This window comes from Mustela erminea, chromosome 13 (genome assembly GCF_009829155.1).
Source record: "Mustela erminea isolate mMusErm1 chromosome 13, mMusErm1.Pri, whole genome shotgun sequence".
Classification (NCBI taxonomy): domain Eukaryota; kingdom Metazoa; phylum Chordata; class Mammalia; order Carnivora; family Mustelidae; genus Mustela; species Mustela erminea.
Genome location: NC_045626.1, coordinates 45,934,572 through 46,006,660, shown reverse-complemented (window position 1 = coordinate 46,006,660; position 72,089 = coordinate 45,934,572). Strand labels below are relative to the sequence as shown.

At 43.8% G+C, this 72,089-nt stretch overlaps 1 pseudogene; it reads right to left on the bottom strand.

The window, feature by feature from the left end:
- Nucleotides 1–34,482: 34,482 nt before the first annotated feature.
- On the bottom strand, nt 34,483–40,142 carry LOC116572210 (annotated as a pseudogene).
- Nucleotides 40,143–72,089: the final 31,947 nt, after the last annotated feature.

Here is a 72,089-nt window from a genome sequence, read left to right as displayed (position 1 = left end):
GACCTACCCAGGATCTGTTACTGCAGAGTACCTAAAAATTATGACCAAACATACAAAATGATTTTTTTAAAAAAGGAAATACTTGCCTTTTTTTAAAAAAAAATTTATTCATTTATTTGACAGAGGGAGAGAGAAAGCACAAGCAGGCAGAGTAGCAGACAGAGGGAAAGAGAAGCAGGCTCCCTGCTGATCAAGGAGTCCAACACGGAGCTTGATCCCAGGACCCTGGGATCATGACCTGAGTTGAAGACAGCTGCTTAACCAACTGAGCCACCCAGAAGCCCCAATAATAGCCTTTATAAAGGAAGCCCCCACCACCACTAAAATGTAGGAAATCAGGGGAGATAGGAGATGAAGTATGGGTTAGCAGGAAATGTGCAGAAGGAAAAAGCCAGGATCAACGAAATGAAATCCTAGCTGAAACATAGCATAACATAACATAACATAATAAATGAAATCCTAGCTGAAACATCCTAGCATAACAATGGACACCAGTGAACATGAAGTAAGGACTCTAAAAAGTAGAAGGGAGAGAAGCTAACAAAATAAATGGAAACAGAATGGAAGTTTAAAGGGAATAAAGAGAAAAAAAGATATATGGAAGACGAAAGGCAATCCAAAATTCACAAAATTAGAGTCTCCAAAGACAAAAACCCAAATAACCAAACTCTGAAAAACTGAAAACATAACATAAAATTATATGACAGAACTGAGATTGCTACATCAATCAATATAAATGAGCTTAACTCTCCCACTAAAGGAAAATATTTCCAGCTTTACTTAAAAAGAGAAACCTCACTCTGGACAAGAGCCAACCCTAAAATAAAGTGACTCAGAAAGGTTGCAAATAAACTAATGGGCAAATGAAAACAGTAAGAAAGCTAGCACGGAGACGTGAACATCAGCCAAGGTAGAATGCAAGCCAAAAGGCATTAACTGACTCAAAGAAGGGATTTATTTATAATACTAAATTATGCAATAATGCACAATGAAGATATCACAGTCATGATAGCTGTACACCAATCCCCATAGTGTTGCTATTCATAGAGCAGAAATAACAGAAAATCAAGGAGAAAAAGAAGGAAACGCAGTAAAATAGGAGACATGAAGGGTTTCTCCATTGGACGAAAGGAAAGCCAAATAGGAGATAGTGCTGAAACACAAAATTAAAAACAAAAAACTTCCATTAGAAATTTTAAAGCTTGCTCTTTAACAGCTCTTGGGTCTATAAGGAAATGAAAATTCCAGCAAGAAAACATTGATAATTGGGGCACCTGGGTGGCTCAGTTTGTTTAGCAGCTGCCTTCCGCTCGGGTCATGATCTGAGAGTCCTAGGATTGAGCCTAGCAATTGGGCTCCCTGGTCAGTGGGGAGTCTACTTCTCCCTCTCCCTCTTTCCCTCCCCCCGCACTTGTCCTTTTGCTCTTGCTCTCAAATAAATAAAATCTCTTTTTTAAAAAAAGAAAACATTGATAATTAAAGCATTGCTTTTCATAGTCTAATGCATATAGTAAAGCTGTGTTCAGAAGAAACTTCATAGCCATATATATTATATATATAATATATATATATTTCATTCTTTGGCTTTTTGACTGATTATTATATATATTATATAATATATATATAAATCAGTCAAATTATATTTTATATATAATATATTATGTATATATATTTATATATATAAAAAGCCATTATTTGGCTTTTTGACTGATTTATATATATATGTATATATCAGTCAAAAAGCCAAAGAATGGCATCAAAGAATGGCATTGAGCCAGTTAGGGAGTGGTATCTGGTGGCCTCGTGAATACACACTCAGTCTTCTTACCAACCAGAATGACATCCAATCCAGTCTGACTGTGGAAGTGAGAGCCAATTTTGCTGTCCCAGAGACATTGTCTCAGTGCACAGGTGTCCATTTTTCATTTGGAAATATTTGATAGTCTGCCTTCCCCTCTTTTTGGAGACATAGACTTAGGATAATATGAGGAGCTAGCTTAGCACTTCTGTCTTCCTTTGCCCCCTGATGAACAGAGGTGGAGAGGCAGAGGGATTCTTGCATCAGGAAGGAGATGGAACACACACACAAAAATAACTGGAGGAAAGTTTATTTATACAGATGTGGATAAAGGGCAGTGATTTTCAACCTTGGCTGACATTAGAATCTCCTGGAGAGCTTAAGAAGTATCAGTGTCCCTGGCTTTTCCTTTTGTAGTGCCATATAACAATCTGTGTTTATTTTATCAATGTCTGTCTTCCTCAAGACTTTAAGTTTCATAAGAACAGAAGCCTCTTCCATTTGGATCCCCAGTGTCTAGTTCAGTGCCTGCTCAGTCATTCCAGAAATTTTGATTTAATTGCTCTTAGGTAAAGCCCATTCACTTGGAAGAGTGCTCAAGGAGTCCCAGGAGCAGCAGGGTTGGGGACCACAGGTATCACAGGTCCTTGAGGGAGAATACAGGAACGAGGGCTCCCCAGAAACTAGCTGTTGTTTGCCTTAAAGCTCAAAGGGATTAGCAGAAGGCATGGGGCTCTTCAATCCTGGACGTGTAGACCAGTTCACCCTGAGAAGAGCAGTAACATTTGATCAAGACACAGAACCAGCCTGAGGCAATCAAGACACAGAACCATTCTGAGTACTGGAGAATGACGGGCCTCCATCACGGATCACAGCATATTTGATTTGCCAACAGTTAAAGGGCCATGACTGTAGATACACGTGCATTTGTCCCCATCAGTTGTACACAACATGCACCTATAGGTACAAAGCAATGCCAACGTTCACTGCCTTGGTCACTTTACAAACACAGCTAAGAAGGACTGAGGCAGCAGTTCTCACCTGAAGAGTGAGTAGACCTGGAGTGGGGCCCAAGTTTCCACATCTATAGTAGGTTTTCAGCGGATGTAGAAGCTGCTGGTCCGGAGACCACACGGCTGGAGTGAAGAGACAAATTGTTTCCGGTTTTGGTCTTTGGCCATTCATTCTGTTTGTGTCAACTCTGCTCATTCACGCTCTGGCGAGCTACATTCGCTTCGTGTGCAAAGTGTAGAACAGCCTCCATGCCCTTCACGGCCACGGCTCTGAGTCAGTCTTTATCATGGGAACTTCTTTTACTCTACATAGTTCTATTCCTATCAGTTTCTGCGAAGGTCCATTTGTTGCCAGAAGGTAAAGAGGCGTAACCGTCCCATCCGTCACCAAACATTGCCACATACAACCATTGACCATCCGCAGCCTCAATGTTCTCCCCGTACAGCGGCTCTTGGGGGAGCCACGTGTGATATTAGCCTCTGACTGGTCCAGAAGCTGGCTCTGGCTCTCCTATTTCCTGCCTGTGTAACATTGGAGAAACGGTCTGGATGATTTTCTCATTGGAAAAATGGAGGTTAATACATTTCAAAGTTGCCATGAGACCACGAAAGAATAAAATGTACAAGAGAAAAAAAGGTCAGGTTCAGTGAACAGTAACTGGTGACAGATCATCCGAGATTTTGGCAAGCGAGCAAACAAACGGGAAATTTCAGGATGAATATTACCTGAAAAAAATTTACTTTCCTTCTTAGAACGAATTGACTTTTGGACAATAGTTCTCAAACTAGGTGGACTTAGTGGATAAGGCCTCACAATCTAAAGTTGGCATTAGAATCCGGGCTCTGGCGTGACTAGCTACACAACCCTGGGGTGTAAGTTACCCTTGGTTTTAGCATCTGTGAAATAAGGATGGGACCAGAACCTTCCTCAGAAGGTTATACAAGGATTAATTAACACAACGCATACGTAGGGTCGAGCCACCCTTGGACATTTCCTAGGCATGTAATAAATGTTAACTATTCTTAAGTTTTGGAGAACAATGGAGTCTGATGAACTTGATCTAGATTTTACATTTCAAAAATAATAAAGACAAGTAATAAATAAAAGATTCATAAATAGAATGTTGTTTTCCTTCATTACATTTTTAATCTTCAGCGATGGCTACAGTTTGTCTTCAGATGCGCACAGAGGGAAAAGCAGTGCTGATTCTGATAGTTTTTTTTCCTCAGACTCCCATACTTGCAGAGTATTTTCTGGGTGAGCTGTGCGGGGAGTTTGACTTTGTTGAGAGAGGCATTGTGCTAAGTATTTCATAAATGCCGTGTTGGGTATATCACACACTTAACCCAGGAGGCCAGGATTTCAGGTTGTTATTCAAGCTCTACAAGGCTGTGCCTCTATCACCTCTCTTCTGATAAATTGTTCCAAGTTAATATGCTAGAATAAAAATCTTGAATATTGTTGCGTTCACATTTCGTCTTTCTCTCAAATGGGTGAACACACTGAGAATCCTTGTTTGATGACTTCCGTGTCATCCTGTTAACAAACCAATCATGGCAACTGGGCCTGAAATTGTGCTATTATATTGCTTTTACTTAGCAATGGGACACACACACACACACACACACACACACACACACAGGAATGTAAATCTCCTAAATCTATTCATAGTGAATGACCAGAAATTTTAGAGGACATGAATGAAGGTACTGTTACCCCTCTCCATCCTACTTGCCTTTAGCACAGTTCAGTAGGGTCTGCTACTTGCTTAGCCCAATAAATTCTTGTGGAACCAAAGTACATCCTCTTGAATTCTCTGACCCGTTTAGTAGCCTAACAGTTCGATCCATCCAGGTTTCTCCTCCCTAGAGTTTGCCTAAAAAAATAGCTCAGGGTCACTGACCCATGTCTCCACCTTCCCACCATTTCCTCTTCCAGCTCACTGAGCTCACTTATTTTTTCCTAGAAGGCCAGTGGGTCTCCCAGACAATGCCTGGTAGGCGCAGCCATTAGGACCGAAGGAAGTATCCAGCCTCCTTTGTTTATAAGCTGCCTGAGCCTAGCAGGTAGGTCATGGCTTTAAAAATATTTTCTCCATTCCGAAGAGTGGGTGGAATCAATCCAGTTTCTGGCAGAGGCTTCCAGGGGTCATGTGGACGCCACCTGTGGCTCCGAAGCCGAGTTTGTCTAACGTAGTGGGGCCACTGGTCCTGCTTCCCCGAATCCGACCGGGGGTTCTCTGGTGATGGGGCTGAGGGCTCACGCCATGTGGGTGAGAGCTACCCCTGTATTTGCCACTGGTGAGCCATTTGTAATTAATGTGTGCTTTGCGGTTTTAATCTTTCTTTAATCTATAAAGCTATAAACATTTACAGCGCAATTTTAGAATCCAGAAAAAAGCTAAATTGCATAGCCTGGTCCTTAAAGTTAACCTATTTTCATCAGATCAAAACTGCAAAGAGGGGTTCGGCAGAGAACCATTGTGCGCCATGCCCATTATCTTTTCTCAGTGGTCCTGTTTTCTCCCTCACCCAGAAGTCACCGGAAGCAGGAGAGCCACCTCTGTGTGTGTGTCACACCAGCACGCACAGCGCCCAGAAGGAAGCAGCTGATGCGGTATACGGTATATAAAAGGAAGGTAGGAAAAGAACATCTTAGGTAAATACCAGGCTACTTATTTTATGATTTTTAAATGTCATTTTTGCTCCAATATTGACTTTTTTATGGAGGATGAATTATAGATCCTGCCACACTGGGGGATCCAGGCTTTCCTTTCTTCGGCACAGCTGGTCAAGTTCAGAACTGAAGTCATGGTAATTAGTTACGAGTTTCTTAGCGCTGAAGACCAGACCGCTGAGAAAACTCTGCAAGGTGACCCCTCCGGGGAAGACAATACACCCGGGAGAGAGCCAGAATGGGCAACAAAGAAGCAGAAAACAACTTCCCAATCTTGTTGCTACACACAGATGTTGCCGCAGGCGCTGGCTTGCAAGAACGAAATACAATACAATCCTTCATTTGTCTGACCGGGCTTCTCTCTCCAAGAACTGGTTTCCAGGCAAAGGATTTCAGGGTTACGCAGACTGGTAAAAGGCGGTGGAGTTGGAAGCATTCCGTCCTGGGTGACCCGAGGGCTCTGAAATGATGCTGTGAGAAGTGAAAAGGGTTGAGCTGAGGTCACGGGGAGACCCAGAGCCAGAAACCAGGTCACCCGGGAAAGGGGGGGGGGCAGCCAGACTTCCAAGAAGAGGTTTCGAGAAACTAGCTGGAGGGAACGGGTGTGAACGGAGGTTTCTGGAGTGAGGTCACGGGAGGCTAACGGTGGGAAGGAAAGAGAAAACTGAGTTCGTGCCACTGCTGCCCTCCTCACAGGGCAATTTTGATTGTTTGCTTCGCGTCTACACAGACTCAGACATGCAGATTTAAAGACATGTACACTGAATTAGGAAAATTCCATTCACAGAAACAAAAAGAACTTAATCCAGATCAATGAGGGTAGGATCTGTTGGGAGGAAACCCCTTTGTTTTGTTTGGGAAAGGTTGTTTTTTGTTTTGTTTTGTTTTAAACCATGTCGTGTGACTTAACTGGCCTGTTTTCCCACTTGCTTGGGGAAGCTTGTAGTTTTCAAGGTGCCTTTTGCCAAAAACCACATTATTCTATCAAAGAAGTGAAAGGCAAACACTGCCACAAACTTACAATGACTTCAATCTTGAAGTTGTTGCTCTGTCTTCCTTCATCCAAGGGCTTCTGTAACAGTCATTTTATGTGCAAGCCGGGCGGTTGACAATCACTTGCATTTACCGCAAACCTATTGTCAGCCTGGCAATAGAGGCGCACACTTACATGGTGCATCTCGCCATCGGGAACGTTTTGAACGGTGTGCACCTGTCACATCCCTTCATCCCACAACAACCCTGTAATCCGGGTATGATTATTACCTTCTCTTTACCCATGAGGAAACCAGGGCCCCAGAAAGTTATATGAGTTGTCCCAAAGCTATGTAGCTAGTGAGCCACAGAAGCAGCCTTTGAGTCAGACTGTCTGATTTCAGAGTCTGAGCTCTGAGTGGCAGTGCTAATTTCATTTCATGCTAATAAAGCTCTTTGAAGTAGGCAGCCACTGTTGTCTTCATTTCCGACTTACACACAAGGAGATTGAAAAGCGGGGATGAAATAACTTGAGCAAGATTGCCTGGTAAGTGGGAGAGCCAGGGTTCAAATGCAAGTTGGTTTAAAATCCCACCTTGACCAAAGGTAGAGCTGTGGGCGGGAACTTGAGATCTGGGCTTTACTCTCTTTTGTTTTCATGTTTATTGAAGTATAATTAACATATAGTGTTATATTTGTTTCAGGTGTACAATATGATGATTCAACAATTTTATACACTTCTGAGGGCTCATTGAGAAGAGTATGCTCTTTTTAAAAAAATTTATATATATATGTTATATATATATATATGCATAGCACTATTCTTAATCCAACTATGAATGGACACTTAGGTTGTCCATTATATGTATATAATATGTTATATTATATATATGCATAGCACATCTTCTTTATCCATTCATCTACAGATGGGCACTTGGGTTGCTTCCGTATCTTAGCTATTGTAAATAATGCTGCAATAAACAAGAGATACATATATCTTTTGAACTAGTTTTTTCATATTCTTTGGGTAAATACTCAGTAGTGAAATTACTGGATCATATGGCAGTTCTATTTTTAATTTTTTGAGGAACCTCCATACTGTTTTCCACAGTGGCCGCTCCAGTTGCATTCCCAGCAACAATGTACAAGAGTTTTGATTTTTTTTCCCATATATCCTCACCAACATTTATTTCTTCTGGTATTTATTTTAACCATTTTGTCAGGTGTAAAGTGATTTCTCATTGGGGTCAATATCCAAAGTATATAAAGAACTGATCTGATACAACTCAACACTAAAACCAAATAATCTAATTACAAATGGTGGAGGACTTGAACAGACATTTTCCCAAAGAAGACTTACAGATGGCCAATGGACACATGAAAAGATGCTCGTCGTAACTCATCATCAGGGAAATGCAAAATAGATCTGTGCTTGACAAATATTAATGTACACATGAGTCACCTGGGGATTTGGTAAAATACAGCTTCTGATTCCACAGATCAGGTGGGGTCCAAGATCCTGCATTTTCAATAAGCTCCCAGACAATGTTGCTGGACCACAGACCATGCTGGGCAGTAAAGCTTTAAGGATTGGGGCCCGTGAAACCCGAGGTGTTTCTCCGCTGCTCCCCACCACTCACAAGGGTATGTCAAGAGGATGTCTCTGGAGGTAATCAACTTAGCTTGGGATTCTGCCATTTCGAGTAAACTTGCTATTTCCTTTCCTAAAGCAATGCAGTGATCCATTGAGATTCAAGGAGTTTCTTGATTCCTTGACTCTTTTTAATTGACTGAAATCCATGTAGTTATCAAATGTCATCACTTTCTCCATAAAATATCTTTTGATTTCTTTTACATACGTTACTTCTTGATTTACATTTATGTCCTTTTGTTCTGCTCTACTTAATAAACTCAAAGTGATCATCAACCAAAAATGTATAAGACATATGGAGTTTAATACTTCATTCAGATTCCTTCCAGGCACCTACTTTCAAAACTAAATATGGAATCCTATTTTAGCCCCTTTCTCTTCATTCAGAAGATCCTCCGTTTAATTCATTACCTTGAATTTCCTGCATTATTCTTACCCTCCAGCTTAGGTCTGCCTTTCTTTTCTTTTTTTCTTTAAACACCACTAGATTCTGAACTTCCAATCTATATGTCAACGGTGGCTTACCCAACCCCCTAGAAGGCTATAGTACAATATCCTGGAATTTATGATTTATGCCAAGTTCCCTCGTCAACCTCACTTCCACTGCCAACTGAGCTGAAAATTGAAATGCTGGCTCAGTCTGTAGAGTCAGACTCTCTTCTGTTGTGTTAACTAATTCATTACTAACCTTAGCTTGAGTGTTTTGCTTACCCAAGAGCACCTCATATTGAAGAATTAAAATTTCACGTGCAATCTCTTTATTCCTTTCCCTCATTGATCAAACTTATTCAGGGCAACAATTACCTCCCTCTGGATACTAATTTTCTCCCCCATTTCATGGCATCCTCGAACAAAGCTCACAGGCACACTGCAATCCTTCATTAACTGAAAACATGCAAAGTGCACAAGTCTTTCCAATGGAAAATTCGATGCAAAAGCCAAATGAGGTAAATTGCATTACTTGACCCGCCCTGGGACAGTTTAAACAGTGTTACATATTAATACACTGCCAAGTCTCATGATGATGGGAAGATTCTCATCAGAGCCCGAAGTAGTTAGTGAAGGAGGGAGACCATCCCTGCCACAAACAGATGCAGTCCTGCTGATCGTTGCTGATGGTCCTCTGATGAGAAATACTCAGAAACAGTCCAAGTGGGCAGAAAATGACAGAACCGGTTAACCTCAGGTCACTGTGACTAGACACCTTCTCAACTTAGTATTCAATTAATGCATGAACAATCTTTGTTCATAGCCACACATTTCATTTTATAATTTAGTATATACTTACATATATGTTTGGTATATTCGTTTTATATCTTAGTATACATGGAATTGTTTGTATTTGAATTATCACTCCTGTTATTTTCCATATCTTACTATATTCCATCACCTAGGAATACATTCTCGCTACAATGTATTTTTATTCCTCCCGCCTTAACCTATTTGAATTACAGTTATTCTAGGGAGTTTCTTTTGGTTGTGTGGACAGGGAGAGGACAGAGGTATTTTAAGACGATCTCAGTCAAAAGCCACAGGGTTTTCCTCTAACCAAGATGACTAAGAATAATTTTGAGTATTCCTGTCCACTGACTCCTGAGTCCCATAGTTGACACGTTGTCAATGCCTGACTCAGCTTTTCCTGGACTTTGGATTCCAGACTGCCCTTGGAAAAGTGAAAAATTCCCATAAATTGGTAACTCCCAAAACTAATTGCTCGATTCACGGTCCAAGAGGCTGACTTTTCTGGATTGTAAGGCAAATGTGATCACGTAGACCTCACAATAAAATGTTCATGTCCCCAGACTCTATCTTCATGCCACTGAGCTCTATTCAGCCTCGGTGATCCCACTGGGTGCAACAACCTGAATATTTTGATAATAATATGTAATTATAATATTGATATTAATAGTAATAATGATAATAGAAAGCCCCTCTAACTTCAAGATTGGATGGACTTCTACAATATTCATTCACCTTCATTCAGGGTGTTTATTACATGGTCTTGCCGTGTTGAGATGAGCCTTAGTTGGGTGCTTCTGGCTTGCAGGAGTAGTCTGGGTGACCACCAGCCTTGGCCTTCAACCCTCCGAGTGATGGATTCCCACCACTGGTCAGCACTTTCTGCATATTCAAACCTTGGAAAGGATTCCCAATGTCAGGACCTACACATGCATTAAATGCCTTCATGGGGCCAGGGAAGAGTGCTCAAGGTTAATGTTCTCTGGTCCTTGACTTCTTTTCATGTGCCTGTTCTCCATTGTGCTGTATGCATCATGTCTGCAGGAACATGTCATGACCAGAATACACAACATGGGTCCTATAGCAGGTGACTAGCAACCTTATTCAGCGAGTCATCCACACGAACCTAGGGCAGACATCGTAGCTGTGGGTTCTGAATCAACAAAGTCCCTCTGTAGAGGTCTCACAGGGGTTCTGAGCTCTGCCCTGCAGGGCCCGGTGTCCCCTGTGATCAGAACCTGCTACTACCTTCATGTCTCTGAGTTTGGCAGTGACATCTTTGTCATCACATGCTGGCTGACTTTTTTTTTTTTCCCCTGCAGAGGGTCTTGCATGAGCTGGAGCAGCTTGCTAGATGGTTTCTTTGCCGACATGGGTGATGATGGTTAAACCCACTCATGAGCACCCGGGCTACACTTCCCACTGGGGAGACATATACACAAACACATTAATGTATATATTTAATTGGGTTATAATCTATTGACCATAGATACTAAGGCACTGAGCAAGCAATTAACAAAACAGCTTTGACTAAATATAGTTAGCACTAAATATAGTTGGTTAATTGGTATTTAATATGCTTATTAAATGTCAATTAAGTATCTTTAGCAATGAATTGGTACCTAATTAACTTACTATAGCTATCCTGTTACTTGACATTTGAACAGCTAAATATTCTCTACAAGTTTAATGTTTTAATAAGAAACAAATTATCCATGTATTGCTCATGAATTTTTCAGTTAGTTTAATGGGATTTAAATGTATCTCTCAACTTGGATACATGTTTTTCTTATAATCAACTGGTATTTTATATTTCAGATCACTTTGAAACTTAGAGGGCTGAACACATGAGAAGAAAGAGCTCTAGAAGTCAGAAATCCAATGATTTAATCTTGGTTCCACCAGTAACACCCTGTGTTATCTTAACTATGATATTTCTCTGTTCTGGAGCTTTCATTCTTTCATCTGCAACATACCATTAAGAATAAAAAGTTGCAATTACTGCAAAAATAAAGTTACCCAAAATGTATTAAGGTACTTAAATAAGCAAGACGTTCACTTAAAAATAATGATGAAAAATTCTTAGAAAGGTTGTATGTGATCATTATATTGACCAAATCTTCATATTCATGTTTTAAATCCTTAAGATAATTTATCGTTGGTCTAGAAATTCAATGGCACTATTTACTGACTTGCCCCTAAAGTAGATTAGAAACTTGGTTTTCTTGAATCTCCAGCTGTGGAGATACCCAGGCTATCCTTCAAAACACATGTACCTTCCTGTTCTGGCCATTTACCCCTTTATCTGCTTCTGCCCATTTACTTTATGGGCTTGAGCTTATAGCAAACTATTGGTGTTTTGTGCAAAAATTGTTGGGTTTTGATAATGGCTCCATCTCAATGTGTGTGTGTTTTAATTTTCCTATTTACTTACCCAATTTATGGTCTTAACTGAGCTCTGTATTAATTCTACCATGTACTTGCATTTTAAGGCTAGTTGATGATTGATCATCTTAACAGCCTTCTTATATCTGACGGCAGCACAGAGCAATGAAAGCATTGTGTCTCCATTTATGTTCACTTGTTTTACATCTCCTGCACTCCATAAACAAGGCTTCTTTTATGAAACGCTTGCAATAATTTCAGTGCCAATTACCCTATCTTGGTTCGCTACACCAGAACCTTCACACCCATCAAACATTTGCTTTGCTCATGCTATAAATGACAAATTAAGTAGAAAAGAGGTGTCTGGTGTGTCTACTTTAGAATTTGTTATTGAGTCTTTTCTAAATGACTTCATGGCTTGCATTTTTTCCTATTTTGTAAAAAGTTTTCAAGACTTCAAACTATGCCCATTATTACTGACTAATTTATAGAACTTGTGGTCTGCCTTGTCTTCTTGGCTTAACCCAGTTTTGTTTCCAGGGGCAATATACACTGTGGAAGTTAATTGTTCCCTAACCACTTTTTCCATATGGCAGAGTGAGTCTCTCTGTAATAGCTTTGGAATGATTTATCCAATGTTTTGTCGTGATCCCTTGAATTTTGCTCAAGAAGTCCTGTGGATCTTTGTTGGGCCATAGCGTGCCACCAAGTGAGTATATGGAAACCGCTACCTTAAACCCACCGATTGCCTTAATTTTATCGTCTGCATGGAGATTAGTTTATAATATTTTCTCCACCAGTGAACTAAATGTATTATCTTTATTACCATTGTTGATGCTATTGTTAGACAGGTGCAAAAATCTTCCTATCTCTGCTATTTCTGAATCTTCCCCTATGGACCTGCAGTTAGTGATTAGCACTACATTAGTCATTCATTGACATAGATAGAGTTCCTGATTCACGCTGGAGAGAATTGCAGACTTCCAGTTGAAAGTCAAACTTCAGATCGAAGCTAGAAGAGACAGAGAATTGTGTGCGACCTCAAAAGACTGAGACAGTATAGTACGTCTAAAGCCAGACTCAGGTCAGAAAGTTACAGGCTCTTATCTCCACTCCACTAGTGGTGGAAAGTGACTCTGCTTCCATTTCTGCATCCGTAAATAGAAGAGAGAGAATAATACCTACCCCGTAGGGCTGGTGAGGATCATACGGGATATGGTATGTTTCAAGTGCCTAGTAGGATGCCTTGCAAATGATAAGTTTGCCCCAAATCAGCTATAATTGAAATAGAATTCTTTCTAAAATATCTCAACATCAAGTATGATTTAAGCAAGTGGATGAACAAGGAAACACTTTTTAAAGTATGCCATGGGAGTGCTTGGGTGGCTCAGTGGGTTAAGCCTCTGCCTTCAGCTCAGGTCGTGATCTTAGGGTCCTGAGATCAAGCCCCACATCGGGCTCTCTGCTCAGCATGGAGTCTGCTTCCCCCTCTCTCTCTGCCTGCCTCTCTGCCTACTTGTGATCTCTCTCTATGTGTCAAATAAATAAGTACAATCTTAAAAAAAAATAAAGTATGCTATGATTTTGTTAACACACAAATGAAAAAAAAGGTAATAAATGACAGCAGGTCTGTGGGCTGGGTGCGTGTGCTGTCCCTGAACATTAGTCATCAGGGCAGCGGGCTTTTTTATTGGTATTTCCTTAGTCAACTGAAGAAAAGCAAAGAGGGGAAAAAGTGTGTTTTTCTCCCCATCCCTGTTTAATGAGCTGTCTTGCCTGCATTGTTTGAGACATAGTGAAGAAGTTTCAGTATTTGCAGAACATATCATGTTTTGAAATAGTTGGTGTATGTATTTTAACTTAAGTCTATCAGGCCACTAGAACAAAGACATTCCAGTTTCCATGTCAGGATGATCACTGGATTATGTAGGTGTCAAAGTACAAGATGTGCATTAAACCACCTTCTGCCTTGGTAAAATGACATTCTGCATGGGAGATGTATACACACGAGTCCCCTGTAAGTCAAACAAATGAACGTGATCTGCACTTGAGCAATAGAGCAGGAGAAGCCCTGATGAATGGAACACTCGCGTTCAAAGAGCTGGTTTCCCAAAGCTGACTACCAAGACACAGCCTTTGCATGTGCACTTAAACTGTGTTCCCTGGGGCTTTGCATTAAGGAGACAACTACTTTGTGAAACAGGCCATCAAGCAGAATCTATGTCACTCCATCACTCTGAGTTTGTAACAGAAACACATGCACACACACACACACACACACACACACACACCTTCTTGGGGGTAACCTCAAGGCGATTCATGACCGAATAATTGAGCATCTACTATGGCAAGCCAGGCTTTGTGTGAGGCTCTGGGGAGCCAAAGATGAAGAAGACATGGAGCTTGTGATCGAGCAGTGGAGACAGAGTGTACATATATTCCCCTGCGGTGTGATGCACACAGTACCAACCAAAGGGCTTGGGAAGCACAGAAGAGGTAGCAGGTAATTCTTCTATGCCCTTGGGGACAGAGGAAGAGGGGAGCATGCTGGTGAACAAAGTCTATTATCCAGTTTCTAAAACACGATGCTATTTATGTTTCACAATTTATGGAATTCCAGCACCAAAACCTGAAGAATCGAAACCCTGGGTTTATTCTGCTAAATGTGCAGGCGTACTTGGTCTTATCACCACCAATGATAACTGTAAAATTACAGTGAGGATTGAAATTGGATAGAAATGAATCAAAAAGTGATTTTGATGAAACTCTCTACTTTCTTCAAAGTGGTTGGCTGTTACATCTAAGTGAGCGGTTATTTTGATGTTAAGTGATGGGATTTGCAACTAAGAAAATTACCTGGTATCACATGCTTGTTATAATATTAACTAATTTCTCACAACTGCCCTGAACATTTGATTAGCATTGACCTGTATTGACAAAGTGTGGCCTTAAATCTTCTCCTTCTCAAAAATAATCACAATTATTAGTTTTAGTATTTAAAAAGTACAGTCACATAGATTATCAAATTCAATCCTCCTGTCACCCTGGGGTTTATCAAGTACATGAGCTATTATGATCTCATACCTACTTGTCACCTGCTTCCCAATGTTTCCGTCACATCCATTCACCACACCACCTTCAAGGTACACTTTCCAAAAGACAGAACTGTTTATGCCCTCTCTTGTTTGAAAACCTCCTGTGATCCCACTTGTCTAATGGAGTAAAACCTAGTCAGCTTGTCTAGATATTCAATACCATTTATGAGTAGACCCCAACCTAGCTTTCCTGTCTCACGTTCTTCCAATCTTGGTGATGCTCACCAATCACACCTAACTACTTACTGTTCTTTGAGCCTGTCTTGCTCTTCTGGGCACCATGCTTTTGGACATGCTTCTTTATTCCAAAGCCCTCTTGTCTCATTTTCTTCCATGTGAACTTGTACTTTAAGACTCAGTTTAGTTGTTGCCTCCGTGAAGTTTTTTCTGACCTACTCTTAAAAGTTAATGTGATGTGAACTTAACACATGTACGTATTTCTATGGAAGCCCATGTACACATGTCTATTGATGTGAATATTCCATTGTGTTGTAATTATTCATTTAGGAGTATTTCTCTGTCCTTAATTAGAATCATCATAAGCATCTCCAGAACAGAATAATGTCATTCATCTTTATATGCCCCATAACTATTGGAGGATTTCTTCAATAAATATATAGTATATAATCAGGTATCATTATCCTCATTTCACAAAAGAGGGATCTGGTGCTCAAAGAGGTTTGCTATCTTGCCTGAGGTCATAATCAAGCATGAGCAGAAGAACTAGTGCTAGAGCCTTGACCATACTTTATACGACTCACCATAATGTCTATAGATTTCAGGTTTCCTAAGAGTCATCATTTGCAGATTGATTTTTTCCCCCCATTTAGCACACAGTTATAGGTACTGTATTAGTTTACATGGGCTGCCATAACAAAGTACCACAGATGGGGTGGCTTAAAAAACAGAAATTCATTTCATCACAGTTCTCAAGAGTAAGAGTCCAAGATCAAACTATTGGCAGGAAGGTTTCTTCTAAGACTTTCCTGCTTTGTTTATAGCTGTCTTCTTCCACTGTCTTCACATAGTCTTTCTCTGCGTATCTTTGTTTTGATTTCCTCTTCTTATAAGGACACCATTCAGATTGGATTAAGGTCCACCGTAATGACCTCATTTTAACTTAATTATCTCTCTAGAGGCTCCATCTCCCATAATAGTCACATTCTGAGGTATAGGGGGTTAGGATTTCAAGATATAAATTGGTGGGGGATCCAATTTAGCCCATAAGGGGTACATAATACTCAAGCCACCTTGGTGAATGCTAAGCTGGACAAGCTGTGACACTAACCCCACTGATGTTCCCAAAGTTTGTAACCCATCATACACTACCTTTTTCACTGACTCAGTCATTCATGGTGGGTGAGGAGACAAAAGTGAAACTAAAGACATGGTCTCCTAGGACAATTAATTAGCCAGGGGAGATTATTTATTCATCTCATTTCCTCCTGTTCACTGGCAATACCTACAACAACTTTGGGGTCTTTTGCTTCAGTGAAGTCAAAGCTTCAGAGAAGTCAAAAAAGGTGTCCTATTCTTTTTTTTAAATTTTATTTATTTATTTGTCAAAGAGAGAGGGAGAGAGTAAGCACAAGCAGGCGGAGTGACAGGCAGAGACAAAGAGAGAAGCAGACTCTCTGCTGAACAAGGAGCCCAATGAGGGACTCAGTCCCAGGACCCTGGGATCATGACCTGAGCTGAAGGCAGTGGCTCAACCGACTGGGCCACCCAGGCATCCCCAGGTGTCCTGTTCTAAATATTGGCATTCCTATATTAAAATGTCTTGTCTAGCCATCACAGATTGTGGACTTGAAACAAACTGAGGGTTTTGGAGGGGAGGGAGGTCGGGGTTTCGGTGAGCCTGATGGTGGGTATTATGGAAGGCACGTATTGCATGGAGCACTGGGTGTGGTGCATAAACAATGAATCCTGGAACACTGAAAAGAAAAGAAAAGAATAAAATAAAATAAAATGTCTTGTCTAACATTTGGATGACATCACTGAACAAAAACAGACATGCTGACCACCTCGGTACTTATGACTTTCCTTATCATTTGTGCTCTGGCAGCAAATGGTTAATATCATAAAACCAGTGCTGTAAGGAAACCTGCCAGAATTTACAGGGCAAACCAGGAGTACAGCATGAATTCAAAATCCCTTCCCCTGAGTGCCTAAGTCCTTTCTTAAGGCTGTGAATCATGGGATAAAGGATTTTAGGTAAAAGCTGGAAAGTTTTCTCTTATACAGTCAAAAGCCAAGATTTCTCATGCTTTTCTGAAGGAAATATATCCTGTAAATGATGACAATCTCAGTCACAGCCTTAAAGCCCATAGAAAAGAGCGATGGTGAGACAGACACCTTCCTCCTGTCTTCTCTCTGAGTCCCTCGAGTGTCCCCACTACTCTTAAATCATCATGCCCTTTCTTCTCTGTGGTAACAGTGAGCCTGGAAGGACCAAACATCTAAAGCATCTTCTCCCAGGGGCTTCTTCTGACTCAATAGGAGAGTTTAAAACTCCTGACAAAGTCTCCTGTCTTTTTCTCCCTTCATGTCCCCTTCAGCATCTTCCTTTTCTATTTTCCCTCTGTGTTGCAAAACATTACAGATTCAGAAATACAGCGTAGTATGAATCCTGGAGAACTCAAAGACCAAAGAAGCAAGGAGCAAACACATAACACACCATCTGAAACAATGGAGAACCAGACAAGGCGTTAAGGTCTGACCTTGTCTACTTGGGTTCAGAGTGCAAAGATCAGGCAAGGCGAAATTTTACCAGGGGAGTCCAGGCATAAATAAATAAGGCCTGCAGTGTTACGGTAACATCTAGCCATACTCCCTGCATCCTGGCTTGACCCTTGGCCCTTGATCCTTGACAACTGCATCCACCGCCTTCTTTTCCTTGGACTTTTTTTCATGTGTTCATTACATTTCAACTTACATCAACTCATTCTGTTTCTTGAATGTCTCTATTTTATAAAATATTGTATTTCTAAGTAGACTTTGCCCCTTTGAGTTGTTTTAAGAAGTCCTTGATTATCCATTCCTTTTCTCTACTTCCTGTATTAAGGAGAGTCCACTTACCTCTTTGGCGTAAGGGGGGCCGTGACCCAGGAATTGGGGACTGGTTATTGGACCTTCTGGTGTCCAGAGAAGGTTGAGAAATGGGGTGGTGGAGATAAATATAGAATTTATAAGCCTGTTGGGGGGCTACTTTGCTAGAGGAGAAGGTGTTTAAAAGATGAGAAGGCTTGGGGAAGGGGAGAAGGGCAATAGGAGAAGCAAAAGAGCCATCTCTGTGAAGCCCTCATGCCTAGAGAATGTCCCCATGGGATTTCTGGAAAGTCTGAGGCTCAGAGCTCCTTTATGGTCCAACGGGATATGTTGGCATGACCAAGAGGATATCACTCCCACATTTTTATATTCCCTCCTCCTCCTTCCTCTGGTTCCCCTCTCCTCTGGGGTGCTGTATCTCTGGAAACTTTGACTCATAAGCTTCTGGTGGCTTCTTTGTGGTTCTCATTCCAGCTGTGCTACAAACCACATGTTTGATCTTGGACAAGTCACTTTTACCTCCCATGGTTCCAGTTTCCTCGTTTGTAAAACTGAGTGGACCATGCCTACTTTGCATGTTTGTGGTGAGAATTCGATAGAACACCAAAAGGAAAGAATCTAACAGCTGGTTGTGTATACAGTGGGCACTCAGTGGGTGTTGGTTATTGAGAACAGAGATGGTTTTTCTCTTAATCCTACCAGTACAGCATGTAGAGCAATCCCCTATACACAGTAGGTGCTCAACAAACGGAAAATAGGGGCACCTGGGTAGCTCAGTAGGTTAAAGCCTCTGCCTTCAGCCCATGTTATGATCTCAGGGTCCTGGGATGGAGGGAGCCTGCTTCCCCCTCTCTCTGCCTGCCTCTCTGCCTGCTTGTGATCTCTATCTGTCAAATAAGTAAATAAAATCTTTAAAAACAAACAAACAAACAAAAAACCAAACGGAAAATAAAACAGGTTATAAAGCTGTGCCTTTGAGGAACTGACGAGCTCCACACATGGGGAGTTCTCTGCTCGCTGACTCCCTGCTGGTGGCTGTCAGACGTCACAGACCTACACCCTTCCCTCTGGCCACTTGAGAACAGCTGTTTATTTGAACTCAGCTGTGGTTTCATTCCTCTATGATGCTCCTCTGCCTACAACATCCTTTTTCTTCTTTACCCAGTTAATTCCTCCCCTTTTCTTTTTTTTTAAAGATTTTATTTATTTATTTGACAGAGAGAAATCACAAGTAGATGGAGAGGCATGCAGAGAGAGAGAGAGGGAAGCAGGCTTCCTGCTGAGCAAAGAGCCCGATGCGGGACTCGATCCCAGGACCCCGAGATCATGACCTGAGCCGAAGGCAGGGGCTTAACCCACTGAGCCACCCAGGCGCCCAATTCCTCCCCTTTTCAAATTCAGCTCAAAGGTCCCTTCTGCTGGGAAGCTTTCCCTGTCTCCTGGGCGGTCACACCACAAACGACGGCTTGTCATTCCAGTCCAGGGAATGGTCTTTCTGCCTGTTAGCCCTAAGGGCACACACCCCTTGTGCACTATTGTGTCCCCAGGGCCTGAGCGAGGGACCAAAGCCCAGAAGGCACCCAATAAAGGGTTTGGAGACCCAAAGACAGGGCTGAATGAATAAATACAACAATATGACTTGAGTCAAAAGCTGAGTCATGTTTCAGTCGATTGGGCCATGACCACAGCCTACTGACCCCAGGGCCTGAAGTCTGTGGCCACAGGAAAATGAGAGAAGGATTCTGGACAAGAAATTCGCCTCTTCTCACAAAGAGATAATGTGACAGAGTTGCTCAAAAAAAAAAAAAAAAAAAAAAGAAAGAAATGTTCCACGTCTTGTCCATGGAAGAAACTCTTGAAAGGATATTCTCAGTTCCACCCAGTACTACCTCCCTTAGCATTATTTGTGGGAATAATGGATGTGGCACTGGTAGAGCCAGACAGATGGGTCTCTAGGGGAGGCGCCAGCCTGGCTTGGGTATACAAGTCCCTGGCTATTGAGAACCACCCGGGGCATACCTTGCTTTCAGAATCACTACAAATAGAATGTGACTATTATGATAATCAATTAATAATCAATTAGTTTAGTCATCTTCCCTGGTAGAAAACCTGCCGAAACAATGATGAATCATGCAGACTCCACCAGGCCCAGAAGATTCTAGAAGGGGGGAAAGAAGCTTTGCAGTTTAAGCACACACACACACACACACACACACACACACACACAGAAAAAGAAAGAAAGAAAGAAAGAAAGAAAGAAAGAAAGAAAGAAAGAAAGAAAGAAAGGGGAAAAACAACAACAACAACAACAACTTAGAAACCAAATCCCCTGGTGTGGCTGTCTCTGGAAAATGAATTCCACAGGCACTGACTCCAAGATGTTTTATCGAATGTGCTTTAGACTTGTAGGTGATGCATTGTCCCTCAGAGTCATTAAAAGGAACCCAGATAGCTGTAACGCAGCTTAGCTTCCAAGAAGTGCACACTGTCCACACTTGTACTTGCACACAATATATGGTTATTGTTAGATGTGCACATCCCCACATGCTGCCTGGATGGGGGTCTCTTTGTCCTTTATTCAGATGTGGGCTCAGGATGCTTTCAGCACAGCAAGATGAAGCCATGCCTCCCCACTCAGAGCAGCCCCACAGCCCAAGCGCGAGACAGAAGCGAAAAGTTCCTTTGTTCCTAATGCAACGCTCTTCTTTTGTCACACAGGCCCCCAAAGCTCAGAGACATGCAGACCATTTTAAAATAATTTTGATAATTTCTGGAAAACGCCATCTCTACTAATTTGGGGGTAAGCAATGCCGTTAGGAAAGCTTCGTAATCCATTGTTGTGGACACCATACACTGAAGGCATTTAGGAAAAAAATTATCCATGTGGGTTGGCGTTTCATTGAAAACAGAATGGTCATTATCCAGAGTCCAGATGACGCCTCCCTTTGTGACACTGCGTTGGGGGTCCAACAAAAACCGTGCCCTTTCTACAAAAGACACTGGCGGAGAAATGCTCCAGGGAAGGCGGCCCTGGGACCGCCTGGGCTCCAGTGAGGCAGCTTCGGGCCGTCCGTGCTCAGGATGCTGAACCTCAGAGCAGGCTCTAGCTTCGTTTTTTGGCAGCGAGGGCAGTGAACATGGAAAATCGCAGGTTTGCCCGAACGGAAGCCAACAGGGTGGCAAAGCATTGATCCCCCCGAAGCCCTGGCCCCCAGGGAGTGCCTGATTACATCTTAATGTTTTTCTAATGGGACTTAGCATCACAGCAGCAGACATTTCTTTACAGAGAAACTGTGCAAAGCGTTGCGCGACACGGGCGGAGAGGGAGATTTGCGTGCCCCGGAACCTCAGCTTCTCCTGGAGCATCTGAAGGGGAGTCGAAGATGCGGAGATACTTTTGAGTAGAACTCTTTCACTGTGCATACTCAGCCTCTTCTCCAGATGCTGCCTCTGTCTGCGGTGATGGGGGTGTGGGCCCCTGCTTGTTGCGGTGATGCCATAAGTGGTCTCTTCCCCTCCTCTTAGGAACAATCGCAAAGTCAATAATCTTCACCTTCTACTCCAAAGACTTTTGTTTTCTCATTCACGACATACCAATTAAATCGCTTGAACTTAATACATCTTTACATAAAAGCACATTTTAAGGATTTATTTTAAGCATGAGATTATCATCATTATTATTTCCTTCCTCCACCCTTTTCAGGGGATGCTTCCACCACCTCTATGGGAGGGACCAGCAGATGTCACTATAGTTCTGTTCATTCATCTTTTCTCTTGACGGGATTCTAGTTCTATCCTTTTGGGCTCAGCAGATCGCGTTTCTTATTTAATCAAAGCATAATGCATCATAACATTTGTAATTCATGTTGTTGTTATTCTTTCATTGTGTGCGGAATTGGATACCTATCTTCGCGAACAGAGACGCAAGCTAAAAAGTAGCCCAGACACCCCCCAGTGCGGGGTGGAAATCAAAGGCTCTGCTGGAGAGCCACGATAAGACATGGGGACAAAAGAGCAGTGCAGGGCATCTGCACACGGACTCTTCCTTCTGACGGACAATCTTGGGATTAAAGACAGACACGTTTCCTCCATTCCTATGGAGGGCTCTCAGGGAGCTTCAGCCGGGGGACAGTGCTAGCTGTGAGGGCAGATCCCGTCAGGATGGCAAGAGACTAGTCAGTGGAGGAAGAGGACAGGAGTAGGCCGTGGTGAATCTTGAGGGATGAAGTCCCCGGGGTACAGCATTCTCTGCATTAAAATCATCACTGCACTCTTGGATGAAAAGAGAGACCCACCGTGTTAACTTCGGCATTTTGGTTCAGCAGAACGTATGATACAGTTTCTGGGAAGTTTCATGTTTTAGGGTAAGAGGTTACCCATGAAATGAAGAGAGTTGGACAGTCTGCCTGCCCGTGCCCTCCACACTGAAAGAAAGTCAAGGTCAAATTGAAGAGCCAAAAAGGGCTTCTTTTGAGAGATAATCACATCAATTGGTTGAATAATAGAAAAATTTATGGTACTTATTTGTGGTAACTTAGGCAAAGAACATGGATGAACAATTATTTCATTTAGTCAAAGATCACCCAGGAGTAGGTAAGTGAAGCCCCACAGCTTGTAAACAAAGCCAGGTCAATGGAATGACCTGTTCTTAACAGAAGTTATTATATCCCTTCTATGGCCGAAATCAGTCAGCAACCCATGAGCCAAAGATGGAATTTTATGAAATAGTGTCCTTTTTAGATGGATGCATTTGATGGAAAGGCCATGTCTGGGAGGAAGTCTGCATGCTCAGCCTTCCTACCAATCAGCACTCCCCACACATACACCCAGCTGCTGAGTTAAAAAGTTGGATTATCCAATAACACAGCCAGTCTTAGTTTTCTTCTACAATTTGCTATTTTGACTTAAATTTTATCCACAAGTTCAAGCCAAAGTCACCGTCAGAAATTCAAACTCCCAATTAAGTGTTTTTATTTCCCCCTCTCTCTTTTTCCTCTTTCTTTGTAGTAGCTAGTCTTCAGAATGGTTCCCAGTGATCTGTCATTCATTTCTTTGTGTAATCCCCTCTTACACTGTGTCAGGGTTGGTCCGTATGGCCAACAGAATGTGGTGGAAATGAAGGTGTGTAATTTCTGAAAATAGATGATAAAAGACATTGTGGCTTCCACCTTTCTTCCTTGTGTCTTGCTTGGTCTGGGAGAAGTCAACCACCATGTTGTAAGGACACCTGAGCAACCGTTGAGAGACCCGTAGAGAGTGAACTGAGTCCTCCTGACAGCAACCATCACCAATCTGCCAGCTGTAAGAGTGAGCCACCTGGGAAGCAGCTCCTCCAGGCCTAGTCAAGCCTTCAGAAGACCACAGTTCTGGCCAACACCCTGAGCGCGGCTTCATGGGAGACCCTGAGCTAAACCTTCCATCTAGGTGAGTTTCTCCCAAGTTTCTGTGAGAGATTATACATATTTTTGTTGTTGTTGTTGGGCTACGACGAGGCAAGCCAGGTGCATAGGGTACAAAATTTAAGGAGATGCACTCACTCTGGGGGCCATGGAAGTACATCATCACTAGCATCCTGGACCCATTGTTTTAAGTCATTCAGTCTTGGAGAGATTTGGTACCAAGCTATGGATAAGCACTACATTCTTCTCCTTCTCCTTTTCCTCCTCTCTTTTTCTTTCTCCTTTGTGGAATTGCATTCAAAGATGTTCATTCTGGTCTCCTAGACATTTGTCACTGATTCCTCTTTAGGCTTCCTGTTACCAGAAACTGTGCTGTAACTAACCTCTTAGAGATACTTCTTTTTGATTTAGAGTCCAATAGCGTAGTCCTTTATGCCATTCAATTAATTTAGAAAACAAAAGAGCCACAACCATCATGCATACACTCTTTCTAGTATTGATACATGATAATGGCACCTTTATCAGATGTTATCATATCAAGATGATAGTAAAGCCTCTCTCTTACCACAGGTTGTAATAACAGAGGAACATTTTTCATGAAACAATGGGTTTGTGGTTTAGAACAGAGCCTGGAGTTATGGTTGGGGGGGGTGCGCGGTGGGATGAAGTAATAGCTAAGGTTAATGTAGGTCAGTAAGAACCAGAGGCTTTTCAGTAAAGACAGGGTGACCAAAGACAAAGACTTTAGTGAGAGGATGAAGGGCAAATATCTACTTCGAAACTATAGAGAAGCTAATTTTGAGCACTTGATCACACTTCCTGAGCAGAGACTGACAGACGCTGTCATGTGACTTTAAACTTTCTTGACCGTTTCCAGAATCTATCATTGCACCCGCCGAGGCCAGAAATAACAACACACATCCTCAACCCCAATTTTTCTAATATTAGAAGATTTGTGGGAATATAGAATTTTAAATGAAATGCAGGCCATTTATTTTATTCTTTTGCCTTTTGGCAAGTTAGAATTTCTCTGTATTTTTGTTGTTGATGTTGTTGTTGTTGTTAAAGATTATACTTTCACAAACTGAATACAGTTCAGAAGTCCTTTTAGATCCCATTTATACCACTAAGGTGTTATAGAATGTGGCTAAAGTCTAATTCATGCCAAAGATTCCTTAGACCATGTAGTGCATAAAAAATGTTTTTAAATTAAATTCTTCTCAGATGTGTTAAAGGTTGATGACAATAAAATTAAGAGGACCAGCATGTTCTTTCTCCACTTCAAGGGCTTAGTACTACTAGTGCATTATCAACTCTTAAGACAAAGGGAGCTCCTAGCATACAGTGAATTAGATAACAACAACAACAAAGTGGAGGAGGAAGAATTGATGGAGGAAAGGGGAGAGGGAGGAGGAGCAAGGAAGAGGAGGAGAAGGAGAAGAAGAACCAGCTAACATCTACTCACCATGAGCCATCCAGACACTAGTCTCAGTGCTCTACATGATTAACTTGTAAAAGTCTCACAAAGACTCTAGTGAAAAATCCTATTATTATGCACACACTACAAGAGAAGCTGAGAGACACATAAATTGAGACATCAAAGATCACATGTCCAATAAGTGGTGTAATCAGGAAGGTTATCCATTCTTGAGGTTACCAATGCAGCATTATTAGTCTCCTTAGATGTTTTGTTCATGTCCTTCAACACTATTATTGAGGTCCTGGAGCATAGTCACTTCTAGAAGTGATGCCCTGCTCAGCACAACTCAAGGGCCCAGAGCAGCTATAACCATGAAGACCAGAGTGGGGAGATCCTGAAGGGCCTCCACTCAGTATGGGTAGAAGAAAGCAAGCCCACTGGAAAAGTACGTTGACAATAGCTTCAAGTAACATGAGATGGCTTAGAGAATTTGGTCATCGGCATCCACAAGAACACTGACTTGTTTTCAGAAATACTTTTGATGGAGGAAAGGACACAGTGTCCTTTACCCCCATAGCTACAGCCATCAATCACAGAGTCCTTGCGGGTGACAAAGAGCATGAGGAAGAGGCCATTCTTTGAGTCTCTCTATGTACTTAAATGACTACTTCAGTGTCTCTACTTGCATGAATAAGGTGTAAATTCTTTGAAGGGAGGGAACATCTGATATTTGACACCAAACACAGTGTCTAGCATCTAACAACCATTCAAATTTATTGACCTGACATTCGAATAGGAGGAATGATTATATACTCACGGTCAATGAAGTGCAATGGATACAAGAAATAATATCCTCTCTGGCCTCTAGCCTTTGGTGCTGGAAAGACCTGAGATCAAGTCCAGGCTCTGCCACTTCCTGACTATGCATTTACAGAAATGACTTAATCATTCTGAACCTCACCTTGGTTACTCTTACAAAGAAAGTAATTGCTGTATATATTTCACAGAGATAGTTTGAAGATGCAGTTATGAAGTAAGAGTTGAGAACATGACTTATGAACAGACTGCTTGGGTTTGAATTCTCGGGCAGCCTCTTAATTAGATATATCACTCCAGGCAAATTTTTTAGGGTAGTGTGCCTCAGCTTTCTCATCTGTACAATGTGATAAGAATAGTACTTACCTCATGGGATTTTGTGAGGAGCAAGTTGTCAACACACACAAGATGCTTACAACAATGTCTGGTAAATAGCAAGTTCTCCAGAATGCACTATTAGAGTTAAGAATACTTTTAAAGCTCATGGTGTAACGGCCGAAACACAGAAAATGCTCAATAAATGGTTGTTATTGTGTATTTTACTGGCAATAGTCCATATTAGCTGGAAGGAGGAGGTGTCTAATGTGGAATGTGAGTGAATTATAAATTGCTACATGGTTGCAACTTAACCAAATGATATACCACTTCTTATAAGTGACACTCTAACTTAAACTGCTCATGAGGTGGCTGTTCCCTGGGACTTCTGAGTCTGTTTTAACATCCAATCACTCTTCTGGCTAATGTCACATGTTGATTTGTTAGTGGTGACCATTTAGCGATGATCAGTGCTGAACCTTAGCCATGGTACAAATATCCTCTGTGTTTTATGGGCTATATATTTGGAACTTTAGCAATACTTATCTGGGGGACTCTTCCTTAAAGGCACACATTCCGATTTTATTGTGCCCATTTTTCTCAAATGCAATTTTTTCCTACAGAGCCAATGCTGGCAGAGGTATTACAGACTCAGAATGGCGGGAGACCTTTAGACCCCACTGAAGAGCCTGTGGGGCCAGAACTTTGTCTCTCCTTCTGTCTTTCATAGGCAGGAGCCATTTACCAGGTCCTTGTCCTCAAAGGACTAACTGGGGCCAGGGCTTGTTCTCGAAAGCAGACTCTCCTTTTCATTCTCACTGTCTTTCGGAACGACTCACCCCCAGTCGCTTGTCAGGTGCAGGCTTTTGGCAACCTGGAGACAGGCTCAGTGGAAGCTCGTGTTCCCAACCATGGCATAGCCATTGACAGGAAGGGCTGGCATGTATCTCTTCTCCGCGGCCAACCAGGTGATTGCTTCCCCAAAGGTGGGAGCAGGTGCTTCTCCTATGTCTCCACTGTGCCTCTTTTTCTCCAGTCAGGCTGTTTGGTGGGTTGCCCTTTGGTACAATCCACTTAGACAGGGCCTGGCAGACATTTTATGCCACTCTGGGGCACCTAGGAGAGCTGGTTTTTGCGTAGAGAAACAGATCGCCAATCATGCTGGTCTCTTGGCCTGCACAAATCTTTCCCTCAAGCTAGCCCACATTTAGAGGAAGTCCATCAGTACAGAATTTTAAAAATATGTAACAGAGTAATGCTCAGGAACACAATTTCCTTTGGGAGGGGAAATATTTTTTTAAGAAGTCATGGACAGTCATGGAAAACTACATGTGAATTAACGTGTCAGTGTTACAAGTGTGGCTCTGGACCAGGCTGCCAGTATTTGGCCTTTCCTACTTACGTACCCACTGAGGAAGTTTCTGAGGGGACACATGTTCCAGGAAGCATGGTGGCCTTGCACTGAGGTGTTATCATTCTGCAGCTACTCAGGAGGCCAGTTTCCTCTGAGACCACAACACAGGGCCCAGACTCCAGGCTTAGGTTGCCTCCTTCAGTGAGGCACATTGTGGAAGAGGGGACACACACTGGCCTTATGCAAAGTGGGATCAGAGGAAAGGGTTTGCTTGATGAGCTCACCCTCCAGAAAATGAAAACAGGAAGGGTTTGGGTTTGGGATCCAGAGCCGGTGAGAGTCTTATAAAATTCTGAGATTTGTATGATGTCCCCACATGGGCATGCTTTGATCACCCTGACTATTTCTACTGAGTGATTTTAGAGCTCTTCAAATAAAGCACCTTGTGCTTGTGCTCAGGTTTGCAAGGAAGAGGGTTATCCCTCTTCCTATACCTCCTACCCTGGGAAGGATGAAGGCTCATCCTTTCCCAACCACATGGCCGTGCGGTGTGTGGCTCCAAGGGGCAAAGCATGGTGGCAGCAGAGGTTGAGAAAAGCAGAAGGCTTGTAGGGAGGGGTAGAGACTCAGGTTCTGCAGGAAGGAAGGTGAGTAGAGAGCAGGCCCCACCCACAGGGGATCCAACACCCCTGTGGCCTATCGCTCCTTTTACTCCACAAGAGCTTCCTTTGTCCCAAGGACCAGGCTGTCTTAGCTATCTGAGAGGCAACTTCCCCCTTCTCTTCAGGGAAATTCGCTTGACATAAAAGAAATGCATATACATACATGTACACATGCACATGTATTTATTAAAAATACATGTCACTGACATCAGCCATTTTCTTTCCCAGTGATAACTGCAATTTCAAAGATTACTAGGTAAGGAGGAACGCTACACTCTGGGGACTAGCCCTGGCTGGAGACATTTCAGGTATCCGTTAAAGGTCTCAGGGAAGCTATTTTATCTGCAGAGGAATCGCAAAGGAAGAAGGGGAGAGAGGGGGTGATTTGGTGAATCCGCCCTCTAGAAAGTCAAAACCCAGGCCAATACAAAGCTGTTGTGTCAAGTTTACCCTCAATGCCAGTTGATGGATGTTGTTACAGTGACCTTCTTAGACCCTTCAGAAAGTACAGTGGAGGCTTCTTTTCTCTTTTATCTCTAAGACCAGCCTCGTGTGAAGCCAGGCTGACCATGAAAAACTAAACATCCTTGTCAGATAGTAAATTCCACGGAAGTAGGAACCAGACCCATCCTTGAGCATAAATTCTGAATGTTTAGTTCAGAACTCTGTTCTTCATGGTCACTTCATAAATATTTGCTGACTTGTTGACACACTGCTTAGAAAAGATGTGTCCGTGAAAAGAAGCATGCTCAGCGTTTATCTGCAAGACCTTGGGCCAATTCTCTAGGCTTTTTGGATGACTGTTTCCTCATCTGTAAAAATTACAGGGCCAACATTTATTGGGTGCTAACCCTGTCCCAGGCATTGAGCAAAGTACTTTACAGTCATGATCTCATTGAGTCCTTGAAAGATATCTACAAAGTATGAGCTATTATAATTTTACAGAAGGGAAAACTGGCAAAAAGAAGCCTCAGGCCTCGAGGGGTCCAGTGGCAGAGTGACAGCCTGAACACAGTGATCTGGCTCCAGAGTCTGCAGACTTCGAGCTACTCGTAATGGAAGACAACAAAGATGTCTGTCACTGATTCCTTCATGTACTTAACCAACCTAGCTCTGGGGGCTGTCCTCTGCTCTAGGCCCCAGGAGCTGTGGTGTGAATTCAGTGAAACGAGGAGAGGAGAGCCTCTCTCTCACTGGGAATGCGTTTGGCTGCAAATAACAAAATATCCCGCTAACCGTGCCAGGCAGGCGGTTGGCTTTCCTGGAGTGGGGATCCTGCTGTGCGTGCTTGGGCCTTCACCGCCCTTGGAATCTTTGGTCAGAAGGGCTATGCTTTCTCAGCTTCTGAGTGAGCTTTGATTCTTCACCAGATCCACGCAGGCCACCCATGTGAGGTCTTTGTCTGCTTCCCACCTCCCTGTGCAAAATGCCTCCTCTTGTGTGGGGGATACAGTTGCCCTTTGAGTGGCAGAATCAGAGAGGTCTTGCTATAATAAAACTTTATTTCCTGTAATGCCTGCGGCCTGTTTCTGTGAAACCAGGCCATGAGTAACTAACTGGAAGAGCAATAATTTGAGATTCAAAAAATTACTTTTGGTGGAACCCCCTGATAGTTCCCTTCATTATTTAAAATTAACTTTTTTTTTTTTTTTCCAAATGAGCAATTGAAATGGGGAATGTGGCAATTCAACATTTGGCTACCACCACTTATGAGGGTCTATGTTTTTCATTATCGTGTCTATTTTTTTCTACTAAGGGATATCCCGAAATGAGGTTAAAATGTCTTATAGACCCATACTTAGTGCTACATTTTTATTGGCAGTAATAATGCTTTCACTGAGGTCCCCATCACTTTGTGGACATTGCAATAGCTTCCCGACTTTTCTCTCCTTCTCTGATCCCTCTGATCCATTCCATTCCCTACCACCAAATTAATCTTTCTGAAATACTGCTTTCATCACATCATTGCTCTGCTCATGAAACTGTGTGGTTCCTTTCTACCCAATGAATGGACTCTAGTATGTCCGGCTTCCACCCTCAGGTCCCCAGTGTCCCTCTCTCCCTCTTCATTCCCCAATGAGAACTCATGTCCCCCCATGAGGCGTGTCCCCCTTGAACCCCTAGTTTTCCACTCTGCCTCTCTAGCTCCTCCTCGTCACTCTATTGCCAAAGGCCCTCTTCAACCATGTAGACTCCTCTAGCCAGACTTGCCTTCCTCAGCAATCTCTCTTCCACTACTGGATATTCTGTCTTCCTTATTGTCCTGAGACATTTTCACAACTTGTGAGGATTGAGCAAATGCTAGATGAGCTATTACTTATGGCTCTAGGACCTGACTCTGCCTTTTCCCTATTTATTGCCCTCAGTAGATCGATGATGCTTGTTACAGTGGAATGAATATCTTCTGGGATGGGTTTGGGTCAGACATACTTATGGTAGGCCGTGTTAGTTGCCCTTCCAATGTCTCCCTTCTTCCTTACCAGTGAGATCTCTGTTTTATTCAGCACAATATTGTGACCAGCTGTAAGGGTTCAATCTTAAATAAAAGCAAATCAGGACATTCATGGCTCAGCTTCCACTACAGCTGGGAGTGGCTATGTGACACTCTACTGCCAAGTACGTGAGACATCTTTGAGAAGTGTTTTGTTTCACCATAAAAAGCACAGTGTTTGAAAAGAAAGCTCAGGGATACTAAACCTTTCACTTCTTGCTTTAAATATCATTAGGATGTACGAGGCCCATATCGAACATTTTGCAACCATGAGACAACAAGAGAATGAAAAGTCAACATAACTGAATATAGTAAACAGAAGGACAAGAAGAAGCTGGGGACTTGGTGCCTTTGCTGAATCACTACGTCAACAGACAACTATCACTCAGCTTCCTGAATGTGAGATAATCACACGTCTTTTATACTTAAGCCTCTGTTCGTTGGCTATTCTATTACTTGCAGCTGAAGTCATCCCCAACTTGTTCAACTATATCCATACTTCCAGAGCCCTAAAATGCACGAGTTTAATCAAATGCTTTCAACCAGTATGGAAGCAGAATGTTGTGATATTTCATAAAAAAGGAAATCTTCAGGAGATAACATTGTGTGCCTGTGTAGCTAGGTAGATTGCATTTATAAGAGAGATAAACTCTTTCAACGACAAATGTTAAAGTGTGAATTCGTAGCCATAACAATCAATTCAATAACATGACTTCTGCGGAAGAAAAAATGAAGGAAACAGTAGACGGGGTTCATTAATCCCACTAACAGGGAGACCCTGTACTTGCACTCACTTTTTAAAATAACCAAGTTTTTAGCTGTGAGTAAGGTCCCACTGATATTTATCTCCACTTTCTTGTCTTCATGTTTCCTTGAGAAAGCTTCCTCCAAAGCAATATTCCTGGCTCTCTTTCCCCTTTACTCATTCTTTCCCATGAGAATAGTGAGTTACTGTGTAAGAAAGTTCGGAAGAAGGTTCCGGGCCTACTCCAGCCAGCCTCTCCCTGGCTTTCCAGGCACTGGTGGAGCTGCTTGACCTCTGGATGTAAACACCTCTGCTAAACCATGCAGTAATGCAGTAAGTGTCACGGGTCTTGATCTGCCCCTGCATAGGTGATACCAGCCGTTTGAAAGGACAAGTTCAAATCCAAGGGGATGTATTAGGAAACTTGACTGTGGCCATTAGTTGAACACAGCTCTCCAATTCAGATTTATTAGTAATTAGGTTCATATTTTGATCTCCATCAGTGTCTCTCTTGTGTCTGCTTCTCAACTGGTTTCAGATATAGGAAGGGAAAAGAGTTATAGTTGGTAAGCTGGAATGCTGACTTAGAGCCCCCGGTATGGAATTCTTCTGGGATGTTTCTTATTTGAGTGTCAGAAAATCCAGTCTTCTCATTTTTGGAATAAAAACAGCACTACTAAAAAATAAAAAAAAGCACTACTTTTTCCTGATGAATTATTTATTTATTAATTTATTCAGTGACTGTGTCTTGAGTGTAATATGTGCTATAGACATGGGCTGAATACACAGTGGTCAGCAAAGATAGACATGACTCATAATAACTAATCAAATATAAAATTAGATTATTTTGAGTGCTACAAAAGAGAGGGACAGAAGGTCACCTTCCATGAAAACTGATAATAAGGGGATTTGATGGGAAGATTGACAAAAGCTCTCTTAGGAAACAATTTGTAATCAGAGGAATGAATTGGTATTAACTAGTTGAAGGGAGAAAGAAAGAATATTCCCGGCACATGCAAAGGCCCTGTGACAGGAAGGAACATGGCAAGTACAAGGGAATTAAAAGAGTCCAGAGAAGATTAAGGAGGAGGAAATAAAGTGATATTTTAGAAGGGGTTAGAGAGATAGGTAGGGGCCAAATCACGCAGAACCTCAAAAGCCACATTAAGCAAGGAGTTTGGTCTTTATCTTCAGAATGGTGTTTTAACTCCCCAGGCCTTTGAGACTCCCCAAATTCCTGCCCTGCTTCTCAGTCTTTCAGCTGCACTCAGACCACCAGAATCAATGAGAGGCTTTGCTATGGAAGATTTCCGAGTCTCACCTCAAAGTTTCAGATTCAGCAGATCTGGGGTTGAACCTGATTATTTGTAGCGCTAACAAGGTCCCCTGTGCCATAGCTCCCTCCGTGCCTGCGCTTCGAGAACCAGTGTTCTAGGGGGGACGGCAGCTTTCAATGGTCTTCCTGCCTCTCTGGGATGTCGACAGCATGATTTCGCACAGCCTTGGTGACTTCCCAATGTCCTTAAACTGACATTTCTTTTTGTGTGTGGCATATGCCTGGAGAGAGGGCTGTTCTGGGCCACCTACCCTGCTGCAGTCAGAAGAAGATCTTCCAAACTAACAACGAAGGCTAATGCTTACAGAGAAAGCATTGTGAGTCACACTGGGGTTGGCATGGCTGTTGATTGGGCAACTCTAGGGGGCATCATTCATGTCGTGTTTTAGATGACCGGTGGCAAAATATTGGTTGAGGTGTGCAGAGCAGCTGCCTGGCAGATCTGCACACTGGGCACGGACTTGGATATGCATGAATTCACGCATCCCACAAACTTCCTATAATCCTTATTTGCAGAAGAACAAACTGACACTGTGAATGAATCACTTTCATTCTGTGTTTTGTCAACGGCCAAGACTATTTCTCAGCACGTGGGTAACAAAGACTGCATTAAGCCTCTGAACTTCCCACCATTCCCATCTGCAAAATGGACACAATCATATTTATTCTCCAGTTTGGAGCTGGGTAGACTGAATTAATGAAGGAGGGGGCTGAAGCTCCTGAGAGTTTTGGGGAGAAGAGAATTTCCTTTCATTATTGTGATCCTGTTCAAGAAAGTGATTTTGTTACAAAGGTATAAACACCTCCAGTTGTTTAAGCAAGCAAATGAAGACAACCAACGAAGCAGAGCGAAGGCCAATGCAGGTGTTTCCAATAGCCCTGCAGAGTGATGGTAAGAGGCAGTCACTTCTCAGATGGCGCCCTGCTTTAAAAAGCAACAGCTTCCCCCACCGAGGCTGTAAGAGCTAGTTTCCCCTCCCCCAGTTTTCCTTCTTTCCTTAAGGATGGCAGGTGTTCAGTTCATTCCTTCTTTCGTTTCTTCTCCTTCCTCAGTGACTAACTACAAAGTGCTAATTTAAAAGGTAGGGATTTGGAGAGCACCTAGACCCTTCAGGCATTGTTATTGCAACATAAAACTCTTTACTTAGGGGTCACAGGTTCAAATCTAGGCAGGGTCAGTAGTGACCACACATCTGATGGCTGGCCATCTGCTGGCTATTTCACGGTTCATGTGAGATGAATTGGGGGCCTCAGCTCGCCCGCCAGGATGCATCAGAATGGGCACTGCCAAGACATCACTTGGCACTTGGCACAGAGGCCAAGACCCCAATTGGAAACTCTAGTGCTCCGAGGTTCCTTCCTAGAGAATGTGCACATGGGGGGAAGGGCAGGAGCTGACTGGGGCAGAGAGCAAGAGTCATTGTCTCATCCTCTTACCTGCTTGATTACAAAGAAGAGGCTTCTTTTCAGACCTGGGGAAAGGATTAACTTCAAAAAGTTTGTCAGAAACTTTATCCAGCAGAAGAGAGCTGCGATTGCCGGTGGTAAATGTGCAAGTAATGTTGTTGAGGAACACTCCTCTTGCTCTCTTGACTGAAGAAAGTAGCCGGACTGGAGAACATGCAGGAAGGTGCTAGGACAGGGAAGAATGGGCAGGAACCTCTAGAAAGGTAGACACCTCCATTTTTCCTTCACACACATAAACAATCCCGTGAGCCTCAGAGGCCCAGAGAAGCAAGCAGGAGGATGTCCTGTTGCTTCTCTTTTGCCTGATTATCTCCCAGCTGGAATCATGCTCCCTGTAGCAATGCCAGGTCTCCATCTCCTGCTCTCGCTATCTCCCACGGGCTCAATGTCAAGGACTGGTGTGGACACGGACATCCCCACTTTCCGCTGAGGGGTACTAGTATTGCCGTCTCTGGGTTTAGGCATTCATTCCCAGACTAGTTTTGGCTCAGGAAACAGACCAAAAAGAGCACTTGAATTGTTGTTGTTGTTGTTGTTTTCAATATGAAAGTAGTCATTATCAAATGATGAAATTACAAAAAATAATCACAGTAGGTACCTTAGTTCATCCTTGTAATAATCCTGTTGATCTGGTCTTCCCTGTTGCCAGCATCTCCACTTCTACAAGATGAGTGGTCTTTTTCTTCATACCCCCTCATGGAGGAGATCTTTTGAAGGGCCACAAGAAGTTGTTTGCTTCTTTGAAACGTTTTCCAACGGAATAGACCTCGTGAATCAGACCCTCTATGCAGATGGCGCCATATTTATGACGAGATGGGGCAATCAATGTGTTCTCTTACAGGGCAATTTGCTTCATGGTTGATTTTGCCAGAACCACACTTGAAGATCAATTCATTCACCAACTTCAGGTGTGGGTCCCCCTCATGCTACGTATGGTTCCACAATCCTTAGCATGTCAACTGAGGCCTTGTTGAGCTTAACAAAGGTGCCAATGAGGATCTGGTCAAGGCAAAGAAGTTACAACACCCACATTCTGAACCTTTGGGCTCATCCCACTGATAGCTCGGATCCTGACGACAAATGCTGCTGTGGTCTCTTGCAGGTAGGTAGAAGTTGCCAGCTTTTCTTGCCATCGTCGCCGTTCAAAGCTCCATTCTGTATATCTGCCTATATTCCCTGTGGTAATCCTTAGCTTTTCGTAGATAAGCTTCCTCCTTGCCTTTCGAAGCATCTTTGGGGCAAACATCTTTCTCAGAGGCTTGCTCTTCGACTCTGTGAAATTCCTTTGTTTTCTCGTAAGGGTTTCTGGCATGGCCGGAAGCTTCTTTTTCTTTTTTTCCGTAACCTCCTTGGTTCTATCTGGAAAAGAGGGAGGGCAGTTGAGTTTTCAGCTTCACTTTTTGTTTTCATTTACTACATTATCCCTATTACCAAAGTCCTGGCCTGAATCCAAGGGCAATTTACTAAGTACCAGGTCCTCTCCTGACTTTTGTCGGAGCCCGTGGATCACAATGCCAATAGAATCTAATATGGTGGGATCTGAATATCAGGGGGCTGGTGAAGTTGAGGTGGTCATAGTGAGGGACATGGGCTCTTCTGTCCAGCAGCCTGGTGGTGGGAGAGAAAGACAAGGTGATGGGGTAGGGGGAGGAGTTTATGGGGAGGTTTGTTAGAATGAGGGAGAAACCGTGCATATGTTTTCAGTTTGAGAGATGGTGAAGAGGGAGAATAAAAATGCACGAGACAGAAGGGAAAATACTTTTTTAGCCAAGAGCCAAAGGTGGGCAGAAAGGAAAGGGATCAGCTGCGTAAGAAGAAGAGGAATTCTTGAAGTTGAGGGTCAGAGGGAAGCAAGAGTGCCATTATAGATACACTTCAGATGTGGAGAGAGCAGCCTTGGGCCCTTCATCAACGATGTGTTCTCTTTTTTTTGCTCAATAGAATACCTTTCCCTGAGAGGTGGCTGGGAACCTGAGGGGTGTGCCAAAGACGTGGAGAAAGGGAAAAGAGGCCACAGGGGGACAGAAGTGGAGGGCTGCTGGCCAGGCTGGGCTCAGATGGATTTGCACCCTCTATCTGTGTATTAGTATCATCTTGAAAGCCATCCACCATGGCTTGACTTTCAGTCACGTAGCAGGGACCACTGCTCTGTATTATAGAAGGAGGTTTGACATGAAAATTGTAAAGAAAGCAGACTATAAAGAATTCCGCCCAATATATACATAGAACAGGGGAAGAAAAGACCAAATGAGATTGTCAAAAAGTTTTCAAAGAACTTTCCAAAAACAAAACAAAACAAAACAAAACTTTTCCCTGATTTAAGTCAAACAGCATGGAAAATAATAATATGGTGTTCAAGTCCCATTGTCTCTGTTGGGGGTGATGCTTGAAGAAAAAGAAAGTGTGTTCTGTTGTTAGTCATATTTTAATTGGTCACAATGTGAGGCAAAAGTTCAAAACTAAATGCTGGAAATACCTCCCCTCTGGAACATTCAATTAAAATCTGTGGGGGGAAAAAGCTTCAAAATGACAGCCAGAGACTAACAACAACAATAGCAAAAGTCCCCATGAACCCGGGCTTGAGGGAGGCAGAGGACTTGAATTGAGTCAAGTACGTGTGTATGTGTGTGTGTTTGAGGGCATTGGTGGGGGGGCTGGAGGGGCTGTCTGGCCACTTTTGGCTAGACTCAGAAGCTATTTAGCATTATAAGCCCTGCAAGCGTGTTTTGCTCCAGGTGAAAGTGTGATGTGGACAGAATTCATCTTTGTCATCTGAAGTCTTGCCTTTCCACACTCTTTCTTACCCTTCCAAGTCCCTGCTTCCACCCCTTAGGAATATCCGGTATCTTCTCCCATGCCTTCACTCAAATAGGATTGGAAATGCATTCACACTAAGGTAAAAATAACTGAAGATAGAAAAGATCAGTTACTTACCTCAGGAGCATTAGCACTTTAATAAGGCAGGTCTTAGGTAAAATAAATGTTACTGAACTCCGAAATAGCATCACATGGATGGGAACCTACTCTGCTTATTTATAAAAGGCATTTTGAGACCATCCCACACTGCTGCCGGCAAGAAGCCTATATGGGATAACTTCTAGAATTACTTGAGTCCTAGAGGGATCTTAGAAATTTTAACATGTTGGATTGATTAAGATGATGTCAAAATCACCATAATAAAAACTGGGGGTTATTATTGACAAAAGGATCTATGAATCCTCTGACATTTAACATTCCACTTGGCAATTTCTTTTTGTCCTCAAAGGAGAAAATGTGTGCCTTACAGGTGGACTCAGGCGTGTGTACATGGGTGAACACAGGCACTTCTGTGCCCCACGTCACTGAGCAACCCACGATCCCCCCGAAACCCATGCACTTGTGAACTCGCTCAGTCCTCAAAGCTACCCCATGAAGAAGGCTCTATTATCTCAACATTAGAAAAAAAAGGGAGCCAAGACATAGAGAACGTGAGTGAGTTCCCCAAGCACGTGCAGCATGTTGGTGGTGGAGCTGGGATCTGAACCCCTGGAGTCATCATAGGTCAGTCATCATCTGGCCTCTCACCACTCTGCAAGCTGGCTTTGAAGAACTCGACATGAACTTCACAGAAGCCGTTGTTTCTGAAGAGGGGCTGAAGAAGGAGTTTTAGAGATTGGAGTGAGGAAGGTAGGGTCTGGTCAGTCTGCCTTATAGGCGACATAGCACGGTAGGACACAGTGGCTCAGCAAGGTGGACAGCACAGGCTGGACATGGAGGGGGCTCGTGCGTCTGCATTACCCACGGCAGGCTGGGTTTTCATCTGTGTTCCCAGCATTATTGCAAACAGCCCTTGCTTTTATTCTCAAAAGAATCTGGGTTTGGCTGGTGCTACATGGTGCCCTCACCCATGGGGAACCGTTCCTGTAGAACCTTGGATGGCCCGCTGCCAAGGTTGTGTTTTAGTCTACGGAGTGGAAAACGATATTTGATGCCCAGAATGGCTTCAAGAAAGGACAGGCAGGAGTGACAGAAGGGAGACCCGTCCTTAAGGTACTCAAGGACCTACTTTGTAGGATTGTTGAGAAAGAAAACGAAATTAAGCGGGTTGAGAAGAGCGTGATATGGATCAAATGCTCAGTCCGTTCTCCATCTTCTTGTCCCTCCTTCCCCCGCTTCTTTTTCTCTTTGTCCTCTTCCTCCTCCACCTCCTCATTCCGCCCTCCTCCATTCCTCCTCCTCCTCCTTCTCTTCTTCTCCTGGCCACGTCTGGGAGCCACAACCTGCCCCACTTTCTCTTCTGCAAATCTCTCCAATCTTCTTCCTGCCTGGCTTCCTTCCTTCAGCAACCAGCAGGGTCTGTGAGTTTCCAGACAGGCAGGGCCCGGGTGAGGATGGTGAACACAGCCTAAGCAGCAGAATCCAAGGAGTGCCTTATGGTAGTCTGGGGGTGGGGAGGCAACGCGAGATACAAAGATTTCCCTACACCCCGATATTTGAATTTTAAGAGGTCAACGCACTCAGCTGAAGGCTGTTACGTTGACTGCTTATTCAACCTCATCCTGGCAGTAGGAGGGAAAAAAGCCCAACAATCACTGAAAGCCCACATTTTAATACTCACAGCTGGGGATCCGGTCAGGGTCATGTTACCAATACAAACAGCACAAAGCCGGCAGTCTAATACTAATATCTAATAGATCGAGGATCACACATCAGCCTCATACATCAAACGCAGCCTGCTTTTGAAGCAGATATCAAATAATGTTCCCACTCTTGATTATGTTCCCTTTGTTCTAGGGCAGTAAAAAAAGAAATGAGTGAAGAGTCCCTGGTCACATTATTTGGGGATTTGGCAACAGCAGACCAAAGAGTGAGTAAGGGAAGGGCTGGAAAAACGTTATTATTTTTAAGCACCCTCCATGCCCCAGGGACTTGGTATAACATCACATTAACCCGGCAACAGGCTCATAAGAAGGGATTATTATGCCCATTTTACAGGTGGGGAAGCCAATGTCCAGAGATGACAGTAAGTACTAGAGCTGGGATGCAAATACTAGTGTTTCATAAGAACAGCCCCAATTTGTTTGTTTTGTTTTGTTTTGCAAGGAATAAGACCCTCATGACATCATAATGTGTATCCAGAGATAATTTCACCATTTCAGGTTCCTGATGTCACAGCTGCTAATAGCTTATCTTCAGTTGGTAGGAGGGACGCAGACACCATGAATGAAAAATGTCCAGAGAGGAAGGGTGTAGCTTGACACCAGTGGCTAAAGTGGAAAGCACGGCAGAAGTCAGATCCCAAGCAAAGTGAGTAAGTGAGCGGTGAGCATATAATGGAGACTGATAAGTACTATGGAGAAAAGTAAAACAGGAAAGGGTTAGGGAGTTTGGGGAGAGGTCTTGATTTTATTTGAAATTAATTAATAGCAGAAATATTAAGTGAATCTCCGGTGTCCCATGGGCTTCTTGCTGGCCTGGAACCTCATGGATGCTGCAGAGTAAAGTGGGTTTGAATTCTGCTTCTACCTGCAAGCTGGCTGACCTTGGGCAATGTGTACAAGCCTTTGTTTCCTCGGCTCTCACAGGGAAAGAGCAGTGTACGGCCCGTAGCGTTGTTATTGGGCTTCGGTGAGTTACAGCATGTCTGGTCCTCAGAGTGCCCAGCATATGCGGGCGGGCCCTCACTACCATTTTTACGATTAGGCTTGTCCAGCTTCCCATGGGGCCTTCGTGGCCCACCCGAAGTCCTGGTTGTTATTCTGTCATGGCTTTAGAAGTGACTGTCCCCTCGCCTGGTCATTGGTCCACATTTGGAACTCAGTTGAACTTGACTTGGACTCAGTCTGCTTTTCCTAGGTCTTCAGTTCTCTGGTTGGTTTGCTTCCCTGCTGTGTGCTGTGATTCTTCAAACCTTCTCTTCCAGCCTCCTCTGTTCTGAGAGCCCACATGTGCACATATGCACGTGCTCTACAAACATGGCACACACCAAACATAATTACCCTTTTACTTCGGAGAAACCACAAGGAATGAGAAAGGAGTTCCCTTGAGCTCTTGCCAGTAGATCTATAAATCCCCCTGAGTTTGTCCATCTCTCCTCTTTGCCCCCCACTGATGTCAAGGGAGTATGCCTCCTACTGAGGACAGTACCCCCACCCCCCGCACTGCACTCAGAGTCCCATCACCTCTTACTTCAGACAAACCTTATATCACCACCTCTCCTATTTTCTTTTCAGAATTATTCCTACATACAAGTTCAAATTTAAACATCTCCCCCCTTCATCTTCGTCTTCTTGTTTTCCAATAAACATTTCGGCACCTACGTCAATGCTTCACTTTTCCCATCTCCCCACCTCCTCGCTCAGCACTTGGCCCCATTGCCCTCACAAAGTCTCCGGTGACTTGTATTTTGCTAATTCCAAGATATACTGTTTGGTAGGGACCAACCTGCTTGACCACTCTTTCTCTCCAGAAAAACGTGCTTTCCCTGATTCTGGTTTCCTGATCTTCTTTTATTTTTCTGGTTGCTTCTCAGTCCCCTTTGCTAGTTTGTCTTCTCCCTTAGGAAATTTCAACATATATTTTTTTAACCTGCCCACTTCTCTTTGACTCCAGAGCAGGTACCCCAGTCCAAAGCATTGACTTCTTCCACCTTGACAGTTCAACAGTCTTCTGAATACTCTTGGCAGGACCTCATTTCAGATGTCTGCACTGCAGGGACCACACTCACATTTGCACTCCCTTACTGTCCTCTCTGTTCACCTAGAATAAAGTATTATCATAGTAACAGTCTTTATCATGACCCAGAAACTTCGCATGTTCTCCATGGCTGCTTTCTCCAGTTTACACCCCTTTATCCCTCACTTTCAGCTCCCAATACACTGGCTTTCTCTTTGTCCTTCAAGTGGTCATGTTTTTGTTTTTGTTTTCCAACATCAAGACGTTTGGGTGAGCTCATCCCTTGGTCTGAATGCTCCTGCCCCATTCTTTACAGAACTCCTATCTATCCTTCAGAAATAAAACTTCCCTAGGAAAGTTTCCCAGAATGTCAGAGAACTAGGTCGAGTCTTTCTGTTACAAGCTCTCCTGGTAACTTGTACCTCTTCTTCATAATAGTTATTATAATTGACTGTGTTGTTTGGGGTCTAACTTCTCTCTCTGACGCTAGTTTGTAAGTCCGTGGAGACATAGTCAAGCGTCTCCATTTTGCCACGGTGCTTCCAGCACCTAAAACAGTATCTGGACCAGGTGGAATAAATGAATGAGAGGAAAAACAATCTTCAGTTTTCAAAACCATTATTCCCAAGGTAGACCTGCAAAGCTGCTGTATTTGATATCTGCGTGCTTCTAAGGGTTAAACTCAGAGCTTCTGCCTTCCCTAACCTCTTCATCATTTCAACTCCCTCTTCTCATTGAGTTCAGAACTCTATTTGGATATCTACCATCACTACCACTTCTTTAAGCCCTGTTTTGAGTGTTTCCTTCTTAAACCCTCCCTGGTTCTCATCTTCTCCATTTCAGCTATTGGTGTCACCATTTCCTTTACTTCTTTAAAGTCAAAATGAGGAAGCTTTAAAAAAAGCATTTAGAGGTTTTTTTTTTTTTTTTTTTTAAGATTTTACTTATTAGTTTTGAGTGAGAGAGAGAGAGAGAGAATGGGGGGAGGGACAGAGGCAGAGGGAGAGAGGGAATATCAAGCAGATTCACACTGAAGGCAGAGCCCAACCAGGGGCTTAATCTCATGACCCTGAGATAATGACCTGAGCCAAAATCAGGAGATCATGACCTGAGCCAAAATCAAGAATTGGCTGCTCAACATACTGAGGCAACCAGGAACCCCTAGAGTTCTTTATTTTTTATTATAAAAGCATGATATGTTCAAAGTAGAAATTTGAAAAATATATTTTTTAAAAAAAACAAGAAAATAAAAATCAAGCATTTATCTAAACAGCAAATTTCTATTTTGGTATATACTGTTTCCAAGTTTTTCTATGCATACACATGCATTGTTCTTAAACTGTGGCTGGGTTCTGCCTACCTTCTTAAATTAACATTTTCATTATGGGAATTTTCAAAATAGAGAGAACTATATAATTAATACTTATTAACATTTTATCATTTTTTTTCATCTAATTGTCTTTATTTTTGAGTACTGTAAAGCAAACCCCCTATAGCACTTTTGTATGTATCTCTAACACTAAAATCTTTTTAAAACCGTAACTAAACTGTCACTCTCGTGCCTGACAAAATCAACAATAAATTCTCAACTTCATCTAATGAGACCATGTTTAATTTTCTGATTATCTTAAAAATATCTTTTTACACCTAGCTTGTTTGAATTAGAATCAAAATACACATATTATTTATACACACAGATTTTTAAAAATTAGGAACATATCATGCAAGCTGTTTATAAACTGCTTTTTAAACTTAAGAATATGTTACACACATTTTCCCATGTACTAAAGATTTTTCTTCATTGACTCCAATGTATATATAATAGTCCATACTTTTTATATCCAACATCTTATTATGGACATTTAGATTATTTTCAATTATATGACCTATGAATAAGGCATTGATGTATATACATAAGACATGACTCATGAGAAGTAGAGAAAACCTAGGCCCAAGATGATATTGCCAAATTGCTCTCCAGAAAGGATATACTATTTACTATCCCATAAATAATGTATTCCCCAGGCACTAGGTATTATAATTGAACAATTATCATTATTTTTACCCAAATCAGCAAGCAAAAATAATATCTTTTTTTTTAATTTTGCATACCTTAATGTGGTTAAGTATGGTTTGCAGTTCAATAGACCTTTAGATTTCTGTGGAAATGTTCCTGTTCATGTTCTTTGTCCATTTTTCTAATTTGTTCTATTTTACTATTGATTTGTGAGGCTTTCTTTCCCTTTTTATTTTCTTTGGCAAATTTTACCAACATTATGCTATGAATATTGCAAGTATTGTGTTTTGGGGGTTTGTTGTTTGCCTTCTAGACTTGTTTTATTTTACCCTGTCATATATGTTCTTAACCAATCCTAATTTATAATTTCTCAATGTGTCAATTCTTCTTTCAAATCACAATGCTGTGACTCTAACCGAACATATCAACAGCTCTTCCCTCTGACCGGTTTTTTTTTTTAAAGCTCCAAAAAAAAAAAAAAAAAGCTCCATTCTCTTTTCTAGTTCACTGTGAAGGCTGCTGCCTAATGAATATTTCTATAGCTGTTTCTCCATCCATGACTTGACAAATGTCTTTTTATTGCATAGCAGATGAAACCTGAACTCTTCAACCCAGTGTTTAGTAACATCCACAGTTTAACTTAAACTCTCTTTTCTAAACTTATTTCTAATTCTTTTTGCACAGGAGTCATCCATGGCAGTCTGAATGATGTTCTCACTCTTTCCACCAAACAACTCTTCTGACCATGTTCTTGCTCGCCCTCCTTTCCAAGCTCACTGATGTCCAAACCTCTCCATCTTCAAGGCTCATCTTCCAGTCTGATGCCTACGAAGTCTGCTGGGAGTTGCTTCAGCCCAGGGATCCCTTCTTCCTCTCTTTGCAAATACTTACTATTAGCTCCATATGTCTTCCAACATCACTATTAAATTTTGGTTTTCTCAAAAAAAGTGTAATTCCTCTTATGAGAGCAGGTGCCATGTCATCTTGTTCTGATTCTTCTGTGGTTCATGTGTTCCACCCAGGTCTCGACACCTATTAGCACCAAATTCATGATGACTTCACCGTACATAGGAGAATGGTGCTACTCACCTGCCAAAGGCAGAACAGGCACTTGGAAATAATTTTCCCTGGTGGTGATAAAAATGGTCGCAGAACATCTACGATCTTTAACTCCAACTTCCTTTCAACTCCTTTCATACACGTAAACACGAGTGATTACAGTACATCTTCATTCAGTGGGAGTGGGATGGAATTTTCATCTGTACTCAAAGCTAATGGATTCACTGAAAGCAATTTAGTGTTCTCAGTGGATGGACCTGCTGGATGGAAAGGCCACCAACAGATGGGGAGTATCCCTATCTTAGCCAGGGGAGGGGAAAAATATGAGGTTCAATCTGTTTCTTTAAAAAATGATAAACTCAAGATGATGTTCACAGAAGCTTTATTTCCGTGGTTAGGGAAAAGAAAAAAAAAACAGGACAGAGGAACTCAACCCTCTTGTTAAATACACGGGTAAAAAAGAGAATCCAATTGTTTATGCTCACGTTGGAGAACATTGAAAGTCGAGGGTGTATGTCCAGTGTTTTTGCAAAGAGGTGCCTCGTGGAGACCATGACAATCAATGTTATCCGTGGGAAGTCACTGTCTTTGCTATGGTGAAGGACAAATCATTGTCTCCCACTGGTCTGCTTTTCAAGACTCCATGATGAACTCTACTCCTAGAAATGTCTGAACCAAAACAGAATCTAAGGACTCTAAATACAGACTTAAAGTAAGAGATAATTGTCGTGGCTGTATGGCAGGTTTTCTAAGAAATTGTTGGAACCATGTATTTTATCAGAGTGCATGTTATTTTGTTCACTGATGTATCCCTGTACTTTAAAAAGTGCCTGGCCATGAGTAGGTGTCCAACAAGTATTTTTTTTAGTTTAACTGAGTCAAAGTATTCTCAAATTCTTGGTCCTGTGGTTGGGTGGGTACATGTATGTATGTATATTAATGGGCAGAAACAAAAAGAAGAATCACGTGCTTGCTCCCTGTGCTGTAATGTTCCAAACAATAACATATGATAATGATGGTGGTTTTCCACTCTCAAAGTTCTTTCAAAACCCATCGACTTATTCAATGGATATTTATTGGACACTGATTACATATCAGGAGTTGTCTATATGTGTTTACTATCTAGGAAAAATAGACAAAGAAACAGACCAATACAAAGCATGTGTCAGAGACTGCTAATCAAAGGGAGTTTAAGAAGGACAGACGTACCGGTCACAGGGGCTCGGGGATGGTTTCCCCCAGGAGGTGTCCATGAGCTGAGACTGGGGGAGAGTAGCCCCACTGGAGAGACTGCCCAGAGGGAGAAGGAAAGAGATGCTCTTCCTCTAGAGCCTGGCTAAAAAAGATGCTCATCCTGCTCTTCCTCAAGCATTTGCCCCCACCTGCTCCCAGCTGGTGGTGAGATAGGCCTGGTCAGCCATAGGATAACTGGATCCCAGACTGTTGACATCACTGCTATGTGGGGCTCGCATCCCTGGGCAGGGAGGTGCACCTTATGGGTATTGTTCCTCTGTAGAAAGTAGTCTGTCACCAACCTCCCACCAGTGGCTTGCCAAAAGCCCAGTCCATCAGCCACAGGCCCCCAGGACTCTGCCGTGCACTGGTGAGCATGCCGCCATCCCTGCCCAAGAACCAACCCCTGAGGTCTTGGTCACATGGCTGCTGTCATTTCTTCAACTATATCATTTGCCCCCTGCCGCAGTCTCCTGAGTAACTGCAAGCAGGCCAGTGTCACTAAAGGGGAAACTATCATCCTTTTCTCTACTTCTGGAAGAATGGGGAGAATAATGTGCTGTGTAGAGCTCATTCCCTTGAACTTGAGGGGCTGGAGTTCTTTCTTGGGCTCCCCTCCTCTCGGGGACCAGTTGAGGCTCTCTGGTTCCCTCTTGTCTCAGCTTGCATCTGGAGGAACAACTCTGTGAGTACTGTCGGTGGGCCCTGAGTCACTGTCTGAGGAATCGAGAATGTATTATAATGAAGGCCATTACTGAGTACTTACCATGTACCAGGGATTTTGCAATCATGATCTCTAAGGCTATCGACAACCCTGCAAAGTACCAATATTAGGTGAGAAAACTGAGACTCAAAGAAGCTTAATCATGTGCCCAGGGTCATAGTAAGGTATAGACTTAGGATTCAAGTTCTGCTGCACCTCTCTTCAAAACTTTCTAGAATGTCATGTGACTACCCACCCACCCCACCATACTCCTAATGCCTTATTTCCCAGGCAATCCTCTGATGGAGACATTCACTTTCTATACCATCCATCTTCCTGTAGTAGCAGGAAAGAGGTTTCTGTCTCCAGATTGCCTTATACAGTCCCTGACGCACAGTACCTACCTCTCCAGGACACTGGCGCATGTCCTGGTCAGCTTCTCCTCCCATCTCCTAACTCTTAGAAACAGAGGTGGATTATAGCTTTGTAATACCTTTAAACCCTTGGGTTTATTTTTAAATGGTTGTGATACCCTAGTCCCTAGGAATGCAGAGATAAACTCCACCCTCAAGTCCAGTAAGAGAACCAGACTCAGGGTCAAAAAATGGCAATGTTGTATCAAAAAATGCAACAGTTGAGTTACATATAAGGGACAGGGATAAGAGAGAGTCTAGACCAACTCTGCTTAAGGAATCCAGGAGAATTCACTAGGAAGGTGACGCTTAGGTGGGCCATGGAGTATGATTAAGAGTTTGGGGGGCACGTAAGGGAGGGGCAGGACATCGGAGACAGAGGACGTTAGAGTCACTCTCAGGGTCCTATTCTGGCTTGGCCAACATCACTTGTACGTTCAGGGATAAGACATTTGGACCCTTCAGGACTCAGTCTCCCCTTTACAGGAAAGACATATTGCAGAAGTTACCGATTGACCATCAATAAGAAAGATCCTTTCTGCATAAACATGTGATTCTACAGCAGAAAAACCTGGTGAGTATTCTTGCTTCCACAGAAACTCCTTAATTTAATGCTCTCTGCAATGGAAAGGGCATTCACCCTTTCAAGCCCCTGGGAGTCTGTTCAGTAAATGAGCTGTGCGAGTGGCGTTGGGACTAAGTCACGGCTGGCTGTTGTCATAGGTTCTGCGCTTGTCCTAAGGACACATTAGCACCCAGGCCACCCAGCAGCCAGCTAGGAGAAAAGGGGCAAGTTTTCCTTCCCTCTCTTCCTCCATTACAAGGGTTCTGTGAATGATGAATGTGAGAAAGGTAGCCAGGCAGAAGGAAGCATAATTTAATGTTTTTAAGTAACATTTCTGTATCTAATTACAAAGGTAACATATATCCATCGTAGGAAAGGTTGAAAAGTAGCAGGGAAGAAAATAGTACTGGTCAGTTCTATACTAAGAACGAGTTACGTCACTATTCTGCCCTAGACAGAGAGTGAGTAACAGTGTTCTCCACATACTCTTTATAGCTTTCTTTCTCCATGACTAGTGTGATGAAACCAATCTTTAGCCCTTGTCTAGTGTAATTAGAAGCCTTCTTGCTTCTCTTCGGAGGCCTTGATAAGTGGGTCCTCAGGTCTGGTGTATTATTTTTAATGGCTTCATAATATTCTCTACATTATATGGCTTATTCATGATTTATTTAAGCAGACTTTATCACTGAGCATGGAGATTTTTTTTTTCCAACCATAAACAACATTGTGATGAACATCTTGTGACTGGGTCTTTGTGCACAGAAATAATTACTCTAAACCCCGGAAGGGTGTTACTCAGGCAGCCTGGATTTAGGAATAAGCTATCTGGGAGGCTGTGTGGACAGCAGCTTTGTTTAGAAGGATTTGCCTCCCCAGCTGCCTGGTCAACCCGAGATCTCATGGTGGGATGTGACTGTCAGGGGAAGAGAGGGTCCTCAGCGATTTTTCATGGCACCAGGCTTCTGCTCAGTGCTCTGGAAAATTAAAAAGTGACCCCCACCCAGGGTACATCTTTGGTCTAAAATCTACTGAGGGTGGATTCTGGAATTGGCTCTTGAGGGACAGAGGGAAGCACAGTCCTCTGGAATGTGTACACGAGGTAGAGAAATGGCCTCAAAAGTGCTGTACGGAGACAGATTCTCGGCAGGCCAGGCTCGGCTCGGTGACCTCATAGGTCCTTCCCATCTGTAATTCCAATGATTAGTGCAGCCGGTTTTAGAGTGTGACCAGATTCAGAACACAAACATTTAACAACGAAAGCAGCCCCTGTGGAGATTCAGGCCCGTCCTCTTTCTCTACGTTGACCGCCTGAAATCCAGCTCTGCTCTCTCTGAGGTCTGGTGATGGGCTGCCTCTCTCCTTTGGTCTCCTCGGCCGTGGGCAGCTCTGGCTTCCCACAGTAACTACAGAGGCACATGCTGGAGCCCACCCTGCCCAGGTGACAGAGCTCCTTCCCAGAGTCCTGCCAGGTCGCAACTGAGAGGGTGACATCACGCCCGGCCGCCGCCACCTTTTATTAACTGGTTTCCCCATAGAACCGGGGCCCTTAGGATGGGTTCACAGTCTTCTTGCTTCTCTTTGGTGGCTCAATAAGTGGGTCCTCAGATTTTTGGGGGGTTCTTGTTTATTTCCACTTGGAATGAAAACATTTGGCCCCCAAAGCACACAAATCAGGGTTGCTACAGGCCTGGCCTGCATTTGGCCAGATTTCTTGCAACACACATTCATTACTAGAATGGCGCACAGTCATCCGCCTATCACTAACCTCTTTGAAGGCAAGAATCCTTCTTTAACTTGTGGTATGCCCTCAATAAATACTGTTGACGAAAAGAATGAAGTACCCACTACCGCCAGCTAATGTGCTAATGCCAGGAAAGCAACATAGTATCATGGAAAGGCCACTGGATTGGCAGTCGTATGGCTCTGGGTTCCCATCTACAGTCTGGCCTCCACTTCCTCTTCTGAAAAATGGGACTCACAATGCCACCTCTTGCGGAGGTTGCCATGATTAAATCTGTCGGTCAAATGCCCAGCCCGGCACCAAGACGCGGCAGGTCCTGAGTGAGTCCTTATCATGCTTCTCCTTCTGTGCATTCTGGACGGTGCCTCTCCCCGAGGACTGAGCCAGGCTGGGAAGATGCTGGAGAAGGGAGGGCTGGCTGTTTCTGTTCTGCTGTCGCTCCCTTGTACCTGGTGGAGGAAGCTGGCTGTGTCTCCACTAAGTCATCAATCTCTGTTCCGGCCCCACACCTGGAACTGGGAACTGGAAAGCATCCGCTCCAGCGGCAGCTGGTTCGTCTTACAGCTACAGCCCAGACACACAGAGAATTTAGAAAAAAAAAGAGGAGAAGGAGATTTTTGTCCCGCTCCACGAGAAAAGAGTGAAACCTCACTTTTATTATGTACCCTGGCGCATTGGCTTGGCAGCTGATGTAGTCCTCTTATGACACTGCTTTGCATAAGACCGCATGATTCCAACTTACCGTACACCAGAGTTTGGTTATATTTAAAAGTCAAAGATGGAAGATGTCCATTGTCCACAGCAGAGAAGCCTAAGCAGTGACACAGATCACGATTCTTTGTACACTTACATTCCCCCAAACTTATTGCTTATATGTTTAAATAAAAGACACCACATCGAGTATAAGTCATTAGCAAAGGCAAGCTGATTACATTTCAGAAAAATGTCTGAACTTCCCAAGACTTATATTTCACACCAGAAACCGAAGCTGAGATATTTTCATGTGGTAATAGTTTTGATAGAGGCAAAATAATTTAAACAAATAATTAGCCTGGAGAATAAAAGTGTACACAAAAGCACAATTAATGAATTTACTAATTGTTCTTCCCTGCTGTGGACATTGCTCAAAGTTGAATTTTAAGCTATTATATAAATATAAACTACTGTACCAAGCCACAAAACCAGATGACTCACCATTAGTCATTAATGTTGCCTTAAAAACAAACTTGAGCTCTCAGAGAGAAAATGCACTCACCTAGGCAGACATTGTTTTGAAAATAAAGCAAGACTTAGATGCTCAACTGTTCTTTGAGTCTTTGGGAAAACACACACACACACACACACACACACACACACACACGAGAGATTTGTGGGTTTTAATGCCCTATATAAATATCAGACAGGCAACATTTACCTTATTTGAAATTCTCCATTAGCTGAATAGGAATGAATTTGGTCTGTCCTGCCCACATGGCCAAACGAGTCCGCAGTCGCTCTCTATCACACTCCTTACTGAAATGGAATCAAAATGTGATCTAAAGTGCCTTTTGTGTTTGGTATTTTCCGTATGAGATTGGAGGCAGCTTTCTTCTCCTCCGCATCTTTCTTCTTTTCAATTTCATCTTGTCCTCCTCCCTTAATTCCCAGAGAAATAGTGTTTTCTAGATTTGCTTACAATGCTGCAGACTCTAGAAGCTGTAAAACGGACACTGTTCTTGTGTTTTTCCAGCCTGGGAGCAAAAAATGGGAGAAAGGAGCAGAGGGATATGCGCGGGTTAGATAAACTCTTGGCAGAACTGGCGGTGTTTCGTTAATCAGAACAACCATCACCAAAGGTCTCTGTATCCCTTACGTAGTTGTTTTTAAATATAGTTCCAAAGGATTGTTATTTCTAATTTTTATATTTATATTAAATAACAGGACAGCCTTCACCTATAAACAATGTGCTTTAAAGTAAACCTACGTTTGTAAAGAATTGATCATTTATATCTCTGACTTTGGCATCTTAAGGGACCACACATGGCTTGACATTAATTCATGAAGTAGAACATTCTGAAACCCATCCCACTGTGGGATTTTCTTTCTTCTCATCAAAACTCTGTAATGTGATAGATTGCTCTATACCATTATGGTCTGATCCCAATAGGGACAACTGCAAACTGTAAGAAGCTCTGGGATTCTAGAAGTGCTCACAGTGATGGGCTATTGTAGGGGTCAGAAAAGGAGGTGATTGGTTTGACAATGGGGTTCAAGGGTTAAAATGTCTTTGGAAAACTGCTCTATGGCATTCCACAGGGTGGGGGGGGGTGCATAGAGGCTGTGGAGACGCAGGGAATGGGGGCCAGAGGAAGGGTGGAGAAGAGGTTCTCTTTTCCAGCAGGAGCAAATGTCCATAACGTCTGACGTGTCCTGTTTCTAGGACAGTGGACTGGTTCTGTGTGGCTAGGGCAGGGACAGGGGCAGTGTGATGATGTCATCTAGGGGCTTCATGCGGGGTCGTCTCTCCCCACCAATGTCAGGTTTCTATTGTAAAACCCCATCCACCTTCCCTCCCTAGCCCACCCTTTATGGAGCGCTGAAGGGAGGAGACTGCAGGGAAAGAGGAGTGCCCAGGAGGGGGGCGGTGGCCACTCAGGTCATCGTTACTGCTGGTACTGTCGATGAGGTCATGATCTCTTCAGTTTTGACCAGACAGTACATTTCTGATGATTTGGATAATTTCAGCCGGAAAGAAGGTCTTGTCTATGTGTGTGGGAGGAGGTGGAGGGGGAAGGGAGACAGTGGGGTGGGGGGCGCGGAATCTGACTTTGAGGGGACAAAGGACACAGAATAAAGATGGGAGATGCAGGCAAGCCAAGGTATTTTTCCATCTTTATATTTTGCCCAGGGCCATCCGAGTCCACCAGTGCCAGCCCCGGCTCCCCTGAGACCTACTGGAGAGAAATTTCTACAGGCAGAAAATCTAAGCGATGAGGCTCTTCTCCGCTCTGCGCAGACGGGGAATGCACCTGCCGCAGAGGTGCCCAGTGGGAGGAAAATGTCCTGGGGGCTCAGCTGGGACGGTCAGCCTCAAAGCAGGGGCAGGGGCTGTGTTGCCATTCTCTGATGACTCCTTTACCACTGAGTTCTGTACTCAGAGGCCCAGAGGAGTGACTGCATGCTTAGGTGCACTTGGACACTTGCTCAGTCATTTCCCACCTAGGTGACCTTGGGACAGAGACTTTGACCTTTCCATATCTCAGTTTCCTCCCCTCTAAAGTGGGGATGGTAATAGGACCTACCTTCTAAACCTGCTATAAAGATGAAATGAGGTAGTGCATAGAAAGCCCCAGAACAGTGTCTGGTACCAAGAGTCATGAATGTTAGCTAAAATCCCAATTGCTTTTCCCTCCAAAGAGTGCAAAATCCACCCCTGTATCCAAGAGTAGAATGAATCAGAACTGCTTTGAGTTGGGTTTTTTTGTTTTTTGGTTTTTGGGTTTTTTTTTTTTTTTTTTTTTTTTTTTTTTGTCCTGGAATGGTTTCCAGAATGATTTGGCTTCTGGAGAGGGAATTATAAGGCAGCTGAACTTCTCTGGTTCTGTCTTCGACTCATTATCGTGCAGGAGTAACACAGGTTAATCGCATAGCTAATTAAGAGATAACATTAATGGAATCTGAGTTGGTGCCCTGATAAAGCCGAGCCCTGGCAGATAAATGCCGAGGTGGAGCCAAGCCATTTATTTGAGGAGCAGCAGGGTTCCTATCAGGGCACCAACTCCAGTTCCATTAAAGTTATTGATATTACACCCTGATCTGAAACTGTAAGAAAATTCAATGTGTCTTTTTTTTTCCCCCCCACGTTTCTTTCTTCTGAGGCAGCCCAGTATTAGCAGTACCAGCTGAACAAATGCAAGGGGAGCTAGGTAATAGGAGCGCCTATAATTGAATGACGCAGTTCATAATGAATTAACAAATAAACGAATGAATGAACATGAAGAAATTCATTCAGAGCAAACGTGGCTGGCAATTAATACGCTGCCAGGTGAAGAGGGACGTTGACAGGGCACCCAGCAGAACCGATCCCTCCCCGCATTGATCAGTTGTTTTTTGTTTTGTTTTGTTTTGTTTTGTTTTTCAGGGCTTTGCCTCTGAGCAAATCAATGACAGACCTCAAGCACCATTTCTGTATTTCTCCTTGTCTCCTTGCAGTTAACCTGATGAACGCATTTTGGAGATTTCTTCTCCTCCTTGCTTTAATAAATTCTCTCATGGCTTCTTTCATTGTTGCTTTTTTTTTTTTTTTATCTTTCTTGGAAAATGATGATCAGTTCCCACATTCAGCAAGCTTATGGCTGACAAATGCTATTTGACATAATGCAACCATGATTTAAAGGAAGAGCCATCCTGGTAACTACATGGCTGCTTCAGGAGGAGTGACGGGGATTGCCCTGGACCCTCCATAGAGATTGGGACATTCTGAGATTTGCCAAACACGTTTCTGAGAGCCATCTCCAGTTTAAAAGATAACCTGACCCCGGCTCAGGACAACGGCTGCAGAACGCTGCCATCGATGGTCGTAAACTTAGTGATATCCTCACAACTCGCCCCACACAGGCTGCTGCTGCCGCCCCTTGCCTCTGTCGCCTAAAAGCCCCCACTGGGGCGAAGTCCCTTCAGAGTCCATATGCTCCAGCAAAGACTCTGGACCGGGAGGGGGGGTATCCGCCACTGAAGCAATGTGACTTCACTTGGCTTTCCTGTGCTGAGAATGTTAAACACCAATTCCATAAGGAGAAGTACACATTAGGGGTGTCTGAGAATCACCTATCAGTGGGAAATGGTCTCCTCCCCAGTACAGGCATAATGAGAAGTCTACCTCAGCTGTGTCCGAAGGCCAGCTGAACACAGAGACACTCCACAAAGGGTAGTTCTTATTATTATTGTAGCTAGGATTGCCGATACGGTCCCATCACGTCTTTTATATACCCGAGGGAAAGCCCAGCGCCCAAGTAAAGTAGAGGAATGAAGGCATTATTCCATCTCAGTGACTAACCGGGATCACAGGACGATTCATTCTCGACTCTTGGATTTTGACATCCTGTATTATGATTTCAAGAGGGAGGGAATTTGACTCCGAGAAAAGTTCTGTCATTTTCTCAGCTATCTAAATTAAAAGTAAGTTGAAAATCAAACGCTGATTCACTTTTGTGCTCTTCGAAATTCCCCTTTCCTGAGTCTCAAAAGCAGTTGTGTTCCTCTCAGCAATTTGCCAAATGAATCTGGGCACATCTGAGACACTGAAACTCAAGAGGGAAAATTCCTTTTTTTTTTCCCCTCCTGAAATTTTAAGCAGGATCTTTACAATGAGATTAGATGTCATAATTTTGCCACTATCTATGAAGGTCTATCATTAAGCCTGATAAACATGTGATTACACTATTTGTTTCAATGGCCTCATTAGACGAGCAACTCCTAAGTATGTAAATATATGTTAACAAAAATAGTCTATGAAAACTCCACGCTAAAGGTCCTCATGGTGGGAGAGGGAGTTGGCAAAGTAAAGAAGCTCACAATTAAGAATTAAATCTCTAAAATCTACACACAAAGCAAACCAGAGTTTTATGGAGATGGTGACCTACCGTGCCTATGTACTAAAAAGTAAATTCTATTCTGCTCAGTCCTTGATAAATACACACAATTTCCATGTCGAGCTAACTCTAATTACCGACAATGTCAATATAAGGTACGTGTGTAGGAACACAGAGTAGTTGCTGGACATGACAATTTTCTTGATTTTTTTTTTTTTTGGTTGGGGGAGTGGTAAGATAACAGGGTACAAAACTTGTGTTTTTGAATCCCAAACAAGCCAGTTGCCCTTGGTGTGCATCCTTCTATATCTCGTAGAAGCAAGAGCACCGGGCATTGATGTCTCGCAAGCTGCTGTACAAAGAGGTATATGTGCCCAGACAGAAACATCCGACTCTGTTCAATGTCCCAGATGCCCCAGAACCACAGTGAGAAACTTGCTCCTGTCCCAGCCCATCTCACTCTGCAGAACTAAGCTTCTATTTTCTGTTGTTCTCTGAAGTCTTCATTATACTCAGGTTTGTCCCTGTCTTCTGCTTTAGCTCTTCTCTCTTTCACACCTTGACTTCTGCAATATGTTACGCACCATCTGTATTCTTTTCCTGAACTCTTGGTGGTTCCTTTCGACTCAGTTTTTATTTACTTCATGAGGGCAGAGACAGTTTCATTTGTTTCTCCCTATTCCCTGAGCCAGATGCACAGTCTCTAGCATATAGAAGGTGTTTCTGAAAGTGTTTATTGAGTTACTGAATGTGGTTCTCTGACCATCCCCCCTCGTTCCTATTATACTGGTCTCCCTTGGGATTCCTTCATCAAGTGACATGCAGACATCCATTCTTCTCATGCACCCAGACTCTCTGGCATAGCTTTTACGGGGGTCAATGTCTTCGGCTTTCCTGAGGTCTCAGAAATGTTCCTGGGGTTGGGGACTTTATTTTTCCCTTCCCTGATATTTTCTCCCTGGAAAACTGCTTCTGTTTCTTTTGCTCAACAAATCACGTGAATGACTTCTGGACTAGCCTTGCCTTCGCCTAAGTCCACCGTGAGTGTGAAATGGTGAGACACTGAAACCCTAATATACCATAGCCATGGAGCATTTTAACGGTAATTCACAGGGGAGGCCATTGAGTCAATGCTTCTGCCCAGTGAAGGATGCATTTTGAACCTCAGTCCTTGTTGGAAGTTATTTTTCCAACAAAAGGAGCAATGTAGCCCCATCTTCGCTCAGGTAGACACACAGGCCATCTGTGAAAGTGGAAAGCAAAGAACCTCTAGCCATAATACCTCTCTGGTACTTTGAAGTGGGCATTGGAGAAAATGGAATGCTCTTGAACAAGAAATTAGTGTAGGTCCTAGCTTTTTTAATTGAAAAAACACACGGTATCTAATCATTTTCTCTAAGTGGCCCTGAGTGTCTATATAAGCCAGAATTCAGGCAGAAAAACAGAGCTTGATTCTGTTCAGTGGGGGGACTTTTATATGGGGTGCTAGTTACAAAGGTGTTGGGAGAAAACAAAAATAAGAAACAGGTGGCAGAAAGGCAGACCAGAGGTTTATAAAAGCAGGAAGCCTCTAGGGCTTGAAGATCCAGGGAGGTGTGGTATTTGCAGGGCCCAGAGTTCAGGGGCAAGTGGAATCACAGAGGGAGGGCCAGACCCAAGATCTGGGACCACAGAAGAGGTGGCAGAAATGCCACCCAAAGCAGAAGGAGAGGGAAGAAATGCCTCAGATTCCCTTCCCGGCACCCCACCCCAAATTACCCAGATTCATTTAGAACCCAGTGTTTTCCAGTAATTCCAGTGCAGACATCTGTGGGCTCAGAACTGCATGGGGGACCTCTAAGAGAGGTAGAACCACTTGGACGAGGAAGAAGAAAAATCTCAACTAAACCAGAACAAAGACCAGCCTTATCCACAACCATCTATGAGGGTGGGTTTGTTGGTTTGTTTGTTTGTTTAACTATTTCTTTCATGAGGTAGAGATGGAACATGATAAAAAGACCTCCAAAATAGATTCATTTATGGTTTCTTGCACATACTTACACTTCACGGATTACCACACACAGCTCTCATCTCATAGCGTGCATTCAGCCGTTTCAATTAATGGTTTTATTGTCTTCATAAATTCTAGCATTGAAAGAAAGATTCGTCCAAGTATTGTCATGGATGGACATTGGAGTAGGGTGGCCCCTCCTTGACCATTACAGGAAAAATATTGGTGCCCAGCTTAGACAAATCGGACGTGGCCTTGGTGGTGTTTATTTTTGACTGGAAAAGTTACGAGTTACACAACCACAAACACATTTTTCACTTGTCTTTTTTAGCGCAGGACATCTCTGACATTTTATTTCATTAGACAAGACAAGTGGAGAATTTTTTTTATTGCGTCTTAAAAAATCTTACCCATCAACATCTGAGACACCAGAATGTTCTCATTCCCCTGGAGGGTTCCTTACATCTTCGAATTCCCCTCTGTCCTTCTCTCCCTCTTTCCTCCTCTTCCTTCAGTGTCTTTCTCTTGTCATAGCTCAGCCCTTATCCCAGGCTCTGACACTCCTGTTTCTGAACTTTGTTTTTCCTCCAGAAACTTCCATTTCTTTTCACTAATCAATCAGAAGGGAGTGTCCTCCTCAATCAGCCCATCATATTCAATACCCGGAATAAACAGCCTGAATGGCTTTGTTTCAACTCTACTTCATTTCATCCAAGGGAGGCTGCTCCTGGCCTCGCTTCTGCTCTTCCTCTCTCCTGACCCACTAGCAAACCCAAAGTACAAATCAGAGCAGCAAATTCAGGTTAAAGCCAGCTCTGTGGCAATCTAGAGTCTTACACCAGACCCCAAACTCCTCCAACCCCCCAATCCTGGTAGCCGAGGAAGGGGAGTGCCCATCATTTCAAGGGCGGGGACCCTCTGTGGAGATTTCTCAGCCTCTCCTCTTAATGAGTTTAACTCCAGAGATGGGCAGCTAGAGCGTTCCCGCTGAGCATAATTACCATGATGGGGCACCTGGGGAGAGATTGTCACAAAGATAACTGGGTCTCAGGCTATTTAGCGCTTTACAGATGAGAGTAAGGTGGTGACTTGGAAAAATGAGGTCTGGTTCGGATAGGAAGACTGCTATGGTTCATTTTCCTACCTCCTGTAGAAGCGTAAACTGTTGTGTTTCTAATTGATGTGCATGAGCCCAGGGCACAAAATGGACTCAGGTGAGAAATCATAGAATCCCAAGGCCGGATGGGACTGGAGGGGTCATCCTGTCCACCCCGAGCCTGCAGGCAGGACTGCTTACAAACTGTCTCGGGAGGAGGGCTCACTACCCTTTTCATCATGACCTCGGGAGGACTGAACACGCAGATAACCAAGGGCTACCTGGGCACCGGCGCTCACTACAAAGGACACTTGTATGTGTTTATTCTGGCTCTTCTTGCTTAAAAGCCCTACCCAGGGTCAGGGGCAGGTCCCTAACATGGGCAGCTGAAAGCAGCGCACTGAAATGTCAAAAATCCACCCTGCAGTACAAATATACTGAAGAACACACAAGGAAAATATATTGAATCATCTTGTGCAAATTCACAGCTCACGGAGCTGCTGAAAGAGAAGAGTGATCTCTTAACCGTCAGCAAACTGTGAGTGGCTGGATGGGACACGGCTTCTGCTGTCCCCCAAGAGAAAGCCCACGGAAGACCTAAAACAGGAAAGGGTGGAGGGGGCGTTGAACAGGTCATCCCAAGGCAGTTTAGGAGCCGAAATTTGGATGCCTGCAGAAAGCAATCTGCTAAGTACAGATTGGGAGAGGTAGGGGGCTTGGGACCTGCTATCCCCTCTCTGGCGTTAGCGTCTCCCTTGCTGGTATGAATGTAACAAGGTTGAGAGGACCTAATGCGAGGGAACCAAGAGGTGTGGGTCTCAGGAACGGGGAGAGGGAATCCACTGTTCCATGGAGCTGGTCAAACCAGGTGACGTCCACCAAGAAGCCTGGACACGGTCCCAAGGTGCCAGGGTACAAGGGAAGGTTGTAGGGCCAGTAGGCCCTGAGCCCTCCGAAGAGCGGAAGTGGAGTTTTCTCTCTGGACTGGCCACACCTGGAGTCGTTGGGTTATACGTCTCTCTGAAGACTTTAGAGGAGATTGAGGAATCTGTGCTCTGGGACAGAGCTGGAAAAACTACCACTTATGGCCTGTTTTGATAAAGCCCACGAAGTAAGAATGGTGTTTATATTTTTAAAGCGTTGAATTAAAAGAAGAAGAAGAAGAAGAAGAACATGCAAGACAGACCATATCTGATCCACAAAGCCTAAATTATTTACTATTTGGTCCTTCACAGAAAAAGCCTGGTAACCTCTGCACTAGGCTACCAGTTCTCAAATTTCCACATTCACAAAAAAATAAAAATAAAAACAAACAAGCCCCCCTCCCAATTAAAAACACACACACACACACAAAAACCCACCACTTAGGGCCCTTATTAAATATTCAGAGCTTGGCCCGGGACCCCGGTATCTCTGATATCTCCATTCAACAACCACCGAAGATAATTCTAGTGCAGGTGGGCATTAGCTGACCTCATGAAATGCTCCCTTTCAATTAACCAGTAAGTATATATTTTACGATTTCTATGCGGCCAGCTCTCTGCTGAGTGTAGTGGGGGTTACGAGTGGTAAAAGATAACTTGCCCCCTCTGTGTAGTTAGAGGGAGGGGAGCTTCTCAAGTGAACCTACTAGAGTTAAGTTAGAGATAAATGGCCTGGGGCCAATTCCACATGAACTGGGTTTAGGGGCCACCATCCATGGTGATGGTCACTTTCCTTGCAGTCAACATGGAATGGAGTGTTTGCAAAAGAATCGGCCAAGTTTAGAATGTGGGGAAGATATCATTTACAAAGGCACAGGACAAAAACCTGCTTTAAGAATGAAAGCTGTGCAAGCGTGGGCAGAAAGCGCAGTGGTCTGACCCCTAAAGACAATCTGGAGAGCAGAACCCATGGGCTCCCACTTCTCGGCAAGAACTACTCAGAAGAAAAGCTTGTCCTTCTTCTCTCCTTCTATAAGCCTTGTTAGATCCTAAGCTGTGCCACTCGGGATTTTTGTGGATCTTTCCACCTAAAATGATCTTTGCCATTTCCTACTCACTCTCCACCTGTACCCATATGTACACTCTAATTTCCTATCTCACTGAGATTTTGTGTGTGTGTGTGCCTGTGTTTTTGCTTTTTTTTTTTTTTGCAGAAGCCATCCTTGTAGACTAGTTTCTTTCCATATTGCCTTCTTGGTTATAAAGGAAATTTTGTCTTATTTCTCAAGACCCAACCCAAGCTTTTTATTTTCCTTGAAGCAAAACGTTCTCTGATTTCTTTTCTTCTTGGGAAGAGCTGAACAATCTTTCATTTTGCACCAACCTAATCTCTTGAACAAAAATATAGGGTTTGCACTGTATTAGAATTATCTGTCTTCATTCCATCTATCTCCTGTACAAGATCATGACCTTGAGGTCAAAAACCATATGAATCCATTTTCATTTCCTTGGTGCCCACAACAGTGCACGTAGTCATGGGTAGTATACATTTCTTTAGTGGGTGATTGAGTGTTCACAAGCAGGGCATTTTCAGTTTGTGGAGGGCTCTAAACATCAGAGGAGGGTGGCCTTGCTAATATCGTCATTGAGACCCATTCAGACCTTTAAATAGGGGGTAATATTATGATTCCATTTTAGGTAAGTTAGAAAGAAAATAGTAGTAGAAAGTAGGAGTCTAAAGATGATTCGTTGAATAGGTAGGAAGGCTGGAGATTCTCCCTGGAGGAAGACCATGTCTTACTTCTTTGATAACTCCTTGGCATCTCAGCACTCATAAATTCAGTAAACAGCTGCAGAAGAAGATTGTGGGTAAAATCTGAGCTGGGCACTGCTGTACACAGCATGTCTCAGCGGGTCATCTGCTCCATGCTAGCCTGGGCTTTCATAAGGCGTATCAGAAAACCACCTGGTGCCCTGGAAGGCCAGGATAAGTGAAAAATATTAACTTTAATATCACCTACAATTCCAAGCTCAGGAATTTTGTTAAATTAAACAACGTGAAACTGGTCGCAATGGGAAACAACCATAAGCAAATGATTTACCTTAAGGATAAGAACCAACCCTACATGCATAGCAACTGGAGGAATTCCAGAGAATAATAAAAAAGGTACAAAGTCAAAGGAAATTAGGTCCTCTGAAGTTTAACAAAAGTTAGACAATAAGGGCCCAAAGATGGTGGAACAGGACGAATTGGACCAAATAATGGTTGGCTTTCTGCAGCAATAAAGGAGAAGTGTGTAGTAGGTAGGAATATAGAAACATCTCGGATGAGTGGTCTGTAATTCTGAGTTTCACGTGTCAGGGATGTGAGTATTATTTGGTGGGGAAGTGGCAGGGCCAACTATCTGAACCCCAACTATCTAGTCAGGACATTATATTTTCTTGACTCCTCACGTCTATCTACGTGGGACCAGATGACACTTAGAGGCTAATGGAATGTCAGCTGAAGTAGCCGAGTGTCACTTTCAGGCCAAGAAGGATAAGAACCGAAAGTGCCTTCCCAGGGCTCTCTTCTGCTTCTACAAGCACGAGATTGAAGTTGGAAGCATCTCAAGGTGGGAGAAGCCTAGATCCCTATGTAGTGGCTTGGAAGAGGGCCACCCAGAAAGAATGCCAGGAGAGGAATATCCATATTGGCCTCTGTGTGAGGGAGAAATAAGCTTTTACTGTGTTAATCCTTTGGGATTTGAGGTCGCTCGCTACAATGGTTGGCCTATCGTTATTAACGTGGGGAGGGAGGCTAGAGTTCCAGGAAGTTTTGGAGGGACAGCTAAGTTAGAGCCCACGTGATCATCTGGGGCAAAGCACACACGGTGTAGGAAGAGCTCTGGGTGGTCTCAGGGCAGATACCAATACAGGAAGAATCTGGACCAGCAGTCCTTTTCCCCCATTGATTTTTGCTGGGGGCAGCCAGCCTTGGACTCATCGATTCGAGCTGCTGATTAAGCCATGTTCTCCAGTCTGTCAGCAACCACTTCATTTCCTTTCATCTCAGGTTTTCACCAGCTTGAACCTCCACAACAATTGGGATCTTGAGTGTACAACGGAACATTTCAGGAGGGCTTTAAAAATGGCTCCCTTCCCTGCACGGCAGTGTTCAGCCTCATCTCTTCCTCTCTCCTCCAAGACAATTGTTCTCAGGGCTGTTGCCTGTTAGACAGAAAAAAATGCTAAAGCTGGAGGCAGCTGATCTTCACGGAGGCTACAGCAGGGCAGAGTTCCATCTGGAGGAGGCTGGTGACCTACTGGGAGTTACCTCAAGACCGGAATGCTCCTTTCCCTTCCACAGAATGAGCTGTGAAGATGCCCAAGACCCAAAGCAAGCTTTACAGCAAACAGGAACCAAAGAGCATACGGCAGGTGGTAGCTCAGATGCCAAAGCAGACCTCCTTCCTGTTGAAGAGGGGGCACAAAAATAGAATCTAATATGGCCCCAAGTGCTGGGAGTGGGAAAGAGGATTCTAAACCTCAAGACAGATCTGTGAGAGAGAGGGGTGGAAATTCCCTCTCTCCCTCTCCTTCTCTCTCTCCTCTGTGTGTGTGTGTGTGTGTCTTGCATCTGTGGTTGCTTAAACAAACAAACAGAACAAGATGGCTGCTGATGGATAGCTCACTCCTGAACACCGGCTGACACACCTACGTGCCAGGTTTGCCCAGCTGTACAGATGCCACAGCTGATCGTCTGTCGAGCGTGCCGCTCACCACCGCTGATCCATGTGCCAATTACCTGATTTACAACGGGCCGGGGCTGGTGTGCAGAGCAGGGAGGAAATCGCTCTCGGGTTCTTCTCTGCCCCACCCACCCCCAGCCCTGCTCTTCTTTGTCCCCTCGAGGGGAGAGTGGGCAATGGTGGGGGCCGACCCCTCGCTGCACCACACCATCACCCAGGGAATGCCGGGCACCAGGTTAGGTACCATCTCCACCCCGTCTCAGAGGAGGGCCTGGAGAACCAAAACAGATTGAAAGCTTTGGCTAGGCAAAAGACTGGGCTCCCCTTTGTGGCAGATGCAAATTCTGTCACCAGGCTGGGGGAAAGCAGGCCATTGTGCATCCTTGTTAGGATTTCTGACACGAAGAGGTTTGTTTCTGTGCCCTCTCTTTTTCTTCTTCCCTAGAACAATAGGCACACCAGAATATTAACTCCCTGCACTGCGGGCTAGAATCTGCTCTCCTCTCTTCTCAAGGAGGTCAACTCCCCTGGCTGCCCAGCCCCAGGCGTGCTGATGGTAGAGCGGGGAAGGGGGGGTTCCAGGGGGGGGGCAGTGTAGCACGGGGTGTGTGTGTGTGTGTGCTGGGCACAAATGGTGTGTAGTCAATATGTCTTCTGGATTTTTCATTACCAGTTTGAATAGCCATCTGAGGGACTCCCAGGGAAAGCCGGCTGGACCTAGCAAATAACAGGGGCCGTAGGGACCAGATGGCAGTCTGCGGAGCGAAGAAGCCTGGAAGTTGCTGGTTGTGCGTCTGGGCCCACAGAGCAGCACACCCACGTGCGTTTCCAGGACTCTCAGCTTCTCCCCTCCCAACCGAACCCTGGACAGCAATTGCAGAGGTCTTCCCATCCTCCTTCGACCCGGCTCCCCACTCCTCTCCCTGAGCACTGGGTCATGCCTCGCAGCTGCAGCCCGGAGCCTGGTTTGCCCCCCGAGTCTCCTCCCTGATCACCTTAGCCAGAGCGCCCTCTCTTCTCCCTCTACGGAGCTTACTGTCAGAGCATCTCGTGTCCTTCTGCTGTACCTTGCACCGTTTGCAAAATTAGTGCAGTGGGAACTGGCGCCTTGTCTTGTACAGTTTGGCATCCTAAATAGTGCCAATAATAGTCAGTTTCGCATCCTAAATAGTGCCAATAATAGTGCTCTTCAACTATCAGGCTTCACATGAATTTTGGCTCAGATGAGTGTGTCCTTAAGAAGCAGTCACGTGAAGAGTTACCCCTGCAAACTAGAGGCCCCAGGAAAATATTAACAACAAAGACACTCACATATATCCCATGCTTCCCTCCTACCCTCCCCCCACCCCTCACCAAAGCTTCCACCAGAACCAGGAAGTCCTGTTGACCAATAAATCCCACAGTACTTCGCTGGCCATTGCCCTGCCCACCCCAAAACCACTGGAAACTTCCTTCGTTTGCTATCATTTATCCCAGGCTCCAAAGCTAGGAAATCACTCATTGCTAAGTTTTGGTTGTCAGGCTCATGCAGAAGTCTTTCCATTTGTGTCCTTTTCTGTCTGACTCTCAAACTAATCCTTCTCAACTTCAGATCTTTGTACAAACCTCCCGTGTCATCACTGGGGAGCTCTGGGCCCAGAGCAAAGGTAGGAGGCAAAAAGCCCCAAATCTGCACGTTTTATTTCATTGGTACATGTATTTAATCCATCCGCAAACTGTTCATTGGATAGCATCGCGGGCTTCTCTCTCTGGGAACACTAAGGTATGTGTATTCAACAGTGGAAAATAAACATAAGATTTTATTACAAAGTGCCACCACCGCTCCTGGCATGAGTAATTTGTGCACCTGCATTTTTAAAATGTTTCAAAGTTTTTCCCCTCGGTGGATTCTGTGGTAACGCACATTAGCTTCCCGGCTGTCACAGCCTGGTTCTTGTAGGCTCCTGTCGCTTCTGCCCACACTATCCAGAAGTCATCGTTTGCCAAGCAACGTGATGACCGCCCATGGAGGCCCTTGGGAGTTCAGGTTCCTGTTCTGTCCCGATAAATGCCTTTCTCCCGAGAATGAGCAGAAGTGCGGAGTGTGAATTTCAAGTGCCAAGGGCTAGAGGACAGGTCCGCAAGAGAGGACCTGTCCTACTGAGACATCGGAGTGGTTTCTGGAGATGAATGCAGCCTTGATCCCACAGATTCTCAGCCTGCTTTTCTCGAAGCCGAGAGACCAGGTTAGCTGTGTCTCTTCACCCAGGTTCTTCAGCACGTAAGGCAATCCGGTATGCGCCAGATGGAGCCGAGACACCCAGTTAGTGAGAGGAACTGGAAAGTGGTACAGATGCATTGGAAGGGGAGGGCGCTATTCTATCCGAATGGGGCACAGCATTCTGGCTTTATCTTTCCCTTCCCTTTCTTTTGCAATGATTCTGTTCTTTGCAGGTGTCTGAAGTCAGTCTGTGTGCACAGCGCTAACTAACCATTTCCCCTGCGATGTCTGTAATCTCCTGGAAATGTTCGTTGATTCCTTCCAATGTCCCCACAACAACCCGGAAGGCTGGCAATTCTGAGTCATCTTAGGCACGTTAATACTTTCTTAAAGTCATATGGCAGCCTACTGCACACTTCTCCCTCGAACAGCAGGTCTCAGAGGAAGACGGTAATGACCTGGTGCTACACCAACGTGATCGTTAGAATCTCTGTCTCTGTAAGCAACATCAGGCAGATAACTTGATCTAAAGAGTATTTATTTATCTGTCCAACGCTGCAAATGGAGACAGAGGGAGCTCCACTGATGGAATCGCTGGGTGTGAAATCTTCATTGTTCAGTATGATCGAGAGCAATGGGATGCTTGTTTCATTTAAATAATACCGAGTTTTCAAACACTGCACACCATCTGCCTTGGGAGCTGCCTGGCCCAGGCACAGAATTGAATGGATGTGGCATTTTGAATCGTTTAAAAGCACGTGGGTTGTGGTTTTAGCTTGAGGGGTGGTAGAGAAACAGTAGGTGTTGTTTTTACTACTGAGGATCAAGTCCTTATTCTTGCTATGGCCGATTGTCCATTTCTGAGCTTGACTCTTCAGGAGAATAATTTTATCATTCCCTCTCAATAAGAAGAATTATGCTTTGGTATCCTCTACGATTTTTGCACACCAATGCCTATAGTCAAGTCCTAAGTCGAAATCTGGGGAAAGATTTCTCAGAGCATCCCCTAGAAGTAGTTTACTGGCCCCCCTGGGGAGTCCTGCTTTCAGTGAATGTATGAACCTTGGCCCAAGGTAAAGACTCTGAATGGCAGCTAAAACCACATATTCACATGCATGTGGGTGCACACGTGCACATGTGCACACACACACACACACACACACACACGCACACACCAGCTTATTTGGAGAGACTTATTATCTAAGACTTATTTGGTGTCATTATCTGGCTTGTTTGTTCGGGGCCTGGGTTGCTCATGTAATGTGACTCTGTGTGAGAACATTAGAAGCACACTGAGCAAGTACAAGAAAGTAGGTGCCATTTCCATGGAGCGGCACTTGGTAAATATACCTTGACTTGGGTCCAATCTCTCTTAGGCTCTGTCCACAGTTTTAGGCAAAAGAGGCTACTTAAATTAATTATCTCATTGATTCCAGAGGAGGATGCTGTTTTAGGATAAGTGACTGTTCAAATGAACCCTACAGTTTCAGCACCTTAACCTAAGAAAGATTTCTTGTTCCGCCCATCACGGTCTCACAAGATTCAGGGCGTAGCATGAGGCTCTGCACCATGAACCCGCCCAGGTATCTCCCGTCTCTTGTCACCTCCATCTCTAGCACATAGTCTCCAAGATAACCACAGAATACGGAAGAGAGAATGTGGAACATAAGCACTGGCTCTCTGAACTGCCTTGGTCCCAAAGGCTTTCCTCAGTACAGAAGGGCCCGGGATTATAAGCACACTGGGACCAAGGAGAGGGACCGGTCTCTGCCAATGATAACTTTGCCTTTATCATCTGGCTACTTCTTGTGAAAATATCCAGTTCCAACCACAGATCGTCATTCCAGCTCTCTCCCCGTGTCAAGTCATGGTGCTGATGGAAGGAACACTTGCCGAAGTCCCACATCCCCGGTGTTTTTCCTTCGTGGGTAGGAATCCAATCTCTTCCACAAGACCAATGACCTCAAGAGGAGCTGTTTGAGTAGAGCTGATTATAATTATGTTTTACCTGCTCTTTGATGCTTCTCAAACGGGGCAGTCTGGTTTAGCTATTCCTTACAGTAGCAGAACTTCTTTCGTTTGCGATCTGAAACGAGGCACTACACAATTAAGCTATAAATATCATTTTATTATGCAGTTTTAAAGATGTTGTACTTTGAAGCATTGTAGCAGCATAGAATACCCAAATCATTTCCATTGCCCATTATTTAAGTACTTAAACTCGCTTTTGACATTAACTGCTCCTCCCACAATGCCTCTGACATGTTGGCCCATGTTATCAAAATGTTAAAAATTTTTTTCAGTTCCTCTAAAATATTTCTCATATTTGTGACCTGCCCTATCTTTAGAGTGACAACTGGAAACAATAGAATAATGAAATTATTTCTGGAGTTTTGTTAAGTGGGACTTGGACCACTTGGAATAGAAGCTACGTTGTTCATGGCCCCAGCTTCATATGTTTATACGCTTCCACTCTCTTGTGCCTGAAATAAATTTGCTGTAGTCTTTGTCTCTGCTCTATTCTAAACACACTGTACAAACAAGGGCCTGCTTCCCAGGAGAATAACCCAGCCAAGGATGTCATGTTCCATCTTTATGATGAAATGCAGATTTGTCATTAAAAGGCAAATTCTTCATTTCCAAAACTGCATATAAATGATGCTTTAAAGGATTTTAGCTAATGAAATTTAGCCCCCTTACTTCTCCCCCTCCAAAGAAGAATTTAGGACTGTTCTCTGGAACTTAGCCCAGAGTATTTCATTTGGTTTCAAAAGGCATACATTTTGCTTTACTTCAGGATTTTGCCTTGTGGTATTTTGTTGTCTAGAGGCCAGTAAGCAAATGTCCATAACCTTGTTGAGCTCAGGAAGGGCCTCCTTGGCTTACCTGACTTCTTTCCATGCCTCCTGGCTGGTTAAACGTAACCTGTGTGGTTTCTGGCTGCTCCAGCCCAGGAAGATGGTGCTCAGAAGATGGTGCTGGGAACTTTTGGCCTCATGCTCCAACCTTCGCCATGGCCCGATGGTCCATCAGGAAGCTCCCTCTCTGCCTTGCAGCCCATTTCTTCAGCCTCCTTGAAGCACTTTATACAAGAAGGGAGGACAGACATGCCTGCCTCTTCCCCTCCAACATTTCTTTTAGTGCAGGCTGATTTTTCAATCTGGACACCACGTAGGGGGTTTCCAGATTCTGAGGGGTTTTAAAGACCCTTTCTGAACTCATCTGCTAGTCCTTGTAGACTCCCGTGTCTCACAGCCTCCTCAGTCCACATGTGAACAATCTCGCTTTACTCCCTTGTTTCCATTCCCATGGCTTGGAGGGGGTGCTGGACATAGGTTGCCGCTGCAGACTGACCAAGGAGAGTTGAATGAAGGAAACTCTGTAATTCCATCCAGTGTAGCTGCCCTCAAATAACCAAAGGTTCCTACAGAGAGGTGGTAGCCCTATTCAAAAGGAGGTTCCATGGGGGAAACTGCCAGAATTTCAGGAAGATGAAATAAATTCAGTGGTTGAAAGAAGCAGCTCCTTCCCTTCCTATGGGGTGTTGGGGAGCAGGCAACAAACACCTTTTTGTGTTTTTTGTTTATTTGTTTGTGTGGGTGGTGGGTGGGGGGTGGCTTTTTTGTTTTGTTTTGTTTTGTTTTGTTTTGTTTTGCTACAGCTTCAGTGTGACTTTGGGGATTTCAGTTTCAAACTGTCCCACACATTCCTCACCCTTGAGACTAGGAGTTGAGAAATCAGACCCATAGTTTCATGAATGGGCTGACAAGAGTGGTTTCTACATACCTGTGGCTCCGTTTTTTTTTTTTTTTTTTTTTTTTAGGATTTTATTTATTTATGTGAGAGAGAATGAGAGAGACAGAGAGACAGAGCGCGAGAGGGGAGAAGGTCAGAGGCTGAAGCAGACTCCCTGCTGAGCAGGGAGCCTGATGTGGGACTCGATCCTGGGACTCCAGGATCATGACCTGAGCCGAAGGCAATCGCTTAACCAACAGAGCCAACCAGGCGCCCCACCTGTGACTTCTTAATGACAGGGGATATAGTTAGACCGACGCGGATGTTTCCAGGAAGCCCAATGACCCACGCATACCATGGCTCTGGAAAAAAAAAAGCCTGTGGGAGACAAGTGGCAGTGATCCCCACACCCCATGGGCTCAGTCTTGAAGCCAGGCCGCATGGCTCACCTTTGATGCTAACTTGGATGAAGGAAAGAACTGAATGACATTCACAACCTGAAGTGATTCCATTTCATCATTTTGTACGCATACATCCATGATGGGCTCTATGTTATATATAATTTACTAAAGCATGCTTTTAAAAATAGATTTGAGAAGCGTGGAGCCCCCAGAAGCGTATGTTATTGTACCGGGCTTGAGTTTCCCTTTCCCTCCCACAGGGGACCTCCGAGGGTCTATTTGAGGGCATGAATATGGAAAATTCAGCTCTGGCTCCCCCATCTCACTCCCCAAACAACGCTGCAGAACTAGGCTAAGCTCTTGTGGTTTAGAAGGAACAGATGCAAGAGACAAAATAAGTATAAAAGGAATTTGGGGGAATGGGTCCTAAGAATCACCACATTTCCTATCACTCTCAGAAAATACCTCTCTTTTCAGGGGCACCGTACATCTGCGTGGCTCCAAACTACCAATTATTTTTCCAAGCAACATAATTACAGCCTTCTCCTGAAAACGCCAAACACTTGCATGAAATACAGCTTCAGAAAATTTCACTTAAGTTAATTGGTTCCAATTACTCAGACCTGTCTTGGCCCCCCAAAACCCGTGAAAGCCAAGTTTTTTCTTTCTCTTTCTGTTCACTTTTGAGACAGAGAGAGAGAGAGAGAAAGGAGACCTACACCTGAATTCTACATATTTTCCTAGAACACACAGCCCAATGAAGACAGGAAGTATGATGGCAGGAGGCGAGGAGAACATCACCCCAGCGGACATCTGCCTCCTTTGTCTGGGCACTGGAAGGCCACAGATGTCACAGGCATTCCTCCTGAACCACTCTGAATGTAATCTGTTGCGTTTGGTTTACTGAATGTATATGCACGTCAGAGATCGTGGGCATGGATTATTTATAAGATGTTCACTTCCAATTAGCCCTGCTGAAAACACGGGCGCCTACCTGGCGAGGGCGGCAGCAGGCTGTTCTGAGCCGGCATGGGTCTGGGGCGGGTGGGTAGGTAAGCCTCTTGCTGAGCAACTAACTGTGAACATTCGCTTAGGCTTAGGTACCATTAGGAAGCAGCCCTATGTGTGTCCCTGATTAACAACACTGTAAACGACGCAATAAAAGACACACTTTCAGGGCACACTTTCCGAAGGCTGCCCTGGGTCCAGGTCCAGAGACCATAATGGTCATTTGAGCCCATTGCTCCTCAAGTGAGGCCCTGGAGAATTGACCGTGTTTTGTTTAGGACCTGTGCCAACCTCCATGGAAACCCATTTTACAACGTGGTGGAGACTCATAGATACTGGTTCCGAACTCTAAGCTCTGGTAGGGTAGGAAAAGCGACTGGGGGAAATCAGTTCGATTTAGCCATTTTAACCAAATCTAGTTAACCAAATTTAATTAACCCATTTTCTGAGGTTAATGAAACTCCATTAACTTGAATCAGAAAGTGGGGGAAAAGGAGGGCCTTATTTAAGTGCACGTCCCTGACGGGGCGCTGTACCCCCAGGGAGCCATGAACTTGTCAAAGACAGGGCACTAAGTATGCCTTGAACCTTTGCTAGGGAAGGGAGTCAGGACAGCACTCTAGTCTCTCCTAGAGTTATTCAAAGCTCCAAACTGTTTAATTTAAAACATGGGGGATACCGGGAATCAAGGATGTATCCCACTAACATTGCAGCATGACAAGCCAATGCCAGCTGGAAGTGACTCGGGGTCCATCCACACTGTCTAGTAGCTGATAGAAGCTCCCTGTTGGCCCACTACCTCCTTCTCAGTCAATGGCATTCATGAGGCAGCCATACAGACCCGGAGATGTGATTCTCCTGCCTGGAGTTTAGCATGGGTGCAATGAACTGACAAGGTTCACCTGTGCTTTAGTGGCCAGGTGTCACTGTCGTAAAACTCCCCGTCATTTGGCACTGGCTGAGAGCCCCATCAGCTCACCCAGCTCGGAGCATTTGGACACAACCAAGGCTGGTGCTCCTTCCTACCTTGGTATTTACTGAGTGGTTCTTTCGGTTTTCTGAATCTTGTGGGACAGTTAGCTCGCTAAGCCTGTCCCCAGAAGGAAGGTGGCTCATTCCTTTTCTGAATATCAAACTTATTCCTGGGGGATAAAGAAAGGGGAAGATCTTTGCACACATGCAGAAGGAAGGGGCAAAATAGGAACTTTCTACAATCAGAGAAGAGTCTTCTGGAACACCAGGAGCTTGAGAGCTCCAGAGGGCAGAGTATCAGGAAACCACAGGGATCTTTTCTTCTAGGTTCAGATGGTGGTATGATCCGCTCGGGACTGACCTGGCCAACAAAAGAGATTTGGGCACGTCACATGTCATAGAATGCAATGAGCCCAAAGTCTAAGGTTGAGAGAGGAGGGGCCCAAAGTAGCACGAGATACACTTCTTCCCTCCCTTAATGCTGCTTCTTCCAATCAAGCCCTCTGTGTCAGTGACCTGGAGGTAAAAGAGCAGAAAGGCAAAGTGAAGCATGTCTGCGCTTTAAAGGGACACTTTCAGAAAGCCCTTATAGCCTTCAGTCTTATAAGAATGTGCTAAATGCTAGATGAACAATTTTATTCCCGATCCCCCCAACAGGGAAGGGGTAAAAAAGCAACTGAGTGCTATAGGAAAGATTTCCATAAAATAGGACGTCAGTGGGAAAACACAGTGACAGGATTTGGATCAGATTTATAATAGGAACAGAGGGTGCTGGGTGGCTCAGTCAGTTAAGTGTCTCCCTTTGGCTCATGGCACGATCCTGGAGTCCTGGGATTGAGCCCCACATCGGGCTCCCTGCTCAGCGAGGAGCCTGCTTCTCCTTCTGCCTTTCACCCTACTAGTGTTCTCTCTCTCTTCTCTTTCTCAAATAAATAAAATCTTTTTAAAATATTTAAAAATATATAACACAAGCAGAGGCTTTTCTTTATTGATTATTTTGAGTCTTTTTCAGAATGATTTCCCTGGGAATTTGGAAAGTCTCAATGAGAAGTCATCACTTAGTCACTTATGGATGATGATGGCACTTTCTTTTTCTAAGTTAGAAAAAAAAAAAGTGTAGTAAAATCTAATATTACTTAACATGGAAAATATCTAAGGTGATGCTTTCCTAAACATTACTGAGTCTTTCAGAAGATATTCTTTTCCCAGAATGACTCAAGTTTTCACCGTCTCTCTCTCATCCGTTATCCAGGTAAATGCCTGTAAATACATTTTAGCCATCATTCTGAGCCAAACCTGGTTTAGGTGTACCAGAATTGAAATGATGCTGTGATACTGATTGAATTGATAAAGAGGTATTCTTTGTGAGGTCCTCTTTCCATTTCCCCTAGAAGGTCAGCAAGACCAAGAATTCATTCACGAAACAAATATTTGTTTCTACTACTGGGGACACAAAAGAGTAAATGTCATGGATTTTGCTCGCAGGAAGAGATGAATTCAGTTAGTGAAATAAGACCAACCCACACACAAAGGTTGATAGTAGTAGAAGTTCTCACATATCACCAACCACAGGGAAGCCAAGTCTGTATTGGCCTTATTATTCAAATCAGTACCAAACTGATAACTTTTAGGAGTCTGACAACATGGAGGGAAATCAAACACAGAAAAGTGCCAAGCACTGGGATGACAATCCCAAGACAGTCATCATCGATGGGGCTGATCCCAGAACTGAGGCCCATGAAGGTAAATGACATGCTCAAGGCCACAGAGCTTCTAAGTAACAGTGCTGAGCTCAAACATACATTTCCTAATTCTGATTCTAGAGATCATAGTCAAGTTCATAATTAAAAGCACTTCCCCCTCAGCTTTCCCTCACGACATTCCTGTATGTGCTAGAAAAGCACTGGGACATGCTTTCTGGTCTCAGCTTTGCTATGTGTGTTTCAGCAAATCCTAAGACCTCTCTAGATTTCAGATTTCACATCTGTAAAATTAGGTAATGAGTCTTTTTCAGTGTTCTCCACAGTTTTCCATTGAAGTACCCCTCATAGCAGAGCCGAGGGGATGGTAACACAAGGTAGGAGTTTGGAGGTATAGCAAAAAATGACCCACTGCGAGCAAGAAATACACTTGAAATATTGGAATTTGTTTTAATAATTTAGGGGACTTAGGCAGCTTGCTTAATGTATATCTGC